At 53.0% G+C, this 72,089-nt stretch overlaps 6 non-coding genes across 6 annotated transcripts; all 6 read right to left on the reverse strand.

Annotated features, from left to right (window-relative positions):
• Positions 1–29,490: 29,490 nt before the first annotated feature.
• On the reverse strand, positions 29,491–29,564 carry TRNAN-GUU (transfer RNA asparagine (anticodon GUU)). Its single transcript has one exon. It is a non-coding gene; the product is annotated as a tRNA-Asn (tRNA).
• A 3,170-nt stretch (positions 29,565–32,734) lies between these two features.
• On the reverse strand, positions 32,735–32,808 carry TRNAN-GUU (transfer RNA asparagine (anticodon GUU)). Its single transcript has one exon. It is a non-coding gene; the product is annotated as a tRNA-Asn (tRNA).
• A 1,103-nt stretch (positions 32,809–33,911) lies between these two features.
• On the reverse strand, positions 33,912–33,985 carry TRNAN-GUU (transfer RNA asparagine (anticodon GUU)). The gene has a single exon. It is a non-coding gene; the product is annotated as a tRNA-Asn (tRNA).
• A 1,703-nt stretch (positions 33,986–35,688) lies between these two features.
• TRNAN-GUU (transfer RNA asparagine (anticodon GUU)) lies at positions 35,689–35,762 on the reverse strand. Its single transcript has one exon. It is a non-coding gene; the product is annotated as a tRNA-Asn (tRNA).
• An 8,191-nt stretch (positions 35,763–43,953) lies between these two features.
• TRNAN-GUU (transfer RNA asparagine (anticodon GUU)) lies at positions 43,954–44,027 on the reverse strand. The gene has a single exon. It is a non-coding gene; the product is annotated as a tRNA-Asn (tRNA).
• Positions 44,028–45,723: 1,696 nt separating this feature from the next.
• TRNAN-GUU (transfer RNA asparagine (anticodon GUU)) lies at positions 45,724–45,797 on the reverse strand. The gene has a single exon. It is a non-coding gene; the product is annotated as a tRNA-Asn (tRNA).
• Positions 45,798–72,089: the final 26,292 nt, after the last annotated feature.

Consider the following 72,089-nt stretch of genomic DNA (forward strand, 5'->3'; position numbering starts at 1 on the left):
CGCGCTAGCCAATTGCGCCAGGGAGACAGTCCTGCTCCACTCTCACCACCATCAGAACATATCTTCAAAGCTATCAGTGCAAAGAAAAAAGCAACACACCACTCCCGGGAGGGCTCGAAACTCCAGTTTTTCGGTTACCAGCCGAATGTGCTAGCCAATTGCGCCACGGAGACAGTCGTGCTCCACTCTCACCACCGTCAGAACATTTCTTCAGAGCTATCAGCCCAAAGAAAAAAGAGCGCCGCACCCCCACCGGGTGGGCTCGAACCTCCAACCCTTCGGTTAACAGCCGATCGCGCTAGCCAATTGCGCCACGAAGACAGTCGTGCTCCACTCTCACCACCGTCAGAACATTTCTTCAGAGCTATCAGCCCAAAGAAAAAAAAGCAACACACCACTCCCGAGAAGGCTCGAACCTCCAACCTTTCGGTTAACAGCTGATCGCGCTAGCAAATTGCGCCACGGAGACAGTCCTGCTATACTCTCACAACCATCAGAACATGTCTTCAAAGTTATCGGCCCAAAAAAAAGTGCCGCACCACCACCACCGCACCACCAACAGCGGATAGCGCTAGCCAATTGGGCCACGGAGACAGTTGTGCTCCACTCTCACCACCATCAGAACATATCTTCAAAGCTATCAGCCCAAAGAAAAAAAAGCGCCGCACCACCACAGGGTGGGCTCGAACCTCAAACCTTTCGGTTAACAGCCGATCGTGCTAGCCAATTGCGCCACGGAGACAGTCCTGCTCCCCTCTCACCACCATCAGAACATATCTTCAAAGCAATCAGCCCATAGAAAAAAAAGCCCGCACCACCACCGGGTGGGCTCGAACCTCCAACCTTTCGGTTAACGGCCGAACGTGCTAGCCAATTGCGCCACGGAGATTGTCGTGCTCGAGTCTCACCACCGTCAGAACCTTTCTCTAAAGCTATCAGCGCAAAGAAAAAAAAAACGCCCCACCACCACCGGGTGGGCTCGAAACTCCAATTTTTCGGTTGACAGCCGAACGTGCTAGCCAATTGCGCCACGGAGATAGTCGTGCTCCAATCTCACCACCGTCAGAACATTTCTCCAAAGCTATCAGCGCAAAGAAAAAAAAGCGCCCCACCACCACCGGGTGTGCTCGAGGCTCCAAAATTTCGTTTAACAGCCGATCGCACTAGCCAATTGTGCCACGGAGACAGTCCTGCTCCACTCTCACCACCATCAGAACATATCTTCAAAGCTATCAGCCCAAAGAAAAAGAAAAAAAGCGCCGCACCGCCACCGGGTGGGCTCGAACCTCCAACCTTTCGGTTAACAGCCGATCGCGCTAGCCAATTGCGCCACGAAGACAGTCGTGCTCCACTCTCACCACCGTCAGAACATTTCTTCAGAGCTATCAGCCCAAAGAAAAAAAAGCAACACACCACTCCCGAGAGGGCTCGAACCTCCAACCTTTCGGTTAACAGCCGATCGCGCTAGCAAATTGCGCCACGGAGACAGTCCTGCTATACTCTCACCACCATCAGAACATGTCTTCAAAGTTATCGGCCCAAAAAAAAGTGCCGCACCACCACCAGGTGGGCTCGAACCTCCAACTTTTCGGTTAAATGCCGAACGCGCTAGCCAATTGCGCCACGGAGACAGTCGTGCTCCACTCTCACCACCGTCAGAACATTTCTTCAGAGCTATCAGCCCAAAGAAAAAGAAGCGCCGCACCACCACCGGGTGGGTGAGAACCTCCAACCTTTCGGTCAACAGCCGATCGCGCTAGCCTATTGCGCCACAGAGACAGTCGTGCTTCACTCTCACCACCGTCACAACATTTCTTCAGAGCTATCAGCCCAAAAAAAATAAAGCGCCGCACCACCACCGGGTGGGCTCGAACCTCCAACCTTTAGGTTAAGAGCGGATAGCGCTTGCCAATTGGGCCACGGAGACAGTTGTGCTCTACTCTCACCTCCATCAGAACATATCTTCAAAGCTATCAGCCCAAAGAAAAAAAAGCGCCGCACCACCACAGGCTGGGCTCGAACATCAAACCTTTCGGTTAACAGCCGATCGTGCTAGCCAATTGCGCCACGTAGACAGTCCTGCTCCCCTCTTACCACCATCAGAACATATCTTCAAAGCAATCAGCCCATAGAAAAAAAAAGCCCGCACCACCACCTAATGGACTCGAACCTCCAACCTTTCGGTTAACGGCCGAACGTGCTAGCCAATTACGCCACGGAGATTGTCGTGCTCGAGTCTCACCACCGTCAGAACCTTTCTCTAAAGCTATCAGCGCAAAGAAAAAAAAGCGCCCCACCACCACCACCGGGTGGGCTCGAACCTCCAACCTTTCGGTGAACAGCCGATCGCGCTAGCCAATTGCGCCACGGAGACAGTCGTGCTCCACTCTCACCACCGTCAGAACATATGTTCAGTGCTATCAGCTCAAAGAAAAAAAAGCGCCGAACCACCACCGGGTGGGCTCGAACCTCCAACCTTTAGGTTAACAGCGGATAGCGCTAGCCAATTGGGCCACGGAGACAGTTGTGCTCCACTCTCACCACCATCAGAACATATCTTCAAAGCTATCAGCCCAAAGAAAAAAAAGCGCCGCACCACCACCGGGTGGGCTCGAACCTCAAACCTTTCGGTGAACAGCCGATCGCGCCAGCCAATTGCGCCACGGAGACAGTCGTGCGTCACTCTCACCACCGTCAGAACATTTCTTCAGAACTATCAGCCCAAAGAAAATAAAGCGCCGCACCACCACCGGGTGGGCTCGAACCTCCAACCTTTAGGTTAACAGCGGATAGCGCTAGCCAATTGTGCCACGGAGACAGTTGTGCTCCACTCTCACCACCATCAGAACATATCTTCAAAGCTATCAGCCCAAAGAAAAAAAAGCGCCGCGCCACCACCGGGCGGGCTCGAACCTCAAACCTTTCGGTTAACAGCCGATCGCGCTAGCCAATTGCGCCACGGAGACAGTCCTGCTCCCCTCTCACCACCATCAGAACATATCTTCAAAGCAATCAGCCCATAGAAAAAAAAGCCCGCCCCACCACCGGGTTGGCTCGAACCTCCAACCTTTCGGTTAACGGCCGAACGTGCTAGCCTATTGCGCCACAGAGATTGTCGTGCTCGAGTCTCACCACTGTCAGAACATTTCTCCAAAGCTATCAGCGCAAAGAAAAAAAAGCGCCCCACCACCACCGGGTGTGCTCGAGGCTCCAACCTTTCGGTTAACAGCCGATCGCACTAGCCAATTGCGCCACGGAGACAGTCCTGCTCCACTCTCACCACCATCAGAACATATCTTAAAAGCTATCAGCCTAAAGAAAAAAAGCAACACACCACTCCCAGGAGGGCTCGAACCTCCAACCTTTCGGTCAACAGCAGATCGCGTTAGCTAATTGCGCGACGGACACAGTCGTGCTCCACTCTCAACACCATCAGAACATATCTTGAAAGCTATCAGCGAAAAGAAAAAAAAAGCGACAGACCGTCCCCGGGTGGGCTCAAACCTCCAACCTTTCGGTTAACCACCGATCGCGCTAGCCAATTGCGCCACGGAGACAGTCCTGCTTCCCTCTCACCACCATCAGAACATATCTTCAAAGCTATCAGTGCAAAGAAAAAAGCAACACGCCACTCCCGGGAGGGCTCGAAACTCCAGTTTTTCGGTTACCAGCCGAATGTGCTAGCCAATTGCGCCACGGAGACAGTCGTGCTCCACTCTCACCACCGTCAGAACATTTCTTTAGAGCTATCAGCCCAAAGAAAAAAGAGCGCCGCACCCCCACCGGGTGGGCTCGAACCTCCAACCTTTCGGTTAACAGCCGATCGCGCTAGCCAATTGCGCCACGAAGACAGTCGTGCTCCACTCTCACCACCATCAGAACATTTCTTCAGAGCTATGAGCCCAAAGAAAAAAAAGCAACACACCACTCCGGAGAGGGCTCGAACCTCCAACCTTTCGGTTAACAGCCGATCGCGCTAGCAAATTGCGCCACGGAGACAGTCCTGCTATACTCTCACCACCATCAGAACATGTCTTTAAAGTTATCGGCCCAAAAAAAGTGCCGCACCACCACCAGGTGGGCTCGAACCTCCAACTTTTCGGTTAAATGCCGAACGCGCTAGCCAATTGCGCCACGGAGACAGTCGTGCTCCACTCTCACCACCGTCAGAACATTTCTTCAGAGCTATCAGCCCAAAGAAAAAGAAGCGCCGCACCACCACCGGGTGGGCGAGAACCTCCAACCTTTCGGTCAACAGCAGACTGCGCTAGCCAATTGCGCCGCGGAGACAGTCGTGCTCCAGTCTCACCACCATCAGAACATATATTCAAAGCTATCAGCGCAAAGAAAAACGCGACACACCACTCCCGGGAGGGCCCGAACCTCCAACCTTTAGGTTAACAGCGGATAGCGCTAGCCAATTGGGCCACGGAGACAGTTGTGCTCCACTCTCACCACCATCAGAACATATCTTCAAAGCTATCAGCCCAAAGAAAAAAAAGCGCCGCACCACCACAGGGTGGGCTCGAACCTCAAACCTTTCGGTTAACAGCCGATCGTGCTAGCCAATTGCGCCACGGAGACAGTCCTGCTCCCCTCTCACCACCGTCAGAACATTTCTTCAGAACTATCAGCCCAAAGAAAATAAAGCGCCGCACCACCACCGGGTGGGCTCGAACCTCCTACCTTTAGGTTAACAGCGGATAGCGCTAGCCAATTGGGCCACGGAGACAGTTGTGCTCCACTCTCACCACCATCAGAACATATCTTCAAAGCTATCAGCGCAAAGAAAAAAGCAACACACCCCCCCCGGGTGGGCTCAAACCTCCAACTTTTCGGTTAACAGCCGATCGCGCTAGCCAATTGCGCCACGAAGACAGTCGTGCTCCACTCTCACCACCGTCAGAACATTTCTTCAGAGCTATCAGCCCAAAGAAAAAAAAGCAACACACCACTCCCGAGAGGGCTCGAACCTCCAACCTTTCGGTTAACTGCCGATCGCGCTAGCAAATTGCGCCACGGAGACAGTCCTGCTATACTCTCACCACCATCAGAACATGTCTTCAAAGTTATCGGCCCAAAAAAAAAGTGCCGCACCACCACCAGGTGGGCTCGAACATCCAACTTTTCGGTTAACTGCCGAACGCGCTAGCCAATTGCGCCACGGAGACAGTCGTGCTCCACTCTCACCACCGTCAGAACATTTCTTCAGAGCTATCAGCCCAAAGAAAAAGAAGTGCCGCACCACCACCGGGTAGGCGAGAACCTCCAACCTTTCGGTCAACAGCAGATCGCGCTAGCCAATTGCGCCGCGGGGACAGTCGTGCTTCACTCTCACCACCGTCAGAACATTTCTTCAGAGCTATCAGCCCAAAAAAAATAAAGCGCCGCACCACCACCGGGTGGGCTCGAACCTCAAACCTTTCGGTGAACAGCCGATCGCGCTAGCCAATTGCGCCACGGAGACAGTCGTGCTTCACTCTCACCACCGTCAGAACATTTCTTCAGAACTATCAGCCCAAAGAAAATAAAGCGCCGCACCACCACCGGGTGGGCTCGAACCTCCAACCTTTAGGTTAACAGCGGATAGCGCTAGCCAATTGGGCCACGGAGACAGTTGTGCTCCACTCTCACCACCATCAGAACTTATCTTCAAAGCTATCAGCCCAAAGAGAAAAAAGCGCCGCACCACCACCGGGTGGGCTCGAACCTCAAACCTTTCGGTGAACAGCCGATCGCGCTAGCCAATTGCGCCACGGAGACAGTCGTGCTTCACTCTCTCCACCGTCAGAACATTTCTTCAGAACTATCAGCCCAAAGAAAATAAAGCGCCGCACCACCACCGGGTGGGCTCGAACCTCCAACCTTTAGGTTAACAGCGGATAGCGCTAGCCAATTGGGCCACGGAGACAGTTGTGCTCCACTCTCACCACCATCAGAACATATCTTCAAAGCTATCAGCCCAAAGACAAAGAAAAAAAAGCGCCGCACCGCCACAGGGTGGGCTCGAACCTCCAACCTTTCGGTTAACAGCCGATCGCTCTAGCCAATTGCGCCACGGAGACAGTCCTGCTCCACTCTCACCACCATCAGAACATATCTTAAAAGCTATCAGCCTAAAGAAAAAAAAGCAACACACCACTCCCAGGAGGGCTCGAACCTCCAACCTTTCGGTCAACAGCAGATCGCGTTAGCTAATTGCGCGACGGAGACAGTCGTGCTCCACTCTCAACACCATCAGAACATATCTTGAAAGCTATCAGCGAAAAGAAAAAAAAGCGACACACCGTCCCCGGGTGGGCTCAAACCTCCAACCATTCGGTTAACCACCGATCGCGCTAGCCAATTGCGCCAGGGAGACAGTCCTGCTCCACTCTCACCACCATCAGAACATATCTTCAAAGCTATCAGTGCAAAGAAAAAAGCAACACACCACTCCCGGGAGGGCTCGAAACTCCAGTTTTTCGGTTACCAGCCGAATGTGCTAGCCAATTGCGCCACGGAGACAGTCGTGCTCCACTCTCACCACCGTCAGAACATTTCTTCAGAGCTATCAGCCCAAAGAAAAAAGAGCGCCGCACCCCCACCGGGTGGGCTCGAACCTCCAACCCTCCGGTTAACAGCCGATCGCGCTAGCCAATTGCGCCACGAAGACAGTCGTGCTCCACTCTCACCACCGTCAGAACATTTCTTCAGAGCTATCAGCCCAAAGAAAAAAAAGCAACACACCACTCCCGAGAGGGCTCGAACCTCCAACCTTTCGGTTAACAGCTGATCGCGCTAGCAAATTGCGCCACGGAGACAGTCCTGCTATACTCTCACAACCATCAGAACATGTCTTCAAAGTTATCGGCCCAAAAAAAAGTGCCGCACCACCACCAGGTGGGCTCGAACCTCCAACTTTTCGGTTAAATGCCGAACGCGCTAGCCAATTGCGCCACGGAGACAGTCGTATCCACTCTCACCACTGTCAGAACATTTCTTCAGAGCTATCAGCCCAAAGAAAAAGAAGCGCCGCACCACCACCGGGTGGGCGAGAACCTCCAACCTTTCGGTCAACAGCAGACTGCGCTAGCCAATTGCGCCGCGGAGACAGTCGTGCTCCAGTCTCACCACCATCAGAACATATTTTCAAAGCTATCAGCGCAAAGAAAAACGCGACACACCACTCCCGGGAGGGCTCGAAACTCCAATTTTTCGGTTAACAGCGGAATGTGCTAGCCAATTGCGCCAAGGAGACAGTCGTGCTCCAATCTCACCACCGCGAAAATATTTGTGCAAAGCTATCAGTGGAAAGAAAAAAAGTGCCGCACCACCACCTGGTGGGCTCGAAACTCCAATTTTTCGGTTAACAGCCAAACGTGCTAGCCAATTGCGCCACGGAGACAGTCGTCCTCCTCTCTCACCACCTTCAGAACATTTCTTCAGAGCTATCAGCCCAAAGAAAAAAAAGCGCCCCACCACCACCGGGTGGGCTCGGACCTCCAACCTTTCGGTGAACAGCCGATCGCGCTAGCCTATTGCGCCACCGAGACAGTCGTGCTTCACTCTCACCACCGTCAGAACATTTCTTCAGAGCTATCAGCCCAAAGAAAATAAAGCGCCGCACCTCCACCGGGTGGGCTCGAACCACCAACCTTTAGGTTAACAGCCGATCGTGCTAGCCAATTGCGCCACGGAGACAGTCCTGCTCCGCTCTCACCACCATCAGAACATATCTTCAAAGCAATCAGCCCATAGAAAAAAAAAGCAACACACCACTCCCAGGAGGGCTCGAACCTCCAACCTTTCGGTCAACAGCAGATCGCGTTAGCTAATTGCGCGACGGAGACAGTCGTGCTGCACTCTCAACACCATCAGAACATATCTTGAAAGCTATCAGCGAAAAGAAAAAAAAGCGACACACCGTCCCCAGGTGGGCTCAAACCTCCAACCTTTCGGTTAACCACCGATCGCGCTAGCCAATTGCGCCACGGAGACAGTCCTGCTCCATTCTCACCACCATCAGAACATATCTTCAAAGCTATCAGTGCAAAGAAAAAAGCAACACACCACTCCCGGGAGGGCTCGAAACTCCAGTTTTTTGGTTACCAGCCGAATGTGCTAGCCAATTGCGCCACGGAGACAGTCGTGCTCCACTCTCACCACCGTCAGAACATTTCTTCAGAGCTATCAGCCTAAAGAAAAAAGAGCGCCGCACCCCCACCGGGTGGGCTCGAACCTCCAACCTTTCGGTTATCAGCCGATCGCGCTAGCCCATTGCGCCACGAAGACAGTCGGGCTCCACTCTCACCACCATCAGAACATTTCTTCAGAGCTATCAGCCCAAAGAAAAAAAGCAACACACCACTCCCGAGAGGGCTCGAACCTCCAACCTTTCGGTTAACAGCCGGTCCCGCTAGCAAATTGCGCCACGGAGACAGTCCTGCTATACTCTCACCACCATCAGAACATGTCTTCAAAGTTATCGGCCCAAAAAAAAAAGTTCTGCACCACCACCAGGTGGGCTCGAACCTCCAACTTTTCGGTTAAATGCCGAACACGCTAGCCAATTGCGCCACGGAGACAGTCGTGCTCCACTCTCACCACCGTCAGAACATTTCTTCAGAGCTATCAGCCCAAAGAAAAAGAAGCGCCGCACCACCACCGGGTGGGCGAGAACCTCCAACCTTTCGGTGAACAGCAGACTGCACTAGCCAATTGCGCCGCGGGGACAGTCGTGCTCCAGTCTCACCACCGTCAGAACATTTCTTCAGAGCTATCAGCCCAAAGAAAAAAAAAGCAACACACCACTCCCGAGAGGGCTCGAACTTCCAACCTTTCGGTTATTAGCCGATCGCGCTAGCAAATTGCGCCACGGAGACAGTCGTGCTCCACTCTCACCACCATCAGAACATATCTTCAAAGCAATCAGCCCATAGAAAAAAAAGCCCGCACCACCACCAGGTGGGCTCGAACCTTCAACCTTTCGGTTAACGGCCGAACGTGCTAGCCAAGTGTGCCACGGAGATTGTCGTGCTCCACTCTCACCACCATCAGAACATATCTTCAATGCTATCAGCCTAATGAAAAAAAAGCAACACACCACTCCCGGGAGGGCTCGAACCTCCAACCTTTCAGTTAACAGCCGATCACGCTAGCCAATTGCGCCACGGAGACAGTAGTGCTCCAATCTCACCACCGTCAGAACATGTCTCCAAAGCTATCAACGCAAAGAAAAAGGCAACACAACACTCCCGGGAGGGCTCGAACCACCAACATTTCGGTTAACAGCCGATCGCGCTAGCAAATTGCGCCACAGAGACAGTCGTGCTCCACTCTCACCACCGTCAGAACATTTCTTCAGAGCTATCAGCCCAAAGAAAAAGAAGCGCCGCACCACCACCGGTTGGGCTCGAACCTCCAACCTTTCGGTCAGCAGCAGATCGCGTTAGCCAATTGCGCGACGGAGACAGTCGTGCTCCACTCTCAACACCATCAGAACATATCTTCAAAGCTATCTGCGAAAATAAAAAAAAGCGACACACCGTCCCTGGGTGGGCTCAAACCTCCAACCTCTCGGTTAACAGCCGATCGCGCTAGCCAATTGCGCCACGGAGACAGGCCTGCTCCACTCTCACCACCATCAAAACGTTTCTTCAGAGCTATCAGCCCAAAGAAAAAGAAGCGCCGCACTACCACCGGGTGGGAGAGAACCTCCAACCTTTCGGTCAACAGCAGATTGCGCTAGCCAATTGCGCCGCGGAGACAGTCGTGCTCCAGTCTCACCACCATCAGAACATATTTTCAAAGCTATCAGCGCAAAGAAAAACGCGACACACCACTCCCGGGAGGGCTCAAAACTCCAATTTTTCGGTTAACAGCCGAATGTGCTAGCCAATTGCGCCACGGAGACAGTCGTGCTCCAATCTCACCACCGCGAGAACATTTCTGCAAAGCTATCAGTGGAAAAAAAAAGTGCCGCACCACCACCGGGTGGGCTCGAAACTCCAATTTTTCGGTTGACAGCCGAACGTGCTAGCCAATTCCGCCACGGAGATAGTCATGCTCCAATCTCACCACCGTCAGAACATTTCTCCAAAGCTATCAGCGCAAAGAAAAAAAAGCGCCCCACCACCACCGGGTGTGCTCGAGCCTCCAACCTTTCGGTTAACAGCCGATCGCACTAGCCAATTGTGCCACGGAGACAGTCCTGCTCCACTCTCACCACCATCAGAACATATCTTCAAAGCTATCAGCCCAAAGAAAAAGAAAAAAAAAGCGCCGCACCACCACCGGGTGGGCTCGAATCTCCAACCTTTCGGTTAACAGCCGATCGCTCTAGCCAATTGCGCCACGGAGACAGTCCTGCTCCACTCTCACCACCATCAGAACATATCTTAAAAGCTATCAGCCTAAAGAAAAAAAAGCAACACACCACTCCCAGGAGGGCTCGAACCTCCAACCTTTCGGTCAACAGCAGATCGCGTTAGCTAATTGCGCGACGGAGACAGTCGTGCTGCACTCTCAACACCATCAGAACATATCTTGAAAGCTATCAGCGAAAAGAAAAAAAAGCGACACACCGTCCCCAGGTGGGCTCAAACCTCCAACCTTTCGGTTAACCACCGATCGCGCTAGCCAATTGCGCCACGGAGACAGTCCTGCTCCACTCTCACCACCATCAGAACATATCTTCAAAGCTATCAGTGCAAAGAAAAAAGCAACACACCAATCCCGGGAGGGCTCGAAACTCCAGTTTTTTGGTTACCAGCCGAATGTGCTAGCCAATTGCGCCACGGAGACAGTCGTGCTCCACTCTCACCACCGCCAGAACATTTCTTCAGAGCTATCAGCCCAAAGAAAAAAGAGCGCCGCACCCCCACCGGGTGGGCTCGAACCTCCAACCTTTCGGTTAACAGCCGATCGCGCTAGCCCATTGCGCCACGAAGACAGTCGGGCTCCACTCTCACCACCATCAGAACATTTCTTCAGAGCTATCAGCCCAAAGAAAAAAAGCAACACACCACTCCCGAGAGGGCTCGAACCTCCAACCTTTCGGTTAACAGCCGATCGCGCTAGCAAATTGCGCCACGGAGACAGTCCTGCTATACTCTCACCACCATCAGAACATGTCTTCAAAGTTATCGGCCCAAAAAAAAGTTCCGCACCACCACCAGGTGGGCTCGAACCTCCAACTTTTCGGTTAAATGCCGAACACGCTAGCCAATTGCGCCACGGAGACAGTCGTGCTCCACTCTCACCACCGTCAGAACATTTCTTCAGAGCTATCAGCCCAAAGAAAAAGAAAGGCCGCACCACCACCGGGTGGGCGAGAAACTCCAACCTTTCGGTCAACAGCAGACTGCACTAGCCAATTGCGCCGCGGAGACAGTCGTGCTCCAGTCTCACCACCATCAGAACATATTTTCAAAGCTATCAGCGCAAAGAAAAACGCGACACACCACTCCCGGGAGGGCTCGAACCTCCAACTTTTCAGTTAACAGCCGATCGCGCTAGCCAATTGCGTCACGGAGACAGTCGTGCTCCAATCTCACCACTGTCAGAACATATCTTCAAAGCTATCAGCCCAAAGAAATAAAGCGCCGCACCACCACCGAGTGGGCTCGAACCTCCAACCTTTAGGTTAACAGCAGATAGCGCTAGCCAATTGGGCCACGGAGACAGTCGTGCTCCACTCTCACCACCATCAGAACATATCTTCAAAGGAATCAGCCCAAAGAAAAAAAAGCGCCGCACCCCCACCGGGTGGGCTCGAACCTCCAACCTTTCGGTTAACAGCCGATCGCGCTAGCCAATTGCGCCACGAAGACAGTCGTGCTCCACTCTCACCACCGTCAGAACATTTCTTCAGAGCTATCAGCCCAAAGAAAAAAAAGCAACACCCCACTCCCGAGAGGGCTCGAACTTCCAACCTTTCGGTTATTAGCCGATCGCGCTAGCAAATTGCGCCACGGAGACAGTCGTGCTCCACTCTCACCACCATCAGAACATACCTTCAAAGCAATCAGCCCATAGAAAAAAAAGCCCGCACCACCACCAGGTGGGCTCGAACCTTCAACCTTTCAGTTAACAGCCGATCGCGCTAGCCAATTGCGCCACGGAGACAGTCGTGCTCCAATCTCACCACTGTCAGAACATATCTTCAAAGCTATCAGCCCAAAGAAATAAAGCGCCGCACCACCACCGAGTGGGCTCGAACCTCCAACCTTTAGGTTAACAGCAGATAGCGCTAGCCAATTGCGCCACGGAGACAGTCGTCCTCCTCTCTCACCACCGTCAGAACATTTCTTCAGAGCTATCAGCCCAAAGAAAAAAAAGCGCCCCACCACCACCGGGTGGGCTCGGACCTCCAACCTTTCGGTGAACAGCCGATCGCGCTAGCCTATTGCGCCACCGAGACAGTCGTGCTTCACTCTCACCACCGTCAGAACATTTCTTCAGAGCTATCAGCCCAAAGAAAATAAAGCGCCGCACCTCCACCGGGTGGGCTCGAACCACCAACCTTTAGGTTAACAGCCGATCGTGCTAGCCAATTGCGCCACGGAGACAGTCCTGCTCCGCTCTCACCACCATCAGAACATATCTTCAAAGCAATCAGCCCATAGAAAAAAAAAGCAACACACCACTCCCAGGAGGGCTCGAACCTCCAACCTTTCGGTCAACAGCAGATCGCGTTAGCTAATTGCGCGACGGAGACAGTCGTGCTGCACTCTCAACACCATCAGAACATATCTTGAAAGCTATCAGCGAAAAGAAAAAAAAGCGACACACCGTCCCCAGGTGGGCTCAAACCTCCAACCTTTCGGTTAACCACCGATCGCGATAGCCAATTGCGCCACGGAGACAGTCCTGCTCCATTCTCACCACCATCAGAACATATCTTCAAAGCTATCAGTGCAAAGAAAAAAGCAACACACCACTCCCGGGAGGGCTCGAAACTCCAGTTTTTTGGTTACCAGCCGAATGTGCTAGCCAATTGCGCCACGGAGACAGTCGTGCTCCACTCTCACCACCGTCAGAACATTTCTTCAGAGCTATCAGCCTAAAGAAAAAAGAGCGCCGCACCCCCACCGGGTGGGCTCGAACCTCCAACCTTTCGGTTAACAGCCGATCGCGCTAGCCCATTGCGCCACGAAGACAGTCGGGCTCCACTCTCACCACCATCAGAACATTTCTTCAGAGCTATCAGCCCAAAGAAAAAAAGCAACACACCACTCCCGAGAGGGCTCGAACCTCCAACCTTTCGGTTAACAGCCGGTCCCGCTAGCAAATTGCGCCACGGAGACAGTCCTGCTATACTCTCACCACCATCAGAACATGTCTTCAAAGTTATCGGCCCAAAAAAAAAGTTCTGCACCACCACCAGGTGGGCTCGAACCTCCAACTTTTCGGTTAAATGCCGAACGCGCTAGCCAATTGCGCCACGGAGACAGTCGTGCTCCACTCTCACCACCGTCAGAACATTTCTTCAGAGCTATCAGCCCAAAGAAAAAGAAGCGCCGCACCACCACCGGGTGGGCGAGAACCTCCAACCTTTCGGTGAACAGCAGACTGCACTAGCCAATTGCGCCGCGGGGACAGTCGTGCTCCAGTCTCACCACCGTCAGAACATTTCTTCAGAGCTATCAGCCCAAAGAAAAAAAAGCAACACACCACTCCCGAGAGGGCTCGAACTTCCAACCTTTCGGTTATTAGCCGATCGCGCTAGCAAATTGCGCCACGGAGACAGTCGTGCTCCACTCTCACCACCATCAGAACATATCTTCAAAGCAATCAGCCCATAGAAAAAAAAGCCCGCACCACCACCAGGTGGGCTCGAACCTTCAACCTTTCGGTTAACGGCCGAACGTGCTAGCCAAGTGTGCCACGGAGATTGTCGTGCTCCACTCTCACCACCATCAGAACATATCTTCAATGCTATCAGCCTAATGAAAAAAAAGCAACACACCACTCCCGGGAGGGCTCGAACCTCCAACCTTTCAGTTAACAGCCGATCACGCTAGCCAATTGCGCCACGGAGACAGTAGTGCTCCAATCTCACCACCGTCAGAACATGTCTCCAAAGCTATCAACGCAAAGAAAAAGGCAACACAACACTCCCGGGAGGGCTCGAACCACCAACATTTCGGTTAACAGCCGATCGCGCTAGCAAATTGCGCCACAGAGACAGTCGTGCTCCACTCTCACCACCGTCAGAACATTTCTTCAGAGCTATCAGCCCAAAGAAAAAGAAGCGCCGCACCACCACCGGTTGGGCTCGAACCTCCAACCTTTCGGTCAGCAGCAGATCGCGTTAGCCAATTGCGCGACGGAGACAGTCGTGCTCCACTCTCAACACCATCAGAACATATCTTCAAAGCTATCTGCGAAAATAAAAAAAAGCGACACACCGTCCCTGGGTGGGCTCAAACCTCCAACCTCTCGGTTAACAGCCGATCGCGCTAGCCAATTGCGCCACGGAGACAGGCCTGCTCCACTCTCACCACCATCAAAACGTTTCTTCAGAGCTATCAGCCCAAAGAAAAAGAAGCGCCGCACCACCACCGGGTGGGAGAGAACCTCCAACCTTTCGGTCAACAGCAGATTGCGCTAGCCAATTGCGCCGCGGAGACAGTCGTGCTCCAGTCTCACCACCATCAGAACATATTTTCAAAGCTATCAGCGCAAAGAAAAACGCGACACACCACTCCCGGGAGGGCTCAAAACTCCAATTTTTCGGTTAACAGCCGAATGTGCTAGCCAATTGCGCCACGGAGACAGTCGTGCTCCAATCTCACCACCGCGAGAACATTTCTGCAAAGCTATCAGTGGAAAAAAAAAGTGCCGCACCACCACCGGGTGGGCTCGAAACTCCAATTTTTCGGTTGACAGCCGAACGTGCTAGCCAATTCCGCCACGGAGATAGTCATGCTCCAATCTCACCACCGTCAGAACATTTCTCCAAAGCTATCAGCGCAAAGAAAAAAAAGCGCCCCACCACCACCGGGTGTGCTCGAGCCTCCAACCTTTCGGTTAACAGCCGATCGCACTAGCCAATTGTGCCACGGAGACAGTCCTGTTCCACTCTCACCACCATCAGAACATATCTTAAAAGCTATCAGCCCAAAGAAAAAGAAAAAAAAGCGCCGCACCACCACCGGGTGGGCTCGAATCTCCAACCTTTCGGTTAACAGCCGATCGCTCTAGCCAATTGCGCCACGGAGACAGTCCTGCTCCACTCTCACCACCATCAGAACATATCTTAAAAGCTATCAGCCTAAAGAAAAAAAAGCAACACACCACTCCCAGGAGGGCTCGAACCTCCAACCTTTCGGTCAACAGCAGATCGCGTTAGCTAATTGCGCGACGGAGACAGTCGTGCTGCACTCTCAACACCATCAGAACATATCTTGAAAGCTATCAGCGAAAAGAAAAAAAAGCGACACACCGTCCCCAGGTGGGCTCAAACCTCCAACCTTTCGGTTAACCACCGATCGCGCTAGCCAATTGCGCCACGGAGACAGTCCTGCTCCACTCTCACCACCATCAGAACATATCTTCAAAGCTATCAGTGCAAAGAAAAAAGCAACACACCAATCCCGGGAGGGCTCGAAACTCCAGTTTTTTGGTTACCAGCCGAATGTGCTAGCCAATTGCGCCACGGAGACAGTCGTGCTCCACTCTCAACACCGCCAGAACATTTCTTCAGAGCTATCAGCCCAAAGAAAAAAGAGCGCCGCACCCCCACCGGGTGGGCTCGAACCTCCAACCTTTCGGTTAACAGCCGATCGCGCTAGCCCATTGCGCCACGAAGACAGTCGGGCTCCACTCTCACCACCATCAGAACATTTCTTCAGAGCTATCAGCCCAAAGAAAAAAAGCAACACACCACTCCCGAGAGGGCTCGAACCTCCAACCTTTCGGTTAACAGCCGATCGCGCTAGCAAATTGCGCCACGGAGACAGTCCTGCTATACTCTCACCACCATCAGAACATGTCTTCAAAGTTATCGGCCCAAAAAAAAGTTCCGCACCACCACCAGGTGGGCTCGAACCTCCAACTTTTCGGTTAAATGCCGAACACGCTAGCCAATTGCGCCACGGAGACAGTCGTGCTCCACTCTCACCACCGTCAGAACATTTCTTCAGAGCTATCAGCCCAAAGAAAAAGAAAGGCCGCACCACCACCGGGTGGGCGAGAAACTCCAACCTTTCGGTCAACAGCAGACTGCACTAGCCAATTGCGCCGCGGAGACAGTCGTGCTCCAGTCTCACCACCATCAGAACATATTTTCAAAGCTATCAGCGCAAAGAAAAACGCGACACACCACTCCCGGGAGGGCTCGAACCTCCAACTTTTCAGTTAACAGCCGATCGCGCTAGCCAATTGCGCCACGGAGACAGTCGTGCTCCAATCTCACCACTGTCAGAACATATCTTCAAAGCTATCAGCCCAAAGAAATAAAGCGCCGCACCACCACCGAGTGGGCTCGAACCTCCAACCTTTAGGTTAACAGCAGATAGCGCTAGCCAATTGGGCCACGGAGACAGTCGTGCTCCACTCTCACCACCATCAGAACATATCTTCAAAGGAATCAGCCCAAAGAAAAAAAAGCGCCGCACCCCCACCGGGTGGGCTCGAACCTCCAACCTTTCGGTTAACAGCCGATCGCGCTAGCCAATTGCGCCACGAAGACAGTCGTGCTCCACTCTCACCACCGTCAGAACATTTCTTCAGAGCTATCAGCCCAAAGAAAAAAAAGCAACACCCCACTCCCGAGAGGGCTCGAACTTCCAACCTTTCGGTTATTAGCCGATCGCGCTAGCAAATTGCGCCACGGAGACAGTCGTGCTCCACTCTCACCACCATCAGAACATACCTTCAAAGCAATCAGCCCATAGAAAAAAAAGCCCGCACCACCACCAGGTGGGCTCGAACCTTCAACCTTTCGGTTAACGGCCGAACGTGCTAGCCAATTGTGCCATGGAGATTGTCGTGCTCGAGTCTCACCACCGTCAGAATCTTTCTTTAAAGCTATCAGCGCAAAGAAAAAAAAGCGCCGCACCGCCACCGGGTGGGCTCGAACCTCCAACCTTTTGTTTAACAGCCGATCGTTCTAGCCAATAGCGCCACCGAGACAGTCCTGCTCCGCTCTCACCACCATCAGAACATATCTTCAATGCTATCAGCCTAAAGAAAAAAAAGCAACACACCACTCCCGGGAGGGCTCGAACCTCCAACCTTTCAGTTAACAGCCGATCACGCTAGCCAATTGCGCCACGGAGACAGTAGTGCTCCAATCTCACCACCGTCAGAACATGTCTCCAAAGCTATCAACGCAAAGAAAAAGGCAACACACCACTCCCGGGAGGGCTCGAACCACCAACAATTCGGTTAACAGCCGATCGCGCTAGCAAATTGCGCCACAGAGACAGTCGTGCTCCACTCTCACCACCGTCAGAACATTTCTTCAGAGCTATCAGCCCAAAGAAAAAAGAAGCGCCGCACCACCACCGGTTGGGCTCGAACCTCCAACCTTTCGGTCAGCAGCAGATCGCGTTAGCCAATTGCGCGACGGAGACAGTCGTGCTCCACTCTCAACACCATCAGAACATATCTTCAAAGCTATCTGCGAAAATAAAAAAAAGCGACACACCGTCCCCGGGTGGGCTCAAACCTCCAACCTCTCGGTTAACAGCCGATCGCGATAGCCAATTGCGCCACGGAGACAGTCCTGCTCCACTCTCACCACCATCAAAACGTTTCTTCAGAGCTATCAGCCCAAAGAAAAAGAAGCGCCGCACCACCACCGGGTGGGCGAGAACCTCCAACCTTTCGGTCAACGGCAGATTGCACTAGCCAATTGCGCCGCGGAGACAGTCGTGCTCCAGTCTCACCACCATCAGAAAATATTTTCAAAGCTATCAGCGCAAAGAAAAACGCGACACACCACTCCCGGGAGGGCTCAAAACTCCAATTTTTCGGTTAACAGCCGAATGTGCTAGCCAATTGCGCCAAGGAGACAGTCGTGCTCCAATCTCACCACCGCGAGAACATTTCTGCAAAGCTATCAGTGGAAAGAAAAAAAAGTGCCGCACCACCACCTGGTGGGCTCGAAACTCCAATTTTTCGGTTAACAGCCAAACGTGCTAGCCAATTGCGCCACGGAGACAGTCGTCCGTCACTCTCACCACCGTCAGAACATTTCTTCAGAGCTATCAGCTCAAAGAAAAAAAAGCGCCCCACCACCACCGGGTGGGCTCGGACCTCCAACCTTTCGGTGAACAGCCGATCGCGCTAGCCTATTGCGCCACGGAGACAGTCGTGCTTCACTCTCACCACCGTCAGAACATTTCTTCAGAGCTATCAGCCCAAAGAAAATAAAGCGCCGCACCACCACCGGGTGGGCTCGAACCTCCAACCTTTAGGTTAACAGCGGATAGCGCTAGCCAATTGGGCCACGGAGACAGTTGTGCTCCACTCTCACCACCATCAGAACATATCTTCAAAGCTATCAGCCCAAAGAAAAAAAAGCGCCGCACCACCACAGGGTGGGCTCGAACCTCAAACCTTTCGGTTAACAGCCGATCGTGCTAGCCAATTGCGCCACGGAGACAGTCCTGCTCCCCTCTCACCACCATCAGATCATATCTTCAAAGCAATCAGCCCATAGAAAAAAAAAAGCCCGCACCACCACCGGGTGGGCTCGAACCTCCAACCTTTCGGTTAACGGCCGAACGTGCTAGCCGATTGCGCCACGGAGATTGTCGTGCTCGAGTCTCACCACCGTCAGAATCTTTCTCTAAAGCTATCAGCGCAAAGAAAAAAAAGCGCCCCACCACCACCGGGTGGGCTCGAAACTCCAATTTTTCGGTTGACAGCCGAACGTGCTAGCCAATTGCGCCACGGAGATAGTCGTGCTGCAATCTCACCACCGTCAGAACATTTCTCCAAAGCTATCAGCGCAAAGAAAACAAAGCGCCCCACCACCACCGGGTGTGCTCGAGCCTCCAACCTTTCGGTTAACAGCCGATCGCACTAGCCAATTGTGCCACGGAGACAGTCCTGCTCCACTCTCACCACCATCAGAACATATCTTCAAAGCTATCAGCCCAAAGAAAAAGAAAAAAAAGCGCCGCACCGCTTCCGGGTGGGCTCGAACCTCCAACCTTTCGGTTAACAGCCGATCGCTCTAGCCGATTGCGCCACGGAGACAGTCCTGCTCCACTCTCACCACCATCAGAACATATCTTAAAAGCTATCAGCCTAAAGAAAAAAAGCAACACACCACTCCAAGGAGGGCTCGAACCTCCAACCTTTCGGTCAACAGCAGATCGCGTTAGCTAATTGCGCGACGGAGACAGTCGTGCTCCACTCTCAACACCATCAGAACATATCTTGAAAGCTATCAGCGAAAAGAAAAAAAAAGCGACACACCGTCCCCGGGTGGGCTCAAACCTCCAACCATTCGGTTAACCACCGATCGCGCTAGCCAATTGCGCCAGGGAGACAGTCCTGCTCCACTCTCACCACCATCAGAACATAACTTCAAAGCTATCAGTGCAAAGAAAAAAGCAACACACCACTCCCGGGAGGGCTCGAAACTCCAGTTTTTCGGTTACCAGCCGAATGTGCTAGCCAATTGCGCCACGGAGACAGTCGTGCTCCACTCTCACCACCGTCAGAACATTTCTTCAGAGCTATCAGCACAAAAAAAAAAGAGCGCCGCACCCCCACCGGGTGGGCTCGAACCTCCAACCCTTCGGTTAACAGCCGATCGCGCTAGCCAATTGCTCCACGAAGACAGTCGTGCTCCACTCTCACCACCGTCAGAACATTTCTTCAGAGCTATCAGCCCAAAGAAAAAAAAGCAACACACCACTCCCGAGAGGGCTCGAACCTCCAACCTTTCGGTTAACAGCTGATCGCGCTAGCAAATTGCGCCACGGAGACAGTCCGGCTATACTCTCACCACCATCAGAACATGTCTTCAAAGTTATCGGCCCAAAAAAAAGTGCCGCACCACCACCAGGTGGGCTCGAACCTCCAACTTTTCGGTTAAATGCCGAACGCGCTAGCCAATTGCGCCACGGAGACAGTCGTGCTCCACTCTCACCACTGTCAGAACATTTCTTCAGAGCTATCAGCCCAAAGAAAAAGAAGCGCCGCACCACCACCGGGTGGGCGAGAACCTCCAACCTTTCGGTCAACAGCAGACTGCGCTAGCCAATTGCGCCGCGGAGACAGTCGTGCTCCAGTCTCACCACCATCAGAACATATTTTCAAAGCTATCAGCGCAAAGAAAAACGCGACACACCACTCCCGGGAGGGCTCGAAACTCCAATTTTTCGGTTAACAGCCGAATGTGCTAGCCAATTGCGCCAAGGAGACAGTCGTGCTCCAATCTCACCACCGCGAAAATATTTGTGCAAAGCTATCAGTGGAAAGAAAAAAAAGTGCCGCACCACCACCTGGTGGGCTCGAAACTCCAATTTTTCGGTTAACAGCCAAACGTGCTAGCCAATTGCGCCACGGAGACAGTCGTCCTCCTCTCTCACCACCGTCAGAACATTTCTTCAGAGCTATCAGCCCAAAGAAAAAAAAGCGCCCCACCACCACCGGGTGGGCTCGGACCTCCAACCTTTCTGTGAACAGCCGATCGCGCTAGCCTATTGCGCCACCGAGACAGTCGTGCTTCACTCTCACCACCGTCAGAACATTTCTTCAGAGCTATCAGCCCAAAGAAAATAAAGCGCCGCACCTCCACCGGGTGGGCTCGAACCACCAACCTTTAGGTTAACAGCCGATCGTGCTAGCCAATTGCGCCACGGAGACAGTCCTGCTCCCCTCTCACCACCATCAGAACATATCTTCAAAGCAATCAGCCCATAGAAAAAAAAAGCCCGCACCACCACCGGGTGGGCTCGAACCTCCAACCTTTCGGTTAACGGCCGAACGTGCTAGCCAATTGCGCCACGGAGATTGTCGTGCTCGAGTCTCACCACCGTCAGAACCTTTCTCTAAAGCTATCAGCGCAAAGAAAAAAAAGCGCCCCACCACCACCGGGTGGGCTCGAAACTCCAATTTTTCGGTTGACAGCCGAACGTGCTAGCCAATTGCGCCACGGAGATAGTCGTGCTCCAATCTCACCACCGTCAGAACATTTCTCCAAAGCTATCAGCGCAAAGAAAAAAAAGCGCCCCACCACCACCGGGTGTGCTCGAGCCTCCAACCTTTCGGTTAACAGCCGATCGCACTAGCCAATTGTGCCACGGAGACAGTCCTGCTCCACTCTCACCACCATCAGAACATATCTTCAAAGCTATCAGCCCAAAGAAAAAGAAAAAAAAGCGCCGCACCACCACCGGGTGGGCTCGAACCTCCAACCTTTCGGTTAACAGCCGATCGCTCTAGCCAATTGCGCCACGGAGACAGTCCTGCTCCACTCTCACCACCATCAGAACATATCTTAAAAGCTATCAGCCTAAAGAAAAAAAAGCAACACACCACTCCCAGGAGGGCTCGAACCTCCAACCTTTCGGTCAACAGCAGATCGCGTTAGCTAATTGCGCGACGGAGACAGTCGTGCTGCACTCTCAACACCATCAGAACATATCTTGAAAGCTATCAGCGAAAAGAAAAAAAAGCGACACACCGTCCCCAGGTGGGCTCAAACCTCCAACCTTTCGGTTAACCACCGATCGCGCTAGCCAATTGCGCCACGGAGACAGTCCTGCTCCACTCTCACCACCATCAGAACATATCTTCAAAGCTATCAGTGCAAAGAAAAAAGCAACACACCACTCCCGGGAGGGCTCGAAACTCCAGTTTTTTGGTTACCAGCCGAATGTGCTAGCCAGTTGCGCCACGGAGACAGTCGTGCTCCACTCTCACCACCGTCAGAACATTTCTTGAGAGCTATCAGCCTAAAGAAAAAAGAGCGCCGCACCCCCACCGGGTGGGCTCGAACCTCCAACCTTTCGGTTAACAGCCGATCGCGCTAGCCCATTGCGCCACGAAGACAGTCGGGCTCCACTCTCACCACCATCAGAACATTTCTTCAGAGCTATCAGCCCAAAGAAAAAAAGCAACACACCACTCCCGAGAGGGCTCGAACCTCCAACCTTTCGGTTAACAGCCGATCGCGCTAGCAAATTGCGCCACGGAGACAGTCCTGCTATACTCTCACCACCATCAGAACATGTCTTCAAAATTATCGGCCCAAAAAAAAAGTTCCGCACTACCACCAGGTGGGCTCGAACCTCCAACTTTTCGGTTAAATGCCGAACGCGCTAGCCAATTGCGCCACGGAGACAGTCGTGCTCCACTCTCACCACCGTCAGAACATTTCTTCAGAGCTATCAGCCCAAAGAAAAAGAAGCGCCGCACCACCACCGGGTGGGCGAGAACCTCCAACCTTTCGGTCAACAGCAGACTGCACTAGCCAATTGCGCCGGGGAGACAGTCGTGCTCCAGTCTCACCACCATCAGAACATATTTTCAAAGCTATCAGCGCAAAGAAAAACGCGACACACCACTCCCGGGAGGGCTCGAACCTCCAACTTTTCAGTTAACAGCCGATCGCGCTAGCCAATTGCGCCACGGAGACAGTCGTGCTCCAATCTCACCACTGTCAGAACATATCTTCAAAGCTATCAGCCCAAAGAAATAAAGCGCCGCACCACCACCGAGTGGGCTCGAACCTCCAACCTTTAGGTTAACAGCAGATAGCGCTAGCCAATTGGGCCACGGAGACAGTCGTGCTCCACTCTCACCACCATCAGAACATATTGTCACCAATCTTGTCTCACTCAAGGAAACCTTCCGCAGAACTGCTCGTCAAGCTAGGACAAAAAGAAAAACTGCTCCAACCCAACCTCTTCGTCCTCTTCCACACGAAAAACCACGCGAATTCATGCGGCATTAAAAAGCGGCTCAATCCCAACCTCTTCGTCCTCTTCCACACGAAAACCACGCGAATTCATGCGGCATTAGTCCCCCCTTTTAAAAAGCATCGACTCGATGCTTCTAAATAAAAAGAAGAAGAAAAAAAACCCATAATTAGAACACGCGTTGACGCAGAGAATGACAAAGTGAGTGCCAGGGAAAACAAAGAGGGCGCACAAGCACTTGGACCATGCGCGAACACAACAGCACCAGTGGAAGAGTCAAGAAAAAAAAAAAAAAACACCACATGAGATCACTGTCACGTTTGCGAAGTAACTCGCAAGCACAGAGACTATTGTGTGTAGTACGGCTTGAGTCGTACGACATGCACAGTTTCGGGCCGATGTTGTCGACGTGACGACACTGTGCCGTCCGGAAGTACTTCGTATGTAAGGTCACTCACACGTCGGATAACCTTGTATGGTCCGAAATAACGGCTCAGAAGCTTTTCAGACAAGCCTGGTCGTCGGACAGGAGTCCACACCCACACTCGTTCACCCGGGTGGTATGCGACGTTTCGACGGCGAAGGTTGTAACGTCGTGCATCTGCGTCTTGTTGGTGACCGATGTTCACGCGAGCCAGTTGACGAGCCTCTTCGGCGTACTGCGTGTATTGCTCGGCTTCTGGAGAAAGAGCATCGCTATTATCGTACGGCAGCATAGCGTCAAGCATCGTTTGTACGTTGCGTCCATAAACAAGGTGGAAAGGTGAAAATCGGGTTGTTTCCTGCATTGCCGTATTGTATGCGAACGTGACGTATGGGAGGATATCGTCCCAGGTTTTGTGCTGCACGTCCACGTACATTGACAGCATGTCCGCTATGGTCTTGTTGAGCCTTTCCGTCAGTCCATTACTTTGTGGGTGGTAAGCCGTTGTTTTTCGGTGACTCGTGCAGCTCAGTCTGAAAATGTCCTCTAGCATTTGTGCCGTAAATGATGTTCCTCTATCCGTAATCACACATGACGGCGCGCCGTGCCGGAGGACGATGTGCTGCACGAAGAACTTCGCCACTTCAGACGCCGTGCCGCGGGGTAATGCCTTTGTCTCAGCATACCGGGTCAAGTAATCGGTTGCCACTATAATCCATTTGTTACCAGTGGCCGACAAAGGGAAGGGTCCTAGAAGGTCCATTCCCACGAGGTCGAAAGGTGTCCGTGGTGGTGTAATAGGGTGGAGAAGGCCCGCAGGTTTCACGGGTGGCGTCTTGCGACGCTGGCACTCGCGGCAGCCTTGCACGTAGCGGTGTACACTGGTCGAAAGTCGTGGCCAATAGTACTGCTGGCGCACTCTGGCGAGAGTCCGCGAGTAGCCCAAGTGTCCCGACGTGGGCTCGTCATGGCACGCGAGGAGGATGTCATCCCGCATGTCGGCTGGTACAACGAGGAGGAAGGCTTTGTTGCTACCTCGAGCATTTTTCTTGTAAAGAATGCCCCTCCTTAGACAAAAGGATGACAATTCGCGAGCGATGCGCCGAGGAGTGTGAGAATTTCGGCCTTCTAAGGAATCAATAATAGGGCGCAATTCCTGATCGGCTCTCTGTCTAGACATAAAGTCAGAATCACTGAGGGCTCCGAGAAAACCATCAGCATATTCCGAGTCCATATCAGGATGTCCCACGGGTGCTCGAGAAAGTGCGTCGGCATCTTCGTGCTTGCGCCCAGACCTATACACAATCATGATGTCAAACTCTTGCAAGCGCAAACTCCACCGAGCGAGACGACCAGACGGGTCACGGAGATTGGCCAGCCAACACAGCGAATGGTGATCGGTCACCACCTTGAAGGGACGGCCGTAGAGGTAAGGTCGAAACTTTGCCGTTGCCCACACGACTGCGAGGCATTCCTTCTCTGAAGTGGAGTAGTTGGCCTCGGCTCGAGAGAGAGTACGACTGGCGTAAGCTATGACATGTTCTACGCCGTTGTGCCGTTGTACAAGGACAGCGCCAAGTCCGACGTTGCTTGCATCCGTGTGAACTTCGGTATCAGCGTCCTCATCAAAATGCGCAAGAACAGGTGCCTCTTGCATTCGCTGCCGTAACTCTGTGAAAGCTGCTTCTTGCTCTGTAGTCCAGGCAAACGGTACATCATCTCGGGTGAGTCGCGTGAGCGGTTCGGCTATCGTCGAGAAGTTGGTAATGAATCGGCGATAATAAGCACACAAGCCGAGAAAACGCCATACCGCTTTTTTGTCTGACGGCACAGGAAAGGTGGCGACTGCTGCAGTTTTTTCTGGGTCAGGCCGCACTCCATCCGCACTCACAACATGTCCCAGAAATTTCAGCTCATCGTAGCCGAAATGGCACTTCTGGGGTTTTAGCGTGAGTTCGGCCGAACGAATAGCTTCCAGAACCATTCTTAGACGCTTCAGATGTTCTTCGAAACTCTCGGCAAAGATGACCACATCATCAAGGTATACAAGGCAGCTTTGCCACTTCAAGCCAGCGAGGACGGTATCCATCATTCGCTGGAATGTTGCGGGAGCCGAACAGAGGCCGAAAGGAAGAACTCTGAATTCATAAAGCCCATCGGGAGTTACAAACGCTGTCTTCTCTCTGTCTCGCTCATCGACCTCTATCTGCCAATAGCCGCTCTTCAAATCTATCGATGAAAAATACTTCGCGTGTCGTAGCCTGTCGAGAGAATCATCAACCCGTGGAAGCGGGTAGACGTCTTTTTTGGTGACGCTATTGAGTTTCCTGTAGTCAACACAGAATCGCAGCGTTCCGTCTTTCTTCTTTACTAGAACGACTGGCGAGGACCACGGGCTGCTCGACGGTTGTATCACCCCGTCGTCAAGCATCTCCTTTACCTGCGTCTGTATAGTCTCGCGTTCTTTAGCCGAAACACGGTAAGGTTGCTGGCGGATTGGGCGAACATCATCGTCGGTAATAATTCGGTGCTTTATGAGGGGTGTTTGACCGACTCTAGATGAAGAGGCGAAGCAAGATTTAAATTCCTTCAGCAGGGTATGCAGTGCGGCCTTCTTCTCGTCCGAAAGCTTCGAACTGACGTCGATGTGGTCCAGAAACTTATCTCCATCAACCATTTCCTCGGATGCGAAGCACTCGGTGACATCCGCTGCACGGTCTCCGAAGGCCACGGTGGTGCCGCGGAAAAGATGTCGGTGCTCGAAGTTAAAATTTGTGACGAGTATCTGCGACCGTCCGTCACGCACACGCAGAATGCTTCGCACTGCACACACACCTTGAAGCAGTAAAAGGGATACGTTGCTCTCGGCGACCACGTCACCGTCTTGGAGGTCTTCACAGGTGACTTCTACGAAAGCAGTCGCTCGGGGAGGCAACGTCACGCTTTCGTCGGCAACACGCAGCGCAGGTCTACGACAGCTATCAGCGCCTCGATCGGTTGCAAGTTGCGTCGAGAAAGTCACCATTCGCTCGCGGAGATTTATGATCGCGCCATTCTCTCGAAGGAAGTCCATTCCAAGGATGAGCTGACGAGAACAGTCGCGTAGTACGAGGCAGGTTACCACAAACGTTGACTCGCGTATTTCCACTCTTGCGGTACAGCGACCCAATGGAGTAATAACGTGGCCTCCAGCAGTGCGAATACGCGTCCCATTCCAAGGTGTCATCACTTTCTTAAGACTGGTTGCCAATTTTCCGCTCATAATAGAATAATCTGCACCTGTGTCCACCAATGCGCTGACCTGAAGACCGTCTATCAGCACGGGAATGTCGAGTGAGACTCGGCCACTGGGTTCAGACGCACAATCCGGCATTTCTCTCGCACTGCACTCAGACGTCAATTCAATGTCTGCAGCGTTTTGTGGAAGCGTCGATAGGAGGTCTTCCGCACTTTTAGTCCCAGCGACCTCGCCCCCGAAGGTCGCTGCCTTCAGTTTTCCCGACGAGGGCTTGGGGAACGTCCCCGTGCCATCGTACTGAGACGTGGTCCAATAGCTGCGGGTCGTCGTGGAGATGGAGACCGCGATTGACGCCGTGGGAAAGGCAGACGTTGCTGCGCGAGGTAGTCCTCAATTTCTCTTGGCCCCTGACCAACTAGGGGACGAGGCGAATGAATAGAGAAACCGCGCAGTCCAAGTTGTCGGTATGGACATTCCCGGTAGATGTGACCGGCTTCACCGCAATGGAAGCAGAGGGGTCTTCTATCCGACGTACGCCAAATATCGGACTTCCGCGGAGGGGCACGGCGACCGTCGATGTCCAAACCAGCATGCGCAGATTGAATTGAAACTGGCGGCATCGTCTGGATTGGGACTGCAGGGCTTGAGACCGGCATGGAAGTGCGCAGAGCTTCGGCATATGTGCGGTTCCCAACATCAGTGGACGCAGGAGGTGGTTCTAGATTTGTAACCGTTGGTTGAGGGCGACGGCTGTGAAGCACCTGCTGGACCTCGTCCCGAATAATATTGGTGATGCTGCTTACCTCCGGCTGTCTCGCCCCGTGTAGTTTCGCGATTTCCTCGCGGACGACGGAGCGGACGATTTCGCGAATCCACTCAATGCTGTTGCTCCCGAAGCTGGCGGAAAATTCAGTAGGTGATGCAGAATTCACTTGCCGGTTGAGTAGGGCTGACCGCTGATGAAGTACCCTCTCCATCGTAGTGGCTTCGGTCAGGAATTCTGCTACACTCTTCGGAGGACTCCGCACTAGACCAGCAAAAAGCTGCTCCTTCACGCCTCGCATCAGATAGCGTAGCTTTTTTTCTTCTGGCATTGCCGGATCCGCTCGCCTGAAAAGCTGCGTCATGTCCTCCACGTACATGGTGACGGTCTCATTAGGCATCTGGATGCGTGAATGCAATGCACGTTCAGCACGATCGCGGCGGTCGGGGCTCCGGTAGGTCTCCAAGAGGCGATGCTGGAACTCGCGCCAGGATGTCAAGACATCACTTCTGTTCATGAACCACGTTCGGGCGCCGTCTTTCAAACACGCGTAGACGTTGCGGAGTTTGGCGGCTTCGTCCCAGTAGTTGATCGCTGCGACGTGTTCGAACTCGCTCAGCCAGTCGTCCACATCCTCAAACAGCTCTCCGTGAAAGGGACTAGGCATCAGCGGGTTCTGGACAGTGCAATAAATTGGTGCCGACGACGTAGGAGTTTCCATGACGCCTTGAGGCGAAGTCATAGTCGCTCTATGGATAAGCTGTGCCGGTGTCTCTGGTGGTAGGCCTCGTTGGCGGCGGCTTGTTCTGTGAACTGGCGTGTCCACGGGCACAGGGCTTGTGTTCCGGCTCCTGGATGGGCTCTTGTGCATGGGGTGCGTCGTCAGTTGTCGTACCCAGCAGCTCCACCAATCTTGTCACCAATCTTGTCTCACTCAAGGAAACCTTCCGCAGAACTGCTCGTCAAGCTAGGACAAAAAGAAAAACTGCTCCAACCCAACCTCTTCGTCCTCTTCCACACGAAAAACCACGCGAATTCATGCGGCATTAAAAAGCGGCTCAATCCCAACCTCTTCGTCCTCTTCCACACGAAAACCACGCGAATTCATGCGGCAATATCTTCAAAGCAATCAGCCCTAAGAAAAAAAAGCGCCGCACCCCCACCGGGTGGGCTCGAACCTCCAACCTTTCGGTTAACAGCCGATCGCGCTAGCCAATTGCGCCACGAAGACAGTCGTGCTTCACTCTCACCACCGTCAGAACATTTCTTCAGAGCTATCAGCCCAAAGAAAAAAAAGCAACACACCACTCCCGAGAGGGCTCGAACTTCCAACCTTTCGGTTATTAGCCGATCGCGCTAGCAAATTGCGCCACGGAGACAGTCGTGCTCCACTCTCACCACCATCAGAACATATCTTCAAAGCAACCAGCCCATAGAAAAAAAAGCCCGCACCACCACCAGGTGGGCTCGAACCTTCAACCTTTCGGTTAACGGCCGAACGTGCTAGCCAAGTGTGCCACGGAGATTGTCGTGCTCGAGTCTCACCACCGTCAGAACCTTTCTCTAAAGCTATCAGCGCAAAGAAAAAAAAGCGCCACACCGCCACCGGGTGGGCTCGAACCTCCAACCTTTTGTTTAACAGCCGATTGTTCTAGCCAATTGCGCCACGGAGACAGTCCTGCTCCACTCTCACCACCATCAGAACATATCTTCAATGCTATCAGCCTAAAGAAAAAAAAGCAACACACCACTCCCGGGAGGGCTCGAACCTCCAACCTTTCAGTTAACAGCCGATCACGCTAGCCAATTGCGCCACGGAGACAGTAGTGCTCCAATCTCACCACCGTCAGAACATGTCTCCAAAGCTATCAACGCAAAGAAAAAGGCAACACACCACTCCCGGGAGGGCTCGAACCACCAACATTTCGGTTAACAGCCGATCGCGCTAGCAAATTGCGCCACAAAGACAGTCGTGCTCCACTCTCACCACCGTCAGAACATTTCTTCAGAGCTATCAGCCCAAAGAAAAAAGAAGCGCCGCACCACCACCGGTTGGGCTCGAACCTCCAACCTTTCGGTCAGCAGCAGATCGCGTTAGCCAATTGCGCGACGGAGACAGTCGTGCTCCACTCTCAACACCATCAGAACATATCTTCAAAGCTATCTGCGAAAATAAAAAAAAGCGACACACCGTCCCCGGGTGGGCTCAAACCTCCAACCTCTCGGTTAACAGCCGATCGCGCTAGCCAATTGCGCCACGGAGACAGTCCTGCTCTACTCTCACCACCATCAAAACGTTTCTTCAGAGCTATCAGCCCAAAGAAAAAGAAGCGCCGCACCACCACCGGGTGGGAGAGAACCTCCAACCTTTCGGTCAACAGCAGATTGCGCTAGCCAATTGCGCCGCGGAGACAGTCGTGCTCCAGTCTCACCACCATCAGAACATATTTTCAAAGCTATTAGCGCAAAGAAAAACGCGACACACCACTCCCGGGAGGGCTCAAAACTCCAATTTTTCGGTTAACAGCCGAATGTGCTAGCCAATTGCGCCAAGGAGACAGTCGTGCTCCAATCTCACCACCGCGAGAACATTTCTGCAAAGCTATCAGTGGGAAAAAAAAGTGCCGCACCACCACCTGGTGGGCTCGAAACTCCAATTTTTCGGTTGACAGCCGAACGTGCTAGCCAATTCCGCCACGGAGATAGTCATGCTCCAATCTCACCACCGTCAGATCATTTCTCCAAAGCTATCAGCGCAAAGAAAAAAAAGCGCCCCACCACCACCGGGTGTGCTCGAGCCTCCAACCTTTCGGTTAACAGCCGATCGCACTAGCCAATTGTGCCACGGAGACAGTCCTGCTCCACTCTCACCACCATCAGAACATATCTTCAAAGCTATCAGCCCAAAGAAAAAGAAAAAAAAGCGCCGCACCACCACCGGGTGGGCTCGAATCTCCTACCTTTCGGTTAACAGCCGATCGCTCTAGCCAATTGCGCCACGGAGACAGTCCTGCTCCACTCTCACCACCATCAGAACATATCTTAAAAGCTATCAGCCTAAAGAAAAAAAAGCAACACACCACTCCCAGGAGGGCTCGAACCTCCAACCTTTCGGTCAACAGCAGATCGCGTTAGCTAATTGCGCGACGGAGACAGTCGTGCTGCACTCTCAACACCATCAGAACATATCTTGAAAGCTATCAGCGAAAAGAAAAAAAAGCGACACACCGTCCCCAGGTGGGCTCAAACCTCCAACCTTTCGGTTAACCACCGATCGCGCTAGCCAATTGCGCCACGGAGACAGTCCTGCTCCACTCTCACCACCATCAGAGCATATCTTCAAAGCTATCAGTGCAAAGAAAAAAGCAACACACCACTCCCGGGAGGGCTCGAAACTCCAGTTTTTTGGTTACCAGCCGATTGTGCTAGCCAATTGCGCCACGGAGACAGTCGTGCTCCACTCTCACCACCGTCAGAACATTTCTTCAGAGCTATCAGCCCAAAGAAAAAAGAGCGCCGCACCCCCCCCGGGTGGGCTCGAACCTCCAACCTTTCGGTTAACAGCCGATCGCGCTAGCCCATTGCGCCACGAAGACAGTCGGGCTCCACTCTCACCACCATCAGAACATTTCTTCAGAGCTATCAGCCCAAAGAAAAAAAGCAACACACCACTCCCGAGAGGGCTCGAACCTCCAACCTTTCGGTTAACAGCCGATCGCGCTAGCAAATTGCGCCACGGAGACAGTCCTGCTATACTCTCACCACCATCAGAACATGTCTTCAAAGTTATCGGCCCAAAAAAAAAGTTCCGCACCACCACCAGGTGGGCTCGAACCTCCAACTTTTCGGTTAAATGCCGAACGCGCTAGCCAATTGCGCCACGGAGACAGTCGTGCTCCACTCTCACCACCGTCAGAACATTTCTTCAGAGCTATCAGCCCAAAGAAAAAGAAGCGCCGCACCACCACCGGGTGGGCGAGAACCTCCAACCTTTCGGTCAACAGCAGACTGCACTAGCCAATTGCGCCGCGGAGACAGTCGTGCTCCAGTCTCACCACCATCAGAACATATTTTCAAAGCTATCAGCGCAAAGAAAAACGCGACACACCACTCCCGGGAGGGCTCGAACCTCCAACTTTTCAGTTAACAGCCGATCGCGCTAGCCAGTTGCGCCACGGAGACAGTCGTGCTCCAATCTCACCACTGTCAGAACATATCTTCAAAGCTATCAGCCCAAAGAAATAAAGCGCCGCACCACCACCGAGTGGGCTCGAACCTCCAACCTTTAGGTTAACAGCAGATAGCGCTAGCCAATTGGGCCACGGAGACAGTCGTGCTCCACTCTCACCACCATCAGAACATATCTTCAAAGCAATCAGCCCTAAGAAAAAAAAGCGCCGCACCCCCACCGGGTGGGCTCGAACCTCCAACCTTTCGGTTAACAGCCGATCGCGCTAGCCAATTGCGCCACGAAGACAGTCGTGCTTCACTCTCACCACCGTCAGAACATTTCTTCAGAGCTATCAGCCCAAAGAAAAAAAAGCAACACACCACTCCCGAGAGGGCTCGAACTTCCAACCTTTCGGTTATTAGCCGATCGCGCTAGCAAATTGCGCCACGGAGACAGTCGTACTCCACTCTCACCACCATCAGAACATATCTTCAAAGCAATCAGCCCATAGAAAAAAAAGCCCGCACCACCACCAGGTGGGCTCGAACCTTCAACCTTTCGGTTAACGGCCGAACGTGCTAGCCAAGTGTGCCACGGAGATTGTCGTGCTCGAGTCTCACCACCGTCAGAACCTTTCTCTAAAGCTATCAGCGCAAAGAAAAAAAGCGCCGCACCGCCACCGGGTGGGCTCGAACCTCCAACCTTTTGTTTAACAGCCGATTGTTCTAGCCAATTGCGCCACGGAGACAGTCCTGCTCCACTCTCACCACCATCAGAACATATCTTCAATGCTATCAGCCTAAAGAAAAAAATCAACACACCACTCCCGGGAGGGCTCGAACCTCCAACCTTTCAGTTAACAGCCGATCACGCTAGCCAATTGCGCCACGGAGACAGTAGTGCTCCAATCTCACCACCGTCAGAACATGTCTCCAAAGCTATCAACGCAAAGAAAAAGGCAACACACCACTCCCGGGAGGGCTCGAACCACCAACATTTCGGTTAACAGCCGATCGCGCTAGCAAATTGCGCCACAGAGACAGTCGTGCTCCACTCTCACCACCGTCAGAACATTTCTTCAGAGCTATCAGCCCAAAGAAAAAGAAGCGCCGCACCACCACCGGTTGGGCTCGAACCTCCAACCTTTCGGTCAGCAGCAGATCGCGTTAGCCAATTGCGCGACGGAGACAGTCGTGCTCCACTCTCAACACCATCAGAACATATCTTCAAAGCTATCTGCGAAAATAAAAAAAAAGTGACACACCGTCCCCGGGTGGGCTCAAACCTCCAACCTCTCGGTTAACAGCCGATCGCGCTAGCCAATTGCGCCACGGAGACAGTCCTGCTCCACTCTCACCACCATCAAAACGTTTCTTCAGAGCTATCAGCCCAAAGAAAAAGAAGCGCCGCACCACCACCGGGTGGGAGAGAACCTCCAACCTTTCGGTCAACAGCAGATTGCGCTAGCCAATTGCGCCGCGGAGACAGTCGTGCTCCAGTCTCACCACCATCAGAACATATTTTCAAAGCTATCAGCGCAAAGAAAAACGCGACACACCACTCCCGGGAGGGCTCAAAACTCCAAACTTTCGGTTATTAGCCGATCGCGCTAGCAAATTGCGCCACGGAGACAGTCGTGCTCCACTCTCACCACCATCAGAACATATCTTCAAAGCAATCAGCCCATAGAAAAAAAAGCCCGCACCACCACCAGGTGGGCTCGAACCTTCAACCTTTCGGTTAACGGCCGAACGTGCTAGCCAAGTGTGCCACGGAGATTGTCGTGCTCGAGTCTCACCACCGTCAGAACCTTTCTCTAAAGCTATCAGCGCAAAGAAAAAAAGCGCCGCACCGCCACCGGGTGGGCTCGAACCTCCAACCTTTTGTTTAACAGCCGATTGTTCTAGCCAATTGCGCCACGGAGACAGTCCTGCTCCACTCTCACCACCATCAGAACATATCTTCAATGCTATCAGCCTAAAGAAAAAAAGCAACACACCACTCCCGGGAGGGCTCGAACCTCCAACCTTTCAGTTAACAGCCGATCACGCTAGCCAATTGCGCCACGGAGACAGTAGTGCTCTAATCTCACCACCGTCAGAACATGTCTCCAAAGCTATCAACGCAAAGAAAAAGGCAACACACCACTCCCGGGAGGGCTCGAACCACCAACATTTCGGTTAACAGCCGATCGCGCTAGCAAATTGCGCCACAGAGACAGTCGTGCTCCACTCTCACCACCGTCAGAACATTTCTTCAGAGCTATCAGCCCAAAGAAAAAGAAGCGCCGCACCACCACCAGTTGGGCTCGAACCTCCAACCTTTCGGTCAGCAGCAGATCGCGTTAGCCAATTGCGCGACGGAGACAGTCGTGCTCCACTCTCAACGCCATCAGAACATATCTTCAAAGCTATCTGCGAAAATAAAAAAAAGTGACACACCGTCCCCGGGTGGGCTCAAACCTCCAACCTCTCGGTTAACAGCCGATCGCGCTAGCCAATTGCGCCACGGAGACAGTCGTGCTCCAATCTCACCACTGTCAGAACATATCTTCAAAGCTATCAGCCCAAAGAAATAAAGCGCCGCACCACCACCGAGTGGGCTCGAACCTCCAACCTTTAGGTTAACAGCAGATAGCGCTAGCCAATTGGGCCACGGAGACAGTCGTGCTCCAGTCTCACCACCATCAGAAAATATTTTCAAAGCTATCAGCGCAAAGAAAAACGCGACACACCACTCCCGGGAGGGCTTAAAACTCCAATTTTTCGGTTAACAGCCGAATGTGCTAGCCAATTGCGCCAAGGAGACAGTCGTGCTCCAATCTCACCACCGCGAGAACATTTCTGCAAAGCTATCAGTGGAAAGAAAAAAAAGTGCCGCACCACCACCTGGTGGGCTCGAAACTCCAATTTTTCGGTTAACAGCCAAACGTGCTAGCCAATTGCGCCACGGAGACAGTCGTCCTCCACTCTCACCACCGTCAGAACATTTCTTCAGAGCTATCAGCTCAAAGAAAAAAAAGCGCCCCACCACCACCGGGTGGGCTCGGACCTCCAACCTTTCGGTGAACAGCCGATCGCGCTAGCCTATTGCGCCACGGAGACAGTCGTGCTTCACTCTCACCACCGTCAGAACATTTCTTCAGAGCTATCAGCCCAAAGAAAATAAAGCGCCGCACCACCACCGGGTGGGCTCGAACCTCCAACCTTTAGGTTAACAGCGGATAGCGCTAGCCAATTGGGCCACGGAGACAGTTGTGCTCCACTCTCACCACCATCAGAACATATCTTCAAAGCTATCAGCCCAAAGAAAAAAAAGCGCCGCACCACCACAGGGTGGGCTCGAACCTCAAACCTTTCAGTTAACAGCCGATCGTGCTAGCCAATTGCGCCACGGAGACAGTCCTGCTCCCCTCTCACCACCATCAGAACATATCTTCAAAGCAATCAGCCCATAGAAAAAAAAAGCCCGCACCACCACCGGGTGGGCTCGAACCTCCAACCTTTCGGTTAACGGCCGAACGTGCTAGCCGATTGCGCCACGGAGATTGTCGTGCTCGAGTCTCACCACCGTCAGAATCTTTCTCTAAAGCTATCAGCGCAAAGAAAAAAAAAGCGCCCCACCACCGCCGGGTGGGCTCGAAACTCCAAATTTTCGGTTGACAGCCGAACGTGCTAGCCAATTGCGCCACGGAGATAGTCGTGCTGCAATCTCACCACCGTCAGAACATTTCTCCAAAGCTATCAGCGCAAAGAAAACAAAGCGCCCCACCACCACCGGGTGTGCTCGAGCCTCCAACCTTTCGGTTAACAGCCGATCGCACTAGCCATTTGTGCCACGGAGACAGTCCTGCTCCACTCTCACCACCATCAGAACATATCTTCAAAGCTATCAGCCCAAAGAAAAAGAAAAAAAGCGCCGCACCGCCTCCGGGTGGGCTCGAACCTCCAACCTTTCGGTTAACAGCCGATCGCTCTAGCCAATTGCGCCACGGAGACAGTCCTGCTCCACTCTCACCACCATCAGAACATATCTACAAAGCTATCAGCCTAAAGATAAAAAGCACCGCACCGCCACCGGGTGGGCTCGAACCTCCAACCTTTCGGTCAGCAGCAGATCGCGTTAGCCAATTGCGCGACGGAGACAGTCGTGCTCCACTCTCAACACCATCAGAACATATCTTCAAAGCTATCTGCGAAAATAAAAAAAGCGACACACAGTCCCCGGGTGGGCTCAAACCTCCAACCTCTCGGTTAACAGCCGATCGCGCTAGCCAATTGCGCCACGGAGACAGTCCTGCTCCGCTCTCACCACCATCAAAACGTTTCTTCAGAGCTATCAGCCCAAAGAAAAAGAAGCGCCGCACCACCACCGGGTGGGAGAGAACCTCCAACCTTTCGGTCAACAGCAGATTGCGCTAGCCAATTGCGCCGCGGAGACAGTCGTGCTCCAGTCTCACCACCATCAGAACATATTTTCAAAGCTATCAGCGCAAAGAAAAACGCGACACACCACTCCCGGGAGGGCTCAAAACTCCAATTTTTCGGTTAACAGCCGAATGTGCTAGCCAATTGCGCCAAGGAGACAGTCGTGCTCCAATCTCACCACCGCGAGAACATTTCTGCAAAGCTATCAGTTGAAAAAAAAAGTGCCGCACCACCACCGGGTGGGCTCGAAACTCCAATTTTTCGGTTGACAGCCGAACGTGCTGGCCAATTCCGCCACGGAGATAGTCATGCTCCAATCTCACCACCGTCAGAACATTTCTACAAAGCTATCAGCGCAAAGAAAAAAAAGCGCCCCACCACCACCGGGTGTGCTCGAGCTTCCAACCTTTCGGTTAACAGCCGATCGCACTAGCCAATTGTGCCACGGAGACAGTCCTGCTCCACTCTCACCACCATCAGAACATATCTTCAAAGCTATCAGCCCAAAGAAAAAGAAAAAAAAAGCGCCGCACCACCACCGGGTGGGCTCGAATCTCCAACCTTTCGGTTAACAGCCGATCGCTCTAGCCAATTGCGCCACGGAGACAGTCCTGCTCCACTCTGACCACCATCAGAACATATCTTAAAAGCTATCAGCCTAAAGAAAAAAAAGCAACACACCACTCCCAGGAGGGCTCGAACCTCCAACCTTTCGGTCAACAGCAGATCGCGTTAGCTAATTGCGCGACGGAGACAGTCGTGCTGCACTCTCAACACCATCAGAACATATCTTGAAAGCTATCAGCGAAAAGAAAAAAAAGCGACACACCGTCCTCAGGTGGGCTCAAACCTCCAACCTTTCGGTTAACCACCGATCGCGCTAGCCAATTGCGCCACGGAGACAGTCCTGCTCCACTCTCACCACCATCAGAACATATCTTCAAAGCTATCAGTGCAAAGAAAAAAGCAACACACCACTCCCGGGAGGGCTCGAAACTCCAGTTTTTTGGTTACCAGCCGAATGTGCTAGCCAATTGCGCCACGGAGACAGTCGTGCTCCACTCTCACCACCGTCAGAACATTTCTTCAGAGCTATCAGCCCAAAGAAAAAAGAGCGCCGCACCCCCACCGGGTGGGCTCGAACCTCCAACCTTTCGGTTAACAGCCGATCGCGCTAGCCCATTGCGCCACGAAGACAGTGGGCTCCACTCTCACCACCATCAGAACATTTCTTCAGAGCTATCAGCCCAAAGAAAAAAAGCAACACACCACTCCCGAGAGGGCTCGAACCTCCAACCTTTCGGTTAACAGCCGATCGCGCTAGCAAATTGCGCCACGGAGACAGTCCTGCTATACTCTCACCACCATCAGAACATGTCTTCAAAGTTATCGGCCTAAAAAAAAAGTTCCGCACCACCACCAGGTGGGCTCGAACCTCCAACTTTTCGGTTAAATGCCGAACGCGCTAGCCAATTGCGCCACGGAGACAGTCGTGCTCCACTCTCACCACCGTCAGAACAATTCTTCAGAGCTTTCAGCCCAAAGAAAAAGAAGCGCCGCACCATCACCGGGTGGGCGAGAACCTCCAACCTTTCGGTCAACAGCAGACTGCACTAGCCAATTGCGCCGCGGAGACAGTCGTGCTCCAGTCGCACCACCATCAGAACATATTTTCAAAGCTATCAGCGCAAAGAAAAACGCGACACACCACTCCCGGGAGGGCTCGAACCTCCAACTTTTCAGTTACCAGCCGATCGCGCTAGCCAATTGCGCCACGGAGACAGTCGTGCTCCAATCTCACCACTGTCAGAACATATCTTCAAAGCTATCAGCCCAAAGAAATAAAGTGCCGCACCACCACCGAGTGGGCTCGAACCTCCAACCTTTAGGTTAACAGCAGATAGCGCTAGCCAATTGGGCCACGGAGACAGTCGTGCTCCACTCTCACCACCATCAGAACATATCTTCAAAGCAATCAGCCCAAAGAAAAAAAAGCGCCGCACCCCCACCGGGTGGGCTCGAACCTCCAACCTTTCGGTTAACAGCCGATCGCGCTAGCCAATTGCGCCACGAAGACAGTCGTGCTCCACTCTCACCACCGTCAGAACATTTCTTCAGAGCTATCAGCCCAAAGAAAAAAAAGCAACACACCACTCCCGAGAGGGCTCGAACTTCCAACCTTTCGGTTATTAGCCGATCGCGCTAGCAAATTGCGCCACGGAGACAGTCGTGCTCCACTCTCACCACCACCAGAACATATCTTCAAAGCAATCAGCCCATAGAAAAAAAAGCCCGCACCACCACCAGGTGGGCTCGAACCTTCAACCTTTCGGTTAACGGCCGAACGTGCTAGCCAATTGTGCCACGGAGATTGTCGTGCTCGAGTCTCACCACCGTCAGAATCTTTCTCTAAAGCTATCAGCGCAAAGAAAAAAAAGCGCCGCACCGCCACCGGGTGGGCTCGAACCTCCAACCTTTTGTTTAACAGCCGATCGTTCTAGCCAATAGCGCCACCGAGACAGTCCTGCTCCACTCTCACCACCATCAGAACATATCTTCAATGCTATCAGCCTAAAGAAAAAAAAGCAACACACCACTCCCGGGAGGGCTCGAACCTCCAACCTTTCAGTTAACAGCCGATCACGCTAGCCAATTGCGCCACGGAGACAGTAGTGCTCCAATCTCACCACCGTCAGAACATGTCTCCAAAGCTATCAACGCAAAGAAAAAGGCAACACACCACTCCCGGGAGGGCTCGAACCACCAACATTTCGGTTAACAGCCGATCGCGCTAGCAAATTGCGCCACAGAGACAGTCGTGCTCCACTCTCACCACCGTCAGAACATTTCTTCAGAGCTATCAGCCCAAAGAAAAAAGAAGCGCCGCACCACCACCGGTTGGGCTCGAACCTTCAACCTTTCGGTCAGCAGCAGATCGCGTTAGCCATATGCGCGACGGAGACAGTCGTGCTCCACTCCCAACACCATCAGAACATATCTTCAAAGCTATCTGCGAAAATAAAAAAAGCGACGCACCGTCCCCGGGTGGGCTCAAACCTCCAACCTCTCGGTTAACAGCCGATCGCGCTAGCCAATTGCGCCATGGAGACAGTCCTGCTCCACTCTCACCACCATCAAAACGTTTCTTCAGAGCTATCAGCCCAAAGAAAAAGAAGCGCCGCACCACCACCGGGTGGGCGAGAACCTCCAACCTTTCGGTCAACAGCAGATTGCGCTAGCCAATTGCGCCGCGGAGACAGTCGTGCTCCAGTCTCACCACCATCAGAAAATATTTTCAAAGCTATCAGCGCAAACAAAAACGCGACACACCACTCCCGGGAGGGCTCAAAACTCCAATTTTTCGGTTAACAGCCGAATGTGCTAGCCAATTGCGCCAAGGAGACAGTCGTGCTCCAATCTCACCACCGCGAGAACATTTCTGCAAAGCTATCAGTGGAAAGAAAAAAAGTGCCGCACCACCACCTCGTGGGCTCGAAACTCCAATTTTTCGGTTAACAGCCAAACGTGCTAGCCAATTGCGCCACGGAGACAGTCGTCCTACACTCTCACCACCGTCAGAACATTTCTTCAGAGCTATCAGCTCAAAGAAAAAAAAGCGCCCCACCACCACCGGGTGGGCTCGGACCTCCAACCTTTCGGTGAACAGCCGATCCCGCTAGCCTATTGCGCCACGGAGACAGTCGTGCTTCACTCTCACCACCGTCAGAACATTTCTTCAGAGCTATCAGCCCAAAGAAAATAAAGCGCCGCACCACCACCAGGTGGGCTCGAACCTCCAACCTTTAGGTTAACAGCGGATAGCGCTAGCCAATTGGGCCACGGAGACAGTTGTGCTCCACTCTCACCACCATCAGAACATATCTTCAAAGCTATCAGCCCAAAGAAAAAAAAGCGCCGCACCACCACAGGGTGGGCTCGAACCTCAAACCTTTCGGTTAACAGCCGATCGTGCTAGCCAATTGCGCCACGGAGACAGTCCTGCTCCCCTCTCACCACCATCAGAAAATATCTTCAAAGCAATCAGCCCATAGAAAAAAAAAACCCGCACCACCACCGGGTGGGCTCGAACCTCCAACCTTTCGGTTAACGGCCGAACGTGCTAGCCGATTGCGCCACGGAGATTGTCGTGCTCGAGTCTCACCACCGTCAGAATCTTTCTCTAAAGCTATCAGCGCAAAGAAAAAAAAGCGCCCCACCACCGCCGGGTGGGCTCGAAACTCCAATTTTTCGGTTGACAGCCGAACGTGCTAGCCAATTGCGCCACGGAGATAGTCGTGCTGCAATATCACCACCGTCAGAACATTTCTCCAAAGCTATCAGCGCAAAGAAAACAAAGCGCCCCACCACCACCGGGTGTGCTCGAGCCTCCAACCTTTCGGTTAACAGCCGATCGCACTAGCCAATTGTGCCACGGAGCCAGTCCTGCTCCACTCTCACCACCATCAGAACATATCTTCAAAGCTATCAGCCCAAAGAAAAAGAAAAAAAAGCGCCGCACCGCCTCCGGGTGGGCTCGAACCTCCAACCTTTCGGTTAACAGCCGATCGCTCTAGCCAATTGCGCCACGGAGACAGTCCTGCTCCACTCTCACCACCATCAGAACATATCTTCAAAGCTATCAGCCTAAAGAAAAAAAGCACCGCACCGCCACCGGATGGGCTCGAACCTCCAACCTTTTGGTTAACAGCCGATCGCTCTAGCCAATTGCGCCATGGAGACAGTCCTGCTCCACTCTCACCACCATCAGAACATATCTTCAATGCTATCAGCCTAAAGAAAAAAAAGCAACACACCACTCCCGGGAGGGCTCGAACCTCCAACCTTTCAGTTAACAGCCGATCGCGCTAGCCAATTGCGCCACGGACACAGTAGTGCTCCAATCTCACCACCGTCAGAACATGTCTCCAAAGCTATCAGCGTAAAGAAAAAAGCAACACACCACTCCCGGGAGGGCTCGAACCACCAAAATTTCGGTTAACAGCCGATCGCGCTTGCAAATTGCGCCCCAGAGACAGTCGTGCTCCACTCTTACCACCGTAAGAACATTTCTTCAGAGCTATCAGCCCAAAGAAAAAGAAGCGCCGCACCACCACCGGGTGGGCTCGAACCTCCAACCTTTCGGTCAGCAGCAGATCGCGTTAGCCAATTGCGCGACGGAGATAGTCGTGCTTCACTCTCAACACCATCAGAACATATCTTCAAAGCTATCAGCGAAAATAAAAAAAGCGACACACCGTCACCGGGTGGGCTCAAACCTCCAACCTCTCGGTTAACAGCCGATCGCGCTAGCCAATTCCGCCACGGAGACAGTCCTGCTCCACTCTCACCACCATCAAAACATATCTTCAAAGCTATCAGCCCAAAGAAAAAAGAGCGCCACACCATCCCCGGGTGGGCTCGAATTTCCAACCTTTCGATTAACAGCCGATGGCGCTAGCCAATTGCGCCACGCAGACAGTCGTGCTCCCCTCTCACCACCATCAGAACATATCTTCAAAGCTATCAGCGCAAAGAAAAAAGCAACACACCACTCCCGGGAGGGCTCGAACCTCCAACCTTTCAGTTAACAGCCGATCGCGCTAGCCAATTGCGCCACGGAGACAGTCGTGCTCCAATCTCACCACCATCAGAACATATCTTCAAAGCTATCAGCGCAAAGAAAAAAAAGCGCCGCACCCCAACCGGGTGGGCTCGAACCTCCAACCTTTCGGTTAACAGCCGATCGCGCTAGCCAATTGCGCCACGAAGACAGTCGTGCTCCACTCTCACCACCGTCAGAACATTTCTTCAGAGCTATCAGCCCAAAGAAAAAAAAGCAACACACCACTCCCGAGAGGGCTCGAACTTCTAACCTTTCGGTTAACAGCCGATCGCGCCAGCAAATTGCGCCACGGAGACAGTCGTGCTCCACTCTCACCACCATCAGAACATATCTTCAAAGCAATCAGCCCATAGAAAAAAAAGCCCGCACCACCACCGGGTGGGCTCGAACCTTCAACCTTTCGGTTAACGGCCGAACGTGCTAGCCAATTGCGCCACGGAGATTGTCGTGCTCGAGTCTCACCACCGTCAGAACCTTTCTCTAAAGCTATCAGCGCAAAGAAAAGAAAGCGCCGCACCGCCACCGGGTGGGCTCGAACCTCCAACTATTTGGTTAACAGCCGATCGTTCTAGCCAATTGCGCCACTTAGACAGTCCTGCTCCACTCTCACCACCATCAGAACATACCTTCGATGCTATCAGCCTAAAGCAAAAAAAGCAACACACCACTCCCGGGAGGGCTCGAACCTCCAACCTTTCAGTTAACAGCCGATCGCGCTAGCCAATTGCGCCACGGAGACAGTAGTGCTCCAATCTCACCACCGTCAGAACATGTCTCCAAAGCTATCAGCGCAAAGAAAAAAGCAACACACCACTCCCGGGAGGGCTCGAACCACCAACATTTTGGTTAACAGCCGATCGCGCTAGCAAATTGCGCCACAGAGACAGTCGTGCTCCACTATCACCACCGTCAGAACATTTCTTCAGAGCTATCAGCCCAAAGAAAAAGAAGCGCCGCACCACCACCGGTTGGGCTCGAACCTACAACCTTTCGGTCAGCAGCAGATCGAGTTAGCCAATTGCGCGACGGAGACAGTCGTGCTCCACTCTCAACACCATCAGAACATATCTTCAAAACTATCAGCGAAAATAAAAAAAAGCGACACACCGTCACCAGGTGGGCTCAAACCTCCAACCTCTCGGTTAACAGCCGATCGCGCTAGCCAATTCCGCCACGGAGATAGTCCTGCTCCACTCTCACCACCATCAAAACATATCTTCAAAGCTATCAGCCCAAAGAAAAAAGAGCGCCGCACTATCCCCGGGTGGGCTCGAATCTCCAACCTTTCGATTAACAGCCGATGGCGCTAGCCAATTGCGCCACGCAGACAGTCGTGCTCCCCTCTCACCACCATCAGAACATATCTTCAAAGCTATCAGCGCAAAGAAAAAAGCAACACATCACTCCCGGCAGGGCTCGAACCTCCAACCTTTCAGTTAACAGCCGATCGCGCTAGCCAATTGCGCCACGGAGACAGTCGTGCTCCAATCTCACCACTGTCAGAACATATCTTCAAAGCTATAAGCCCAAAGAAATAAAGCGCCGCACCACCACCGGGTGGGCTCGAACCTCCAACCTTTAGGTTAACAGCAGATAGCGCTAGCCAATTGGGCCACGGAGACAGTCGTGCTCCACTCTCACCACCATCAGAACATATCTTCAAAGCTATCAGCCCAAAGAAAAAAAAAGTGCCGCACCCCCACCGGGTGGGCTCGAACCTCCAACCTTTCGGTTAACAGCCGATCGCGCTAGCCAATTGCGCCACGGAGATTGTCGTGCTCGAGTCTCACCCCCGTCAGAACCTTTCTCTAAAGCTATCAGCGCAAAGAAAAAAAAGCGCCGCACCGCCACCGGGTGGGCTCGAACCTCCAACTATTTGGTTAACAGCCGATCGTTCTAGCCAATTGCGCCACGGAGACAGTCCTGCTCCACTCTCACCACCATCAGAACATATCTTCAATGCTATCAGCCTAAAGAAAAAAAGCAACACACCACTCCCGGGAGGGCTCAACCTCCAACCTTTCAGTTAACAGCCGATCGCGCTAGCCAATTGCGCCACGGAGACAGTAGTGCTCCAATCTAACCACCGTCAGAACATGTCTCCAAAGCTATCAGCGCAAAGAAAACAGCAACACACCACTCCCGGGAGGGCTCGAACCACCAACATTTCGGTTAACAGCCGATCGCGCTAGCAAATTGCGCCACAGAGACAGTCGTGCTCCACTCTCACCACCGTCAGAACATTTCTTCAGAGCTATCAGCCCAAAGAAAAAGAAGCGCCGCACCACCACCGGTTGGGCTCGAACCTCCAACCTTTCGGTCAGCAGCAGATCGAGTTAGCCAATTGCGCGACGGAGACAGTCGTGCTCCACACTCAACACCATCAGAACATATCTTCAAAGCTATCAGCGAAAATAAAGAAAAGCGACACACCGTCCCCGGGTGGGCTCAAACCTCCAACCTCTCGGTTAACAGCCGATCGCGCTAGCCAATTGCGCCACGGAGACAGTCCTGCTCCACTCTCACCACCATCAAAACATATCTTCAAAGCTATCAGCCCAAATAAAAAAGAGCGCCGCACCATCCCCGGGTGGGCTCGAACCTCCAACCTTTCGTTTAACAGCCGATCGCGCTAGCCAATTGCGCCACGAAGACAGTCGTGCTCCCCTCTCACCACCATCAGAACATATCTTCAAAGCTATCAGCGCAAAGAAAAAAGCAACACACCACTCCCGGGAGGGCTCGAACCACCAACCTTTCGGTTAACAGCCGATCGCGCTAGCAAATTGCGCCACTGAGACAGTCGTGCCCCACTCTTACCACCGTAAGAACATTTCTTCAGAGCTATCAGCCCAAAGAAAAAGAAGTGCCGCACCACCACCGGGTGGGCTCGAACCTCCAACTTTTCGGTCAACAGCAGATCGCGTTAGCTAATTGCGCGACGGAGACAGTCGTGCTCCACTCTCAACACCATCAGAACATATCTTGAAAGCTATCAGCGAAAAGAAAAAAAAGCGACACACCGTCCGCGGGTGGGCTCAAACCTCCAACCTTTCGGTTAACAACCGATCGCGCTAGCCAATTGCGCCACGGAGACAGTCGTGCTTCACAGTCACCACCGTCAGAACATTTCTTCAGAGCTATCAGCCCAAAGAAAAAAAAGCGCCGCACCACCACCGGGTGGGCTCGAACCTCCAACCTTTCGGTTAACAGCCGATCGCGCTAGCCATTTGCGCCACGGAGACATTCGTGCTCCACTCTTACCACCATCAGAACATATCTTTAAAGCTATCAGCCCAAAGAAAAAAAAGCACCGCACCACCACCGGGTGGACTCGAACCTCAAACCTTTCGGTTAACAGCCGATCGCGCTAGCCAATTGCGCCACGGAGACAGTCCTGCTCCCCTCTCACCACCATCAGAACATATCTTCAAAGCAATCAACCCATAGAAAAAAAAGCCCGCACCACCACCGGGTGGGCTCGAACCTTCAACCTTTCGGTTAACGGCCGAACGTGCTAGCCAATTGCGCCACGGAGATTGTCGTGCTCGAGTCTCACCACCATCAGAACCTTTCTCTAAAGCTATCAGCGCAAAGAAAAAAAAGCGCCGCACCGCCACCGGGTGGGCTCGAACCTCCAACTATTTGGTTAACAGCCGATCGTTCTAGCCAATTGCGCCACGGAGACAGTCCTGCTCCACTCTCACCACCATCAGAACATATCTTCAATGCTATCAGCCTAAAGAAAAAAAAGCAACACACCACTCCCGGGAGGGCTCAACCTCCAACCTTTCAGTTAACAGCCGATCGCGCTAGCCAATTGCGCCACGGAGACAGTAGTGCTCCAATCTAACCACCGTCAGAACATGTCTCCAAAGCTATCAGCGCAAAGAAAAAAGCAACACACCACTCCCGGGAGGGCTCGAACCACCAACATTTCGGTTAACAGCCGATCGCGCTAGCAAATTGCGCCACAGAGACAGTCGTGCTCCACTCTCACCACCGTCAGAACATTTCTTCAGAGCTATCAGCCCAAAGAAAAAGAAGCGCCGCACCACCACCGGTTGGGCTCGAACCTCCAACCTTTCGGTCAGCAGCAGATCGAGTTAGCCAATTGCGCGACGGAGACAGTCGTGCTCCACACTCAACACCATCAGAACATATCTTCAAAGCTATCAGCGAAAATAAAAAAAAGCGACACACCGTCCCCGGGTGGGCTCAAACCTCCAACCTCTCGGTTAACAGCCGATCGCGCTAGCCAATTGCGCCACGGAGACAGTCCTGCTCCACTCTCACCACCATCAAAACATATCTTCAAAGCTATCAGCCCAAATAAAAAAGAGCGCCGCACCATCCCCGGGTGGGCTCGAACCTCCAACCTTTCGTTTAACAGCCGATCGCGCTAGCCAATTGCGCCACGAAGACAGTCGTGCTCCCCTCTCACCACCATCAGAACATATCTTCAAAGCTATCAGCGCAAAGAAAAAAGCAACACACCACTCCCGGGAGGGCTCGAACCAACAACCTTTCGGTTAACAGCCGATCGCGCTAGCAAATTGCGCCACGGAGACAGTCGTGCTCCACTCTTACCACCGTAAGAACATTTCTTCAGAGCTATCAGCCCAAAGAAAAAGAAGTGCCGCACCACCACCGGGTGGGCTCGAACCTCCAACTTTTCGGTCAACAGCAGATCGCGTTAGCTAATTGCGCGACGGAGACAGTCGTGCTCCACTCTCAACACCATCAGAACATATCTTGAAAGCTATCAGCGAAAAGAAAAAAAAGCGACACACCGTCCGCGGGTGGGCTCAAACCTCCAACCTTTCGGTTAACAACCGATCGCGCTAGCCAATTGCGCCACGGAGACAGTCGTGCTTCACTCTCACCACCGTCAGAACATTTCTTCAGAGCTATCAGCCCAAAGAAAAAAAAGCGCCGCACCACCACCGGGTGGGCTCGAACCTCCAACCTTTCGGTTAACAGCCGATCGCGCTAGCCATTTGCGCCACGGAGACATTCGTGCTCCACTCTTACCACCATCAGAACATATCTTTAAAGCTATCAGCCCAAAGAAAAAAAATCACCGCACCACCACCGGGTGGGCTCGAACCTCAAACCTTTCGGTTAACAGCCGATCGCGCTAGCCAATTGCGCCACGGAGACAGTCCTGCTCCCCTCTCACCACCATCAGAACATATCTTCAAAGCAATCAACCCATAGAAAAAAAAGCCCGCACCACCACCGGGTGGGCTCGAACCTCCAACCTTTCGGTTAACGCCCGAACGTGCTAGCCAATTGCGCCACGGAGATTGTCGTGCTCGAGTCTCACCACCGTCAGAACCTTTATCTAAAACTATCAGCGCAAAGAAAAAAAGTGCCGCACCGCCACCGGGTGGGCTCGAACCTCCAACGTTTTGGTTAACAGCCGATCGCTCTAGCCAATTGCGCCACGGATACAGTCCTGCTCCACTCTCACCACCATCAGAACATATCTTCAATGCTATGAGCCTAAAGAAAAAAAAGCAACACACCACTCCCAAGAGGGCTCGAACCTCCAACCTTTCAGTTAACAGCTGATCGCGCTAGTCAATTGCGCCACGGAGACAGTAGTGCTCCAATCTCACCACCGTCAGAACATGTCTCTAAAGCTATCAGCGCAAAGAAAAAAAAGCCCGCACCACCACCGGGTGGGCTCGAACCTCCAACCTTTCGGTTAACGGCCGAACGTGCTAGACAATTGCGCCACGGAGATTGTCGTGCTCGAGTCTCACCACCGTCAGAACCTTTCTCTAAAGCTATCAGCGCAAAGAAAAAAAAGCGCCCCACCACCACCGGGTGGGCTCGAAACTCCAATTTTTCGGTTGACAGTTGAACGTGCTAGCCAATTGCGCCACGGAGATAGTCGTGCTCCGATCTCACCACCGTCAGAACATTTCTCCAAAGCTATCAGCACAAAGAAAAAGAAGTGCCGCACCACCACCGGGTGGGCTCGAACCTCCAACCTTTCGGTTAACAGCAGATCGCGTTAGCTAATTGCGCGACGGAGACAGTCGTGCTCCACTCTCAACACCATCAGAACATATCTTGAAAGCTATCAGCTAAAAGAAAAAAAGCGACACACCGTCCCCGAGTGGGCGCAAACCTCCAACCTTTCGGTTAACAACCGATCGCGCTAGCCAATTGCGCCATGGAGACAGTCCTGCGCCACTCTCACCACAATCAGAACATATCTTCAAAGCTATCAGTGCAAAGAAAAAAAAGCGCCGCACCACCACCTGGTGGGCTCGAAACTCCAATTTTTCGGTTAACAGCCAAACGTGCTAGCCAATTGCGCCACGGAGACAGTCGTGCTCCACTCTCACCACCGTCAGAACATTTCTTCCGAGCTATCAGCCCAAAGAAAAAAAAGCGCCCCACCACCACCGGGTGGGCTCGGACCTCCAACCTTTCGGTGAACAGCCGATCGCGCCAGCCAATTGCGCCACAGAGACAGTCGTGCTTCACTCTCACCACCGTCAGAACATTTCTTCAGAGCTATCAGCCCAAAGAAAAAAAAGCGCCGCACCACCACCGGGTGGGCTCGAACCTCCAACTTTTCGGTTAACAGCCGATCGCGCTAGCCAATTGCGCCACGAAGACAGTCGTGCTCCACTCTCACCACCGTCAGAACATTTCTTCAGAGCTATCAGCCCAAAGAAAATAAAGCGCCGCACCACCACCGGGTGGGCTCGAACCTCCAACCTTTCGGTTAACAGCCGATCGCGCTAGCAAATTGCGCCACGGAGACAGTCCTGCTATACTCCCACCACCATCAGAACATGTCTTCAAAGCTATCGGCTCAAAAAAAAGTGCCGCACCACCATCAGGTAGGCTCGAACCTCCAACTTTTCGGTTAACTGCCGAACGCGCTACCCAATTGCGCCACGGAGACAGTCGTGCTCCAATCTCACCACCGTCAGAACATTTCTTCAGAGCTATCAGCCCAAAGAAAAAGAAGCGCCGCACCACCACCGGCTGGGCGAGAACCTCCAACCTTTCGGTCAACAGCAGATCGCGCTAGCCAATTGCGCCGCGGAGACAGTCGTGCTCCAGTCTCACCATAATCAGAACATATTTTCAAAGCTATCAGCGCAAAGAAAAACGCGACACACCACTCCCGGGAGGGCTCAAAACTCCAATTTTTCGGTTAACAGCCGAATGTGCTAGCCAATTGCGCCAAGGAGACAGTCGTGCTCCAATCTCACCACCACGAGAACATTTCTCCAAAGCTATCAGTGCAAAGAAAAAAAAGCGCCGCACCACCACCTGGTCGGCTCGAAACTCCAATTTTTCGGTTAACAGCCAAACGTGCTAGTCAATTGCGCCACGGAGACAGTCGTGCTCCACTCTCACCACCGTCAGAACATTTCTTCAGAGCTATCAGCCCAAAGAAAAAAAAGCGCCCCACCACCACCGGGTGGGCTCGGACCTCCAACCTTTCGGTGAACAGCCGATCACGCTAGCCAATTGCACCACGGAGACAGTCGTGCTTCGCTCTCACCACCGTCAGAACATTTCTTCAGAGCTATCAGCCCAAAGAAAAAAAAGCGCCGCACCACCACCGGGTGGGCTCGAACCTCCAACTATTTGGTTAACAGCCGATCGTTCTAGCCAATTGCGCCACGGAGACAGTCCTGCTCCACTCTCACCACCATCAGAACATATCTTCAATGCTATCAGCCTAAAGAAAAAAAAGCAACACACCACTCCCGGGAGGGCTCAACCTCCAACCTTTCAGTTAACAGCCGATCGCGCTAGCCAATTGCGCCACGGAGACAGTAGTGCTCCAATCTAACCACCGTCAGAACATGTCTCCAAAGCTATCAGCGCAAAGAAAAAAGCAACACACCACTCCCGGGTGGTCTCGAACCTCAAACCTTTCGGTTAACAGCCGATCGCGCTAGCCAATTGCGCCACGGAGACAGTCCTGCTCCCCTCTCACCACCATCAGAACATATCTTCAAAGCAATCAGCCCATAGCAAAAAAAGCCCGCACCACCACCGGGTGGGCTCGAACCTCCAACCTTTCGGTTAACGGCCGAACGTGCTAGCCAATTGCGCCACGGAGATTGTCGTGCTCGAGTCTTACCACCGTCAGAACCTTTATCTAAAGCTATCAGCGCAAAGATAAAAAAGCGCCGCACCGCCACCGGGTGGGCTCGAACCTCCAACCTTTTGGTTAACAGCCGATCGCTCTAGCCAATTGCGCCACGGAGACAGTCCTGCTCCACTCTCACCACCATCAGAACATATCTTCAATGCTATCAGTCTATAGAAAAAAAAAGCAACACACCACTCCCAAGAGGGCTCGAACCTCCAACCTTTCAGTTAACAGCTGATCGCGCTAGTCGACTGCGCCACGGAGACAGTAGTGCTCCAATCTCACCACCGTCAGAACATGTCTCTAAAGCTATCAGCGCAAAGAAAAAAGCAACACACCACTCCCGGGAGGGCTCGAACCACCAACATTTCGGTTAACAGCCGATCGCGCTAGCAAATTGCGCCACAGAGACAGTCGTGCTCCACTCTTACCACCGTCAGAACATTTCTTCAGAGCTATCAGCCCAAAGAAAAAGAAGCGCCGCACCACCACTGGGTGGGCTCGAACCTCCAACCTTTCGGTCAGCAGCAGATCGCGTTAGCCAATTGCGCGACGGAGACAGTCGTGCTCTTCTCTCACCACCGTGAGAACATTTCTTCAGAGCTATCAGCCCAAAGAAAAAAAGCGCCGCACCACCACCGGGTGGGCTCGAACCTCTCACCTTTCGGTTAACAGCCGATCGCGCTAGCCAATTGCGCCACGGAGACAGTCGTGCTCCAATCTCACCACCATCAGAACATATCTTCAAAGCTTTCAGCCCAAAGAAAAAAAAGCGCCAGACCACCAACGGGTGGGCTCGAACCTCCAACCTTTCGGTTAACAGTCGATCGCGCTAGCCAATTGCGCCACGGAGACAGTCGTGCTCCACTCTCACCACCGTCAGAACATTTCTTCAGAGCTATCAGCCCAAAGAAAATAAAGCGCCGCACCACCACCGGGTGGGCTCCAACCTCCAACCTTTAGGTTAACAGCGGATAGCGCTAGCCCATTGGGCCACGGAGACAGTCGTGCTCCACTCTCACCACCATCAGAACATATCTTCGAAGCTATCAGCCCAAAGAAAAAAAAGCGCCGCACCACCACCGGTTGGTCTCGAACCTCAAACCTTTCGGTTAACAGCCGATCGCGCTAGCCAATTCAGCCACGGAGACAGTCGTGCTCCAATCTCACCACCGTCAGAACATTTCTTCAGAGCTATCAGCCCAAAGAAAAAGAAGCGCCGTACCACCACCGGCTGGGCGAGAACCTCCAACCTTTCGGTCAACAGCAGATCGCGCTAGCCAATTGCGCCGCGGAGACAGTCGTGCTCCAGTCTCACCATAATCAGAACATATTTTCAAAGCTATCAGCGCAAAGAAAAACGCGACACACCACTCCCGGGAGGGCTCAAAACTCCAATTTTTCGGTTAACAGCCGAATGTGCTAGCCAATTGCGCCAAGGAGACAGTCGTGCTCCAATCTCACCACCACGAGAACATTTCTCCAAAGCTATCAGTGCAAAGAAAAAAAAGCGCCGCACCACCACCTGGTCGGCTCGAAACTCCAATTTTTCGGTTAACAGCCAAACGTGCTAGTCAATTGCGCCACGGAGACAGTCGTGCTCCACTCTCACCACCGTCAGAACATTTCTTCAGAGCTATCAGCCCAAAGAAAAAAAAGCGCCCCACCACCACCGGGTGGGCTCGGACCTCCAACCTTTCGGTGAACAGCCGATCACGCTAGCCAATCGCACCACGGAGACAGTCGTGCTTCGCTCTCACCACCGTCAGAACATTTCTTCAGAGCTATCAGCCCAAAGAAAAAAAAGCGCCACACCACCACCGGGTGGGCTCGAACCTCCAACCTTTCGGTTAACAGTCGATCGCGCTAGCCAATCGCGCCACGGAGACAGTCGTGCTCCACGCTCACCACCGTCAGAACATTTCTTCAGAGCTATCAGCCCAAAGAAAATAAAGCGCCGCACCACCACCGGGTGGGCTCCAACCTCCAACCTTTAGGTTAACAGCGGATAGCGCTAGCCCATTGGGCCACGGAGACAGTCGTGCTCCACTCTCACCACCATCAGAATATATCTTCAAAGCTATCAGCCCAAAGAAAAAAAAAGCGCCGCACCACCACTGGGTGGTCTCGAACCTCAAACCTTTCGGTTAACAGCCGATCGCGCTAGCCAATTGCGCCACGGAGACAGTCCTGCTCCCCTCTCACCACCATCAGAACATATCTTCAAAGCAATCAGCCCATAGCAAAAAAAGCCCGCACCACCACCGGGTGGGCTCGAACCTCCAACCTTTCGGTTAACGGCCGAACGTGCTAGCCAATTGCGCCACGGAGATTGTCGTGCTCGAGTCTTACCTCCGTCAGAACCTTTATCTAAAGCTATCAGCGCAAAGATAAAAAAGCGCCGCACCGCCACCGGGTGGGCTCGAACCTCCAACCTTTTGGTTAACAGCCGATCGCTCTAGCCAATTGCGCCACGGAGACAGTCCTGCTCCACTCTCACCACCATCAGAACATATCTTCAATGCTATCAGTCTATAGAAAAAAAAGCAACACACCACTCCCAAGAGGGCTCGAACCTCCAACCTTTCAGTTAACAGCTGATCGCGCTAGTCGACTGCGCCACGGAGACAGTAGTGCTCCAATCTCACCACCGTCAGAACATGTCTCTAAAGCTATCAGCGCAAAGAAAAAAGCAACACACCACTCCCGGGAGGGCTCGAACCACCAACATTTCGGTTAACAGCCGAACGCGCTAGCAAATTGCGCCACAGAGACAGTCGTGCTCCACTCTTACCACCGTCAGAACATTTCTTCAGAGCTATCAGCCCAAAGAAAAAGAAGCGCCGCACCACCACTGGGTGGGCTCGAACCTCCAACCTTTCGGTCAGCAACAGATCGCGTTAGCCATTTGCGCGACGGAGACAGTCGTGCTCTTCTCTCACCACCGTGAGAACATTTCTTCAGAGCTATCAGCCCAAAGAAAAAAAGCGCCGCACCACCACCGGGTGGGCTCGAACCTCTCACCTTTCGGTTAACAGCCGATCGCGCTAGCCAATTGCGCCACGGAGACAGTCGTGCTCCACTCTCACCACCATCAGAACATATCTTCAAAGCTATCAGCCCAAAGAAAAAAAAGCGCCAGACCACCAACGGGTGGGCTCGAACCTCCAACCTTTCTGTTAACAGTCGATCGCGCTAGCCAATTGCGCCACGGAGACAGTCATGCTCCACGCTCACCACCGTCAGAACATTTCTTCAGAGCTATCAGCCCAAAGAAAATAAAGCGCCGCACCACCACCGGGTGGGCTCCAACCTCCAACCTTTAGGTTAACAGCGGATAGCGCTAGCCCATTGGGCCACGGAGACAGTCGTGCTCCACTCTCACCACCATCAGAACATATCTTCGAAGCTATCAGCCCAAAGAAAAAAAAGCGCCGCACCACCACCGGGTGGTCTCGAACCTCAAACCTTTCGGTTAACAGCCGATCGCGCTAGCCAATTCAGCCACGCAGACAGTCGTGCTCCACTCTCACCACCGTCAGAACATGTGTTCAGTGCTATCAGCTCAAAGAAAAAAAAGCAACACACCACTCTCGGGAGGGCTCGAACCTCCAACCTTTCAGTTAACAGCCGATCGCGCTAGCCAATTGCGCCACGGAGACAGTAGTGCTCCAATCTCACCACCGTCAGAACATGTCTCCAAAGCTATCAGCGCAAAGAAAAAAGCAACACACCACTCCCGGGAGGGCTCGAACCACCAACATTTCGGTTAACAGCCGATCGCGCTAGCAAATTGCGCCACAGAGACAGTCGTGCTCCACTCTTACCACCGTCAGAACATTTCTTCAGAGCTATCAGCCCAAAGAAAAAGAAGCGCCGCACCACCACTGGGTGGGCTCGAACCTCCAACCTTTCGGTCAGCAACAGATCGCGTTAGCCATTTGCGCGACGGAGACAGTCGTGCTCTTCTCTCACCACCGTGAGAACATTTCTTCAGAGCTATCAGCCCAAAGAAAAAAAGCGCCGCACCACCACCGGGTGGGCTCGAACCTCTCACCTTTCGGTTAACAGCCGATCGCGCTAGCCAATTGCGCCACGGAGACAGTCGTGCTCCAATCTCACCACCATCAGAACATATCTTCAAAGCTTTCAGCCCAAAGAAAAAAAAGCGCCAGACCACCAACGGGTGGGCTCGAACCTCCAACCTTTCGGTTAACAGTCGATCGCGCTAGCCAATTGCGCCACGGAGACAGTCGTGCTCCACTCTCACCACCGTCAGAACATTTCTTCAGAGCTATCAGCCCAAAGAAAATAAAGCGCCGCACCACCACCGGGTGGGCTCCAACCTCCAACCTTTAGGTTAACAGCGGATAGCGCTAGCCCATTGGGCCACGGAGACAGTCGTGCTCCACTCTCACCACCATCAGAACATATCTTCGAAGCTATCAGCCCAAAGAAAAAAAAGCGCCGCACCACCACCGGTTGGTCTCGAACCTCAAACCTTTCGGTTAACAGCCGATCGCGCTAGCCAATTCAGCCACGGAGACAGTCGTGCTCCAATCTCACCACCGTCAGAACATTTCTTCAGAGCTATCAGCCCAAAGAAAAAGAAGCGCCGTACCACCACCGGCTGGGCGAGAACCTCCAACCTTTCGGTCAACAGCAGATCGCGCTAGCCAATTGCGCCGCGGAGACAGTCGTGCTCCAGTCTCACCATAATCAGAACATATTTTCAAAGCTATCAGCGCAAAGAAAAACGCGACACACCACTCCCGGGAGGGCTCAAAACTCCAATTTTTCGGTTAACAGCCGAATGTGCTAGCCAATTGCGCCAAGGAGACAGTCGTGCTCCAATCTCACCACCACGAGAACATTTCTCCAAAGCTATCAGTGCAAAGAAAAAAAAGCGCCGCACCACCACCTGGTCGGCTCGAAACTCCAATTTTTCGGTTAACAGCCAAACGTGCTAGTCAATTGCGCCACGGAGACAGTCGTGCTCCACTCTCACCACCGTCAGAACATTTCTTCAGAGCTATCAGCCCAAAGAAAAAAAAGCGCCCCACCACCACCGGGTGGGCTCGGACCTCCAACCTTTCGGTGAACAGCCGATCACGCTAGCCAATCGCACCACGGAGACAGTCGTGCTTCGCTCTCACCACCGTCAGAACATTTCTTCAGAGCTATCAGCCCAAAGAAAAAAAAGCGCCACACCACCACCGGGTGGGCTCGAACCTCCAACCTTTCGGTTAACAGTCGATCGCGCTAGCCAATCGCGCCACGGAGACAGTCGTGCTCCACGCTCACCACCGTCAGAACATTTCTTCAGAGCTATCAGCCCAAAGAAAATAAAGCGCCGCACCACCACCGGGTGGGCTCCAACCTCCAACCTTTAGGTTAACAGCGGATAGCGCTAGCCCATTGGGCCACGGAGACAGTCGTGCTCCACTCTCACCACCATCAGAATATATCTTCAAAGCTATCAGCCCAAAGAAAAAAAAGCGCCGCACCACCACTGGGTGGTCTCGAACCTCAAACCTTTCGGTTAACAGCCGATCGCGCTAGCCAATTGCGCCACGGAGACAGTCCTGCTCCCCTCTCACCACCATCAGAACATATCTTCAAAGCAATCAGCCCATAGCAAAAAAAGCCCGCACCACCACCGGGTGGGCTCGAACCTCCAACCTTTCGGTTAACGGCCGAACGTGCTAGCCAATTGCGCCACGGAGATTGTCGTGCTCGAGTCTTACCTCCGTCAGAACCTTTATCTAAAGCTATCAGCGCAAAGATAAAAAAGCGCCGCACCGCCACCGGGTGGGCTCGAACCTCCAACCTTTTGGTTAACAGCCGATCGCTCTAGCCAATTGCGCCACGGAGACAGTCCTGCTCCACTCTCACCACCATCAGAACATATCTTCAATGCTATCAGTCTATAGAAAAAAAAGCAACACACCACTCCCAAGAGGGCTCGAACCTCCAACCTTTCAGTTAACAGCTGATCGCGCTAGTCGACTGCGCCACGGAGACAGTAGTGCTCCAATCTCACCACCGTCAGAACATGTCTCTAAAGCTATCAGCGCAAAGAAAAAAGCAACACACCACTCCCGGGAGGGCTCGAACCACCAACATTTCGGTTAACAGCCGAACGCGCTAGCAAATTGCGCCACAGAGACAGTCGTGCTCCACTCTTACCACCGTCAGAACATTTCTTCAGAGCTATCAGCCCAAAGAAAAAGAAGCGCCGCACCACCACTGGGTGGGCTCGAACCTCCAACCTTTCGGTCAGCAACAGATCGCGTTAGCCATTTGCGCGACGGAGACAGTCGTGCTCTTCTCTCACCACCGTGAGAACATTTCTTCAGAGCTATCAGCCCAAAGAAAAAAAGCGCCGCACCACCACCGGGTGGGCTCGAACCTCTCACCTTTCGGTTAACAGCCGATCGCGCTAGCCAATTGCGCCACGGAGACAGTCGTGCTCCACTCTCACCACCATCAGAACATATCTTCAAAGCTATCAGCCCAAAGAAAAAAAAGCGCCAGACCACCAACGGGTGGGCTCGAACCTCCAACCTTTCTGTTAACAGTCGATCGCGCTAGCCAATTGCGCCACGGAGACAGTCATGCTCCACGCTCACCACCGTCAGAACATTTCTTCAGAGCTATCAGCCCAAAGAAAATAAAGCGCCGCACCACCACCGGGTGGGCTCCAACCTCCAACCTTTAGGTTAACAGCGGATAGCGCTAGCCCATTGGGCCACGGAGACAGTCGTGCTCCACTCTCACCACCATCAGAACATATCTTCGAAGCTATCAGCCCAAAGAAAAAAAAGCGCCGCACCACCACCGGGTGGTCTCGAACCTCAAACCTTTCGGTTAACAGCCGATCGCGCTAGCCAATTCAGCCACGCAGACAGTCGTGCTCCACTCTCACCACCGTCAGAACATGTGTTCAGTGCTATCAGCTCAAAGAAAAAAAAGCAACACACCACTCTCGGGAGGGCTCGAACCTCCAACCTTTCAGTTAACAGCCGATCGCGCTAGCCAATTGCGCCACGGAGACAGTAGTGCTCCAATCTCACCACCGTCAGAACATGTCTCCAAAGCTATCAGCGCAAAGAAAAAAGCAACACACCACTCCCGGGAGGGCTCGAACCACCAACATTTCGGTTAACAGCCGATCGCGCTAGCAAATTGCGCCACAGAGACAGTCGTGCTCCAATCCTACCACCGTCAAAACATTTCTTAAGAGCTATCAGCCCAAAGAAAAAGAAGCGTCGCACAACCACCGGGTGGGCTCGAACCTCCAACCTTTTGGTCAGCAGCAGATCGCGTTAGCCAATTGCGCGACGGAGACAGTCGTGCTCCACTCTCAACACCATCAGAACATATCTTCAAAGCTATCAGTGAAAATAAAAAAAAGCGGCACACCGTCCCTGGGTGGGCTCAAACCTCCAACCTTTAGGTTAACAGCGGATAGCGCTAGCCAATTGGGCCACGGAGATTGTCGTGCTCCACTCTCACCACCGTCAGAACATTTCTTCCGAGCTATCAGCCCAAAGAAAAAAAAGCGCCCCACCACCACCGGGTGGGCTCGGACCTCCAACCTTTCGGTGAACAGCCGATCGCGCCAGCCAATTGCGCCACGGAGACAGTCGTGCTTCACTCTCACCACCGTCAGAACATTTCTTCAGAGCTATCAGCCCAAAGAAAAAAAAGCGCCGCACCACCACCGGGTTGGCTCGAACCTCCAACCTTTCGGTTAACAGCCGATCGCGCTAGCCCATTGCGCCACGGAGACAGTCGTGCTCCACGCTCATCACCGTCAGAACATTTCTTCAGAGCTATCAGCCCAAAGAAAATAAAGCGCCGCACCACCACCGGGTGGGCTCGAACCTCCAACCTTTAGGTTAACAGCGGATAGCGCTAGCCAATTGGGCCACGGAGACAGTTGTGCTCCACTCTCACCACCATCAGAACATATCTTCAAAGCTATCAGCCCAAAGAAAAAAAAGCGCCGCACCACCACCGGGTGGGCTCGAACCTCAAACCCTTCGGTTAACAGCCGATCGCGCTAGCCAATTGCGCCACGGAGACAGTCCTGCTCTCCTCTCACCACCATCAGAACATATCTTCAAAGCAATCAGCCCACAGAAAAAAAGGCCCGCACCACCACCGGGTGGGCTCGAACCTCGAACCTTTCGGTTAACGGCCGAACGTGCTAGCCAATTGCGCCACTGAGATTGTCGTGCTCGAGTCTCACCACCGTCAGAACCTTTCTCTAAAGCTATCAGCGCAAAGAAAAAAAAGCGCCCCACCACCAACGGGTGGGCTCGAAACTCCAATTTTTCGGTTGACAGCCGAACGTGCTAGCCAATTGCGCCACAGAGATAGTCGTGCTCCAATCTCATCACCGTCAGAACATTTCTCCCAAGCTATCAGCGCAAAGAAAAAAAAGTGCCCCACCACCACCGGGTGGGCTAGAACCTCCAACCTTTCGGTGAACAGCCGATAGCGCTAGCCAATTGAGCCACGGAGACAGTTGTGCTCCACTCTCTCCACCGTCAGAACATATGTTCAGTGCTATCAGCTCAAAGAAAAAAAAGCGCCGCACCACCACCGGGTGGGCTCGAACCTCCAACCTTTCGGTTAACAGCCGATCGCTCTAGCCAATTGCGCCACGGAGACAGTCCTGCTCCACCCTCACCATCATCAGAACATATCTTCTAAGCTATCAGCCTAAAGAAAAAAAAGCAACACACCACTCCCGGGAGGGCTCGAACCTCCAACCTTTCAGTTAACAGCCGATCGCGCTAGCCAATTGCGCCACGGAGACAGTAGTGCTCCAATCTCACCACCGTCAGAACATATCTTCAAAGCTATCAGCCCAAAAAAAAGCGCCGCACCGCCACCGGGTGGGCTCGAACCTCCAACCTTTTGGTTAACAGCCGATCGCTCTAGCCAATTGCGCCACGGAGACAGTCCTGCTCCACTCTCACCACCATCAGAACATATCTTCAAAGCTATCAGCCTAAAGAAAAAAAAGCAACACACCACTCCCGGGAGGGCTCGAACCTCCAACCTTTCAGTTAACAGCCGATCGCGCTAGCCAATTGCGCCACGGAGACAGTCGTGCTCCAATCTCACCACCGTCAGAACATATCTTCAAAGCTATCAGCCCAAAAAAAAAGCGCCGCACAGCCACCGGGTGGGCTCGAACCTCCAACCTTTTGGTTAACAGCCGATCGCTCTAGCCAATTGCGCCACGGAGACAGTCCTGCTCCACTCTCACCACCATCAGAGCATATCTTCAAAGCTATCAGCCTAAAGAAAAAAAAGCAACACACCACTCCCGGAAGGGCTCCGACCTCCAACCTTTCAGTTAACAACCGATCGCGCTAGCCAATTGCGCCACGGAGATAGTCGTGCTCCAAGCTCATCACCGTCAGAACATTTCTCCAAAGCTATCAGCGCAAAAAAAAAGCGCCCCACCACCACCGGGTGGGCTAGAACCTCCAACCTTTCGGTGAACAGCCGATCGCGCTAGCCAATTGAGCCACGGAGACAGTCGTGCTCCACGCTCACCACCGTCAGAACATTTCTTCAGAGCTATCAGCCCAAAGAAAATAAAGCGCCGCACCATCACCGGGTGGGCTCGAACCTCCAACCTTTAGGTTAACAGCGGATAGCGCTAGCCAATTGGGCCACGGAGACAGTTGTGCTCCACTCTCACCACCATCGGAACATATCTTCAAAGCTATCAGCCCAAAGAAAAAAAAGCGCCGCACCACCACCGGGTGGGCTCGAACCTCAAACCTTTCGGTTAACAGCCGATCGCGCTAGCCAATTGCGCCACGGAGACAGTCCTGCTCCCCTCTCACCACCATCAGAACATATCTTCAAAGCAATCAGCCCATAGAAAAAAAGGCCCGCACCACCACCGGGTGGGCTCGAACCTCGAACCTTTCGGTTAACGGCCGAACGTGCTAGTCAATTGCGCCACGGAGATTGTCGTGCTCGAATCTCACCACCGTCAGAACCTTTCTCCAAAGCTATCAGCGCAAAGAAAAAAAAGCGCCCCACCACCACCGGGTGGGCTCGAAACTCCAATTTTTCGGTTGACAGCCGAACGTGCTAGCCAATTGCGCCACAGAGATAGTCGGCTCCAATCTCATCACCGTCAGAACATTTCTCCAAAGCTATCAGCGCAAAGAAAAAAAAGCGCCCCACCACCACCGGGTGGGCTAGAACCTCCAACCTTTCGGTGAACAGCCGATCGCGCTAGCCAATTGAGTCACGGAGACAGTCGTGCTCCACTCTCACCACCATCAGAACATATCTTCAAAGCTATCAGCCTAAAGAAAAAAAAAGCAAAACACCACTCCCGGGAGGGCTCGAACCTCCAACCTTTCAGTTAACAGCCGATCGCGCTAGCCAATTGCGCCCCAGAGACAGTAGTGCTCCAATCTCACCACCGTCAGAACATATCTTCAAAGCTATCAGCCCAAAAAAAAGCGCCGCACCGCCACCGGGTGGGCTCGAACCTCCAACCTTTTGGTTAACAGCCGATCGCTCTAGCCAATTGCGCCACGGAGACAGTCGTGCTCCAATCTCACCACCGTCAGAACATATCTTCAAAGCTATCAGCCCAAACAAAAGCGCCGCACCGCCACCGGGTGGGCTCGAACCTCCAACCTTTTGGTTAACAGCCGATCGCTCTAGCCAATTGCGCCACGGAGGCAGTCCTGCTCCACTCTCACCACCGTCAGAACATTTCTTCAGAGCTATCAGCCCAAAGAAAAAGAAGCGCCGCACAACCACCGGGTGGGCTCAAACCTCCAACCTTTCGGTCAGCAGCAGATCGCGTTAGCCAATTGCGCGACGGAGACAGTCGTGCTCAATTCTCAACACCATCAGAACATATCTTCAAAGCTATCAGCGAAAATAAAAAAAAAGCGACACACCATCCCCGGGTGGGTTCAAACCTCCAACCTTTAGGTTAACAGCGGATAGCGCTAGCCAATTGGGCCACGGAGACAGTCGTGCTCCACTCTCAACACCATCAGAACATTTCTTCAAAGCTATCAGCGAAAATAAAAAAAAGCGACACACCGTCCCCGGGTGGGCTCAAACTTCCAACCTTTAGGTTAACAGCGGATAGCGCTAGCCAATTGGGCCACGGAGACAGTCGTGCTCCACTCTCACCACCATCAGAACATATCTTCAAAGCAATCAGCCCATGGAAAAAAAAGCACGCACCACCACAGGGTGGGCTCGAACCTCCAACCTTTCGGTTAACGGCCGAACGTGCTAGCCAATTGCGCCACGGAGATTGTCGTGCTCGAGTCTCACCACCGTCGGAACCTTTCTCTAAAGCTATCAGCGCAAAGAAAAAAAAGCGCCCGACCACCACCGGGTGGGCTCGAAACTCCAATTTTTCGGTTGACAGCCGAACGTGCTAGCCAATTGCGCCACGGAGATAGTCGTGCTCCAATTTCACCACCGTCAGAACATTTCTACAAAGCTATCAGCGCAAAGAAAAAGAAGTGCCGCACCACCACCGGGTGGGCTCGAACCTCCAACCTTTCCGTCAACAGCAGATCGCGTTAGCTAATTGCGCGACGGAGAAAGTCGTGCTCCAATCTCACCACCGTCAGAACATTTCTTCAGAGCTATCAGCCCAAAGAAAAAAAAAGCGCCGCACCACCACCGGGTGGGCTCGAACCTCCAACCTTTCGGTTAACAGCCGATCGCGCTAGCCAATTGTGCCACGAAGACAGTCGTGCTCCACTCTCACCACCGTCAGAACATTTATTCAGAGCTATCAGCCCAAAGAAAAAAAAGCAACACACCACTCCCGAGAGGGCTCGAACCTCCAACCTTTCAGTTAACAGCCGATCGCGCTAGCCAATTGCGCCACGGAGACAGTAGTGCTCCAATCTCACCACCGTCAGAACATATCTTCAAAGCTATCAGCCCAAAAAAAAGCGCCGCACCGCCAGCGGGTGGGCTCGAACCTCCAACCTTTTGGTTAACAGCCGATCGCTCTAGCCAATTGCGCCACGGAGACAGTCCTGCTCCACTCTCACCACCATCAGAACATATCTTCAAAGCTATCAGCCTAAAGAAAAAAAGCAACACACCACTCCCGGGAGGGCTCGAACCTCCAACCTTTCAGTTAACAGCCGATCGCGCTAGCCAATTGCGCCACGGAGACAGTCGTGCTCCAATCTCACCACCGTCAGAACATATCTTCAAAGCTATCAGCCCAAAAAAAAGCGCCGCACAGCCACCGGGTGGGCTCGAACCTCCAACCTTTTGGTTAACAGCCGATCGCTCTAGCCAATTGCGCCACGGAGACAGTCCTGCTCCACTCTCACCACCATCAGAGCATATCTTCAAAGCTATCAGCCTAAAGAAAAAAAAGCAACACACCACTCCCGGAAGGGCTCCAACCTCCAACCTTTCAGTTAACAACCGATCGCGCTAGCCAATTGCGCCACGGAGACAGTAGTGCTCCAATCTCACCACCGTCAGAACATGTCTTCAAAGCTATCAGCGCAAAGAAAAAAGCAACAACCACTACCGGAAGGGCTCGAACCACCAACATTTCGGTTAGCAGCCGATCGCGCTAGCAAATTGCGCCACAGAGACAGTCGTGCTCCACTCTTACCACCGTCAGAACATTTCTTCAGAGCTATCAGCCCAAAGAAAAAGAAGCGCCGCACAACCACCGGGTGGGCTCGAACCTCCAAACTTTCGGTCAGCAGCAGATCGCGTTAGCCAATTGCGCGACGGAGACAGTCGTGCTCCACTCTCAACACCATCAGAACATATCTTCAAAGCTATCAGCGAAAATAAAAAAAAAGCGACACACCGTCCCCGGGTGGGCTCAAACCTCCAACCTTTAGGTTACCAGCGGATAGCGCTAGCCAATTGGGCCACGGAGACAGTCGTGCTCCACTCTCACCACCATCAGAACATATCTTCAAAGCTATCAGCCCAAAGAAAAAAAAGCCCGCACCACCACCGGGTGGGCTCGAACCTCGAACCCTTCGGTTAACGGCCGAACGTGCTAGCCAATTGCGCCACGGAGATTGTCGTGCTCGAGTCTCACCACCGTCAGAACCTTTCTCTAAAGCTATCAGCGCAAAGAAAAAAAAGCGCCCCACCACCACCGGGTGGGCTCGAAACTCCAATTTTTCGGTTGACAGCCGAACGTGCTAGCCAATTGCGCCACGGAGATAGTCGTGCTCCAATCTCATCACCGTCAGAACATTTCTCCAAAGCTATCAGCGCAAAGAAAAAAAAGCGCCCCACCACCACCGGGTGGGCTCAAACCTCCAACCTTTCGGTGAACAGCCGATCGCGCTAGCCAATTGAGCTACGCAGACAGTCATGCTCCACTCTCACCACCGTCAGAACATATGTTCAGTGCTATCAGCTCAAAGAAAAAAAAGCGCCGCACCACCACCGGGTGGGCTCGAACCTCCAACCTTTCGGTTAACAGCCGATCGCTCTAGCCAATTGCGCCACGGAGAAAGTCCTGCTCCACTCTCACCACCATCAGAACATATCTTCAAAGCTATCAGCTTAAAGAAAAAAAAGCAACACACCACCCCCGGGAAGGCTCGAACCACCAACATTTCGGTTAACAGCCGATCGCGCTAGCAAATTGCGCCACAGAGACAGTCGTGCTCCACTCTTACCACCGTCAGAACATTTCTTCTGAGCTATCAGCCCAAAGAAAAAGAAGCGCCGCACAACCACCGGGTGGGCTCGAACCTCGAACCTTTCGGTTAACGGCCGAACGTGCTAGCCAATTGCGCCACGGAGATTGTCGTGCTCGAGTCTCACCACCGTCAAAACCTTTCTCTAAAGCTATCAGCGCAAAGAAAAAAAAGCACCCCACCACCACCGGGTGGGCTCGAAACTCCAATTTTTCGGTTGACAGCCGAACATGCTAGCCAATTGCGCCACGGAGATAGTCGTGCTCCAATCTCATCACCGTCAGAACATTTCTCCAAAGCTATCAGCGCAAAGAAAAAAAAGCGCCCCACCACCACCGGGTGGGCTAGAACCTCCAACCTTTCGGTGAACAGCCGATCGCGCTAGCCAAATGAGCCACGGAGACAGTCGTGCTCCACGCTCACCACCGTCAGAACATTTCTTCAGAGCTATCAGCCCACAGAAAATAAAGCGCCGCACCATCACCGGGTGGGCTCGAACCTCCAACCTTTAGGTTAACAGCGGATAGCGCTAGCCAATTGGGCCACGGAGACAGTTGTGCTCCACTCTCACCACCATCGGAACATATCTTCAAAGCTATCAGCCCAAAGAAAAAAAAAGCGCCGCACCACCACCGGGTGGGCTCGAACCTCAAACCTTTCGGTTAACAGCCGATCGCGCAAGCCAATTGCGCCACGGAGACAGTCCTGCTCCCCTCTCACCACCATCAGAACATATCTTCAAAGCAATCAGCCCATAGAAAAAAAGGCCCGCACCACCACCGGGTGGGCTCGAACCTCGAACCTTTCGGTTAACGGCCGAACGTGCTAGTCAATTGCGCCACGGAGATTGTCGTGCTCGAGTCTCACCACCCTCAGAACCTTTCTCTAAAGCTATCAGCGCAAAGAAAAAAAAGCGCCCCACCACCACCGGGTGGGCTCGAAACTCCAATTTTTCGGTTGACAGCCGAACGTGCTAGCCAATGGCGCCACAGAGATAGTCGGCTCCAATCTCATCACCGTCAGAACATTTCTCCAAAGCTATCAGCGCAAAGAAAAAAAAGCGCCCCACCACCACCGGGTGGGCTAGAACCTCCAACCTTTCGGTGAACAGCCGATCGCGCTAGCCAATTGAGTCACGGAGACAGTCGTGCTCCACTCTCACCACCGTCAGAACATATGTTCAGTGCTATCAGCTCAAAGAAAAAAAAGCGCCGCACCACCACCGGGTGGGCTCGAACCTCCAACCTTTCGGTTAACAGCCGATCGCTCTAGCCAATTGCGCCACGGAGACAGTCCTGCTCCACTCTCACCACCATCAGAACATATCTTCAAAGCTATCAGCCTAAAGAAAAAAAAGCAAAACACCACTCCCGGGAGGGCTCGAACCTCCAACCTTTCAGTTAACAGCCGATCGCGCTAGGCAATTGCGCCCCGGAGACAGTAGTGCTCCAATCTCACCACCGTCAGAACATATCTTCAAAGCTATCAGCCCAAAAAAAAGCGCCGCACCGCCACCGGGTGGGCTCGAACCTCCAACCTTTTGGTTAACAGCCGATCGCTCTAGCCAATTGCGCCACGGAGACAGTCCTGCTCCACTCTCACCACCATCAGAACATATCTTCAAAGCTATCAGCCTAAAGAAAAAAAAGCAACACACCACTCTCGGGAGGGCTCGAACCTCCAACCTTTTAGTTAACAGCCGATCGCGCTAGCAAATTGCGCCATGGAGACAGTCGTGCTCCAATCTCACCACCGTCAGAACATATCTTCAAAGCTATCAGCCCAAAAAAAAGCGCCGCACCGCCACCGGGTGGGCTCGAACCTCCAACCTTTTGGTTAACAGCCGATCGCTCTAGCCAATTGCGCCACGGAGACAGTCGTGCTCAATTCTCAACACCATCAGAACATATCTTCAAAGCTATCAGCCTAAATAAAAAAAAGCAACACACCACTCCCGGGAGGGCTCCAACCTCCAACCTTTCAGATAACAACCGATCGCGCTAGCCAATTGCGCAACGGAGTCAGTAGTGCTCCAATCTCACCACCGTCAGAACATGTCTCCAAAGCTATCAGCGCAAAGAAAAAAGCAACACACCACTCCCGGGAGGGCTCGAACCACCAACATTTCGGTTAACAGACGATCGCTCTAGCAAATTGCGCCACAGAGACAGTCGTGCTCCACTCTTACCACCGTCAGAACATTTCTTCAGAGCTATCAGCCCAAAGAAAAAGAAGCGCCGCACAACCACCGGGTGGGCTCAAACCTCCAACCTTTCGGTCAGCAGCAGATCGCGTTAGCCAATTGCGCGACGGAGACAGTCGTGCTCAATTCTCAACACCATCAGAACATATCTTCAAAGCTATCAGCGAAAATAAAAAAAAGCGACACACCGTCCCCGGGTGGGTTCAAACCTCCAACCTTTAGGTTAACAGCGGATAGCGCTAGCCAATTGGGCCACGGAGACAGTCGTGCTCCACTCTCACCACCATCAGAACATTTCTTCAAAGCTATCAGCGAAAATAAAAAAAGCGACACACCGTCCCCGGGTGGGCTCAAACTTCCAACCTTTAGGTTAACAGCGGATAGCGCTAGCCAATTGGGCCACGGAGACAGTCGTGCTCCACTCTCACCACCATCAGAACATATCTTCAAAGCAATCAGCCCATGGAAAAAAAAGCACGCACCACCACAGGGTGGGCTCGAACCTCCAACCTTTCGGTTAACGGCCGAACGTGCTAGCCAATTGCGCCACGGAGATTGTCGTGCTCGAGTCTCACCACCGTCGGAACCTTTCTCTAAAGCTATCAGCGCAAAGAAAAAAAAGCGCCCCACCACCACCGGGTGGGCTCGAAACTCCAATTTTTCGGTTGACAGCCGAACGTGCTAGCCAATTGCGCCACGGAGATAGTCGTGCTCCAATTTCACCACCGTCAGAACATTTCTACAAAGCTATCAGCGCAAAGAAAAAGAAGTGCCGCACCACCACCGGGTGGGCTCGAACCTCCAACCTTTCCGTCAACAGCAGATCGCGTTAGCTAATTGCGCGACGGAGAAAGTCGTGCTCCAATCTCACCACCGTCAGAACATTTCTTCAGAGCTATCAGCCCAAAGAAAAAAAAAGCGCCGCACCACCACCGGGTGGGCTCGAACCTCCAACCTTTCGGTTAACAGCCGATCGCGCTAGCCAATTGTGCCACGAAGACAGTCGTGCTCCACTCTCACCACCGTCAGAACATTTCTTCAGAGCTATCAGCCAAAAGAAAAAAAAGCAACACACCACTCCCGAGAGGGCTCGAACCTCCAACCTTTCGGTTAACAGCCGATCGCGCTAGCAAATTGCGCCACGGAGACAGTCCTGCTATACTCTCACCACCATCAAAACATGTCTTCAAAGCTATCGGCCCAAAAAAAAAGTGCCGCATCACCACCAGGTGGGCTCGAACCTCCAACTTTTCGGTTAACTGCCGAACGCGCTAGCCAATTGCGCCACGGAGACAGTCGTGCTCCACTCTCACCACCGTCAGAACATTTCTTCAGAGCTATCAGCCCAAAGAAAAAGAAGCGCCGCACCACCACCCGGTGGGCGAGAACCTCCAACCTTTCGGTCAGCAGCAGATCGCGTTAGCCAATTGCGCGACGGAGACAGTCGTGATCCACTCTCAACACCATCAGAACATATTGCCGCGCGCTTGATCTGCCAGCGCAAAAGAGGCAGACGAAGTGGCAGTTCCCCTCGTGCCATTGTTCTGTTTTTGGCTGCGCTGAGCCGACCGCTCTTCGGACTTTTGTGAGGACGCCTTAAAAACGTCTCCTGTCTCTTTAACGTGACATTTTAATGGTGGAGGTGCGGGGTAACCTCACCTATGCAACAGACTCCTTCTAGCAGCCGGAACGTGACCCAAAACCCAGAGCTTACGCCGGTACACCGTTTCAGTCGGAGGATTCGAGGACTGTCCCCCGAGTTTGTGCCTCACAGTACAAGTACGTCGACTGGTATGGAGAATACTGTTGCTGTCACCGCTTCCCCTACCGCTGGAGCCGCCGCTGCTCCAACCGCTGCACCCGCAGCTGCACCCACTCATTACACGCTACAAAAACCACGTGTTCCGAGTCCCTTTCGTGGTGGCCTCTATGAAGATGTGGAAGATTGGCTGGCTGAGTACGAGTACGTAGCGGATTTCAACGGGTGGGACGAAGTAGCGAAGCTCAAGAATGTGTACTTTAGTCTTCTGGATGGTGCTCGCACATGGTTCCAGAACCGCAAGGGCCTCCTAACGTCGTGGCATGAGTTCTGTCACAGGCTCCGCGAAACGTACTCGAGTCTCGATCGTCGAGAGCGCGCTGAAAGGGCCCTCCAGTCCCGCATGCAGATGCCTAATGAAGGTGTGGCTACATACGTGGAGGATATGGTTCATCTGTTCACTCGCGCCGATCCAACCATGCCGGAAGACAAGAAGCTGCGACACTTGATGCGAGGTGTGAAAGAGCAGCTCTTCGCTGGACTCATTCGTAGTCCGCCTAGAACGGTCGCGGAGTTCCTCACTGAAGCCGTCGCCATGGAAAAGGCGCTGCAGCAGCGGAACCAGTACGATCGGCAAGTGAATGCTACCTATACCACCGGGCTAGGCTCGTTCCCGACCGACGTGGGAGCGCTTCGCGAGCTGATACGTTCGGTTGTTCGCGACGAGCTACAACAGCTGCAACAGCTGAACCAGGCGCAGCAGCAGCCTTCCACGAATTGCATCGCCACCATCATACGTGACGAAGTTCAGCATGCGCTCGGCACACCTCGCCGCGAGACACCAACGCAGGTTGCTGCACCACTTCAGGCGTTCGCAACTTCAAGTGAACCTCTAGGGGTGACCTACGCAGACGTATTGAGACGCACCGTTCCGTCGTCCACGACACCATCCCCAGTGAGTGGTTTCCAGCGCACCACTTATACCGACACGTTCGAACACAACGCACCTGCACCAGTCCCACTACCAGCCGCAACCCCGTACGCCACACTGCAGTCCGCACAGGTGGTCCCTTATTTTGCAGACACTCGACCCGTCATGCGTAAATCCGACATATGGCGCATGCCCGACCGACGACCGCTTTGCTACCACTGCGGTGAAGCGGGTCACCTCTACCGAGACTGCCAGTACCGCCGACTTGGGCTGCAGGGTTTTCCTGCCAATTCACCCCGCCCCCGGTTTGGACAGAGACCACCAGAAATTGAAGATTTTATCGCTCGGCAGAACGTCCCACTCAGGCGTCAGTCGCGCTCACCGTCACCGCGGTCGTCATCTTATTCAGGCAACGGAAATCGAAGGCCGCAAGGACGGTCTCCGAGCCCTCGCCTGGAAAACTAACGCCAGCGACCTTTCGAGGCGAGGCCGCTGATTCTCGACGTGATGAAGACCTCGCCCTCCAATCGACGCGACATCGGACCAACGGAAATTCGACTACGCCGGCGCCTGTATCCCAGCTGAGCGACTTTTCAATGGACATACCTGTGCTGCTCGACGGTCGCAATTTAACTGCCTTAATAGACACTGGTGCTGACTACTCGATTATTAGCGGACAATTGGCACGTACCTTGAAGAAAGTGATAATGCCTTGGACAGGATCGCATGTACGTACAGCTGGCGGACATGTTGTAACGCCGGTTGGTTTGTGCACGTCCAGGCTACAAATACGAGGCTGCACGTTTTTGGTCAGCTCCATCGTGCTACGTGACTGCTCCCGCGAATTAATTCTCGGCCTCGATTTTCTTCGGGAATATGGCGCCGTAATCGACCTACGGCGACGCTGCATTTCCTTTTCGACAGTCAACGCTACGTCAAGGGACTCCAACCGCCGTACAACCGCCCTCCGTGTTTCCGACGACAGTGTCACAATACCACCTCGTGCAAGTATCCTAATTCAGGTGACTTCCGAAGGAACCAGTGACGGTGAAACAGTGGCAGAGTGCAACGTCTCCCTGCTGCTGGCGCTTGGAATTTCTGTGGCACGAGGCATCATTGACATTCGGAACGGTACAGCCGAGGTCATGATTACAAATTTCACCAATGAGCATCGTCACCTTTTCCGGGGCACTGCGGTCGCCTACGCTGAAGCCTTGGAGGACGTCATTGAGTGTTTTGCCTGTGAAGACAGTAGCCGCAATGGACAAACCGTAATAGATGTTGACATGAACAGTGCACTGCCAGAAGAGAACCAGAGGGCCTTGCGAGAGCTATTGTTTGAATTCAGGGCGTGCTTTGCTCAGTCGTCTAAAGTGAGTCAGACGCCAATTACACAGCACAGGATAATCACTTACGACGACGCAAGACCTATTCACCAACAGCCATACCGCGTCTCGCCGACAGAACGCGCAGCTATCAAGCAGCAAGTGAAAGAAATGATCGACGACGGCGTTATCCAGCCTTCGAACAGTCCCTGGTCCTCACCGGTCGTTCTGGTTAAGAAGAAGGACGGTACGCTTCGCTTCTGTGTAGATTACAGAAAGCTCAACAACGTCACAAAAAAAGATGTTTATCCGCTGCCGCGTATTGATGACTCGCTTGACCGACTACGACGAGCGAAGTATTTTTCTTCCCTGGATTTAAAGAGTGGCTACTGGCAAATTGAGGTTGATGAGCGCGACCGCGAAAAAACCGCCTTTGTCACGCCGGATGGCCTCTACGAATTTCGGGTGCTACCGTTCGGACTCTGCTCTGCGCCAGCTACCTTCCAACGCATGATGGACACTGTGTTGACTGACTTAAAATGGCAAAGCTGCCTTGTGTACTTGGATGATGTGGTCGTGTTTTCAACCAGCTTCTCCGAACATCTGAAGCGACTACGACAAGTACTTGAGGCGATTCGGACGGCTAACCTTACGTTAAAGCCGCAAAAATGCCATTTCGGTTACGAAGAACTAAAGTTCCTTGGACATGTCGTAAGCGCAGAAGGCGTCCGTCCTGACCCTGAGAAAACCGCCGCTGTCGCAGCCTTCCCGACTCCTGCCGATAAGAAAAGTGTGCGGCGGTTTCTTGGTCTATGCGCGTACTACCGGCGCTTTATAGGCAATTTTTCGAAAATTGCCGAACCATTAACTAGACTCACTAGAGACGATACGCCGTTCGTTTGGAGTGCTGAACAAGAATCAGCATTCACAGAGCTTCGGCTTCGCCTGGCATCACCACCTGTTCTTGGACATTTCGACGAGGAAGCCGAAACAGAAATTCATACCGACGCCAGTAACGTCGGTCTGGGCGCGGTACTCGTCCAACGGCAGGAGGGAATTGAAAAGGTTATCGCCTACGCAAGCCGAACCCTAACACGCCCGGAGTCAAACTACAGTACCACGGAGAAGGAGTGCCTTGCTGTCGTGTGGGCAATTGCTAAGTTTCGACCTTACCTTTACGGCCGTCCATTCAGAGTAGTGACGGATCATCACTCGCTGTGCTGGCTTGCGAACCTCAGAGACCCCTCCGGACGACTGGCAAGGTGGAGCCTACGTCTGCAGGAGTACGACGTCACTATCGTGTACAAGTCCGGTCGTGCACACGAAGATGCGGACACGTTGTCACGCGCGCCAGTTGAGCCTGCCGCTCAGAGCTTCGAAGAGGACTGCCCTTTCCTTGGCTCCGTAAGCGTAACAGACTTGGCTTTACGGCAGCGAGCAGATGCTCAATTGCGACCTATCATTGAACATCTAGAGGGCCGCAACGTATCACTGCCCCAGCATATAACTCGCGGATTGTCATCCTTCTGCTTACGACAGGGCGTGTTGTACAAGAAGAACGCAGCCGCCAGCAACAAAACTTACCTGTTGGTCGTCCCCGCAGAGCTGCGTGAGGAAATTCTATTTGCCTGCCACAACGAGCCTCCATCGGGCCATCTGGGCATCACCCGAACCATCGCTAGGGTACGAAAGTCTTACTACTGGCCGAAACTTGCCGCTTGCGTTAAACAGTACGTTCAAGCCTGCCGCGAATGCCAGCGCCGAAAATCCCCATCTGTTAAGCCTGCGGGATTACTTCACCCTATCGAGCCACCCAGAACACCCTTCGATCAAGTCGGCATGGACCTCCTGGGTCCGTTTCCCTTGTCATCTTCCGGCAACAAGTGGATAATCGTCGCTACAGATTATCTAACCCGCTATGCTGAAACTAAGGCGCTTCCTAAAAGCACGGCTTGTGAAGTTGCTCAGTTTTTCATCGAGAGAATTGTATTACGCCACGGTGCTCCATCCTGTGTCATCACAGACCGAGGAACAGCGTTTACAGCAAGGCTCCTTGAACAAGTTTTTCAGTTAAGTTACTCCACGCATCGCAAGACAACAGCGTATCACCCTCAGACAAATGGACTGACCGAGCGGCTTAACAAAACGATGACTGATATGCTGTCTATGTACATAGACGTACAGCACAAGACGTGGGATGAAATACTGCCTTACGTAACATTCGCGTATAATACCGCTACGCAAGAGACCACACGATTCACTCCGTTTCGTCTTCTATACGGTCGGGACGTTCAGACGATGTTGGACGCAATGCTCCCATGCGACATTGACAACATCGAGAATCTCGACGAAGATGCTGAGTGTTTCGTGCAACGAGCCGAGGAAGCACGTCAACTAGCCCGCGTAAACATCAAGAAACAACAAGGCGTCGATGCACAGCGCTACAACCGCTGCCACAGACAAGTCGATTATAAACCAGGTGACCAG

The sequence above is a fragment of the Rhipicephalus microplus genome, unplaced genomic scaffold (genome assembly GCF_043290135.1).
Source record: "Rhipicephalus microplus isolate Deutch F79 unplaced genomic scaffold, USDA_Rmic scaffold_59, whole genome shotgun sequence".
In the NCBI taxonomy this organism is placed as follows: Eukaryota; Metazoa; Arthropoda; class Arachnida; order Ixodida; family Ixodidae; genus Rhipicephalus; species Rhipicephalus microplus.